The sequence below is a fragment of the Coffea arabica genome, chromosome 10c (genome assembly GCF_036785885.1).
Source record: "Coffea arabica cultivar ET-39 chromosome 10c, Coffea Arabica ET-39 HiFi, whole genome shotgun sequence".
Taxonomy (NCBI): Eukaryota; Viridiplantae; Streptophyta; class Magnoliopsida; order Gentianales; family Rubiaceae; genus Coffea; species Coffea arabica.
In genome coordinates this window covers 48,598,584-48,659,270 of record NC_092329.1, presented here as the reverse complement: position 1 = coordinate 48,659,270, position 60,687 = coordinate 48,598,584, and the positions used below count along the sequence as shown (strand labels likewise).

At 34.5% G+C, this 60,687-nt stretch overlaps 4 protein-coding genes and 2 long non-coding RNA genes across 8 annotated transcripts; 4 read left to right on the top strand and 2 right to left on the bottom strand.

The window, feature by feature from the left end:
- Positions 1-7,193: 7,193 nt before the first annotated feature.
- Positions 7,194-8,372, top strand: LOC113714162 (uncharacterized). Its single transcript, XM_027237958.2, has 2 exons — positions 7,194-8,058; positions 8,158-8,372. Exons 1-2 carry the CDS (start codon positions 7,194-7,196, stop codon positions 8,370-8,372), a joined length of 1,080 nt encoding a protein of 359 aa, XP_027093759.2.
- A 136-nt stretch (positions 8,373-8,508) lies between these two features.
- LOC113715191 (uncharacterized) lies at positions 8,509-8,963 on the top strand. Its single transcript, XR_003453855.2, has 3 exons — positions 8,509-8,640; positions 8,743-8,839; positions 8,937-8,963. It is a non-coding gene; the product is annotated as an uncharacterized lncRNA (long non-coding RNA).
- Positions 8,964-20,779: 11,816 nt separating this feature from the next.
- On the top strand, positions 20,780-27,322 carry LOC113715189 (uncharacterized). 3 transcript variants are annotated; one of them, XR_003453847.2, is made up of 6 exons: positions 20,780-20,936; positions 21,114-21,223; positions 21,812-22,007; positions 22,835-22,927; positions 23,024-23,590; positions 25,352-27,322. It is a non-coding gene; the product is annotated as an uncharacterized lncRNA (long non-coding RNA). The 3 variants fall into 3 exon arrangements; XR_011822635.1 differs by having other exon boundaries at positions 21,858-22,007; positions 23,024-27,322; XR_011822634.1 differs by having other exon boundaries at positions 23,024-27,322.
- On the bottom strand, positions 21,312-30,413 carry LOC113715188 (beta-galactosidase 16). The gene is made up of 18 exons (XM_072069790.1): positions 29,953-30,413; positions 28,052-28,147; positions 27,853-27,965; positions 27,450-27,516; positions 27,081-27,173; positions 26,849-26,992; positions 26,476-26,570; positions 26,287-26,395; positions 25,960-26,044; positions 25,747-25,865; positions 25,381-25,545; positions 24,891-25,072; positions 23,885-23,970; positions 23,464-23,573; positions 22,838-22,942; positions 22,414-22,518; positions 21,845-21,990; positions 21,312-21,659 (listed from the first exon to the last, which is right to left on the bottom strand). Exons 1-18 carry the CDS (start codon positions 30,121-30,123, stop codon positions 21,539-21,541), a joined length of 2,112 nt encoding a protein of 703 aa, XP_071925891.1. The 5' UTR covers positions 30,124-30,413; the 3' UTR covers positions 21,312-21,538.
- Positions 30,414-32,537: 2,124 nt separating this feature from the next.
- On the bottom strand, positions 32,538-33,635 carry LOC140015983 (uncharacterized). Its single transcript, XM_072068820.1, has 2 exons — positions 33,441-33,635; positions 32,538-32,948 (listed from the first exon to the last, which is right to left on the bottom strand). Exons 1-2 carry the CDS (start codon positions 33,633-33,635, stop codon positions 32,538-32,540), a joined length of 606 nt encoding a protein of 201 aa, XP_071924921.1.
- Positions 33,636-42,510: 8,875 nt separating this feature from the next.
- Positions 42,511-48,640, top strand: LOC113715117 (proteasome subunit beta type-3-A). Its single transcript, XM_027239288.2, has 7 exons — positions 42,511-42,696; positions 42,826-43,007; positions 43,494-43,601; positions 45,023-45,112; positions 46,454-46,538; positions 48,081-48,175; positions 48,338-48,640. Exons 1-7 carry the CDS (start codon positions 42,691-42,693, stop codon positions 48,384-48,386), a joined length of 615 nt encoding a protein of 204 aa, XP_027095089.1. The 5' UTR covers positions 42,511-42,690; the 3' UTR covers positions 48,387-48,640.
- Positions 48,641-60,687: the final 12,047 nt, after the last annotated feature.

Here is a 60,687-nt window from a genome sequence, read left to right as displayed (position 1 = left end):
TCATGAGTTCCGTCACAAATGATAATTTCCATCATTTTGACACTTCAATCCAAATTATAAGAGGGTTATATATAGTTGTTGAAACTACAAAGGAGTTATGTGAAAAATTGCTAAATCACAGGGAGGTAAAGTATACTTTGCCCTATATAAATTGAATTCGTGCATATACAGATTGTAAATTATGTAACTAATTATTGCCCTTAGGCATCTCAAAGGTAATTTCTTTTCCAAATCATTTCTAAATTTGGTTTTCACACAAGAGATATTCTTTACAAGAAATCAATATACGGAAATCTTATGAGTGTGGTACACGTATAGAAAAATTGGTAGTTTAGTTATACTTTCGTGTAAAGAAAGAGAAGAAAGGGACGAGAAGAAACAATAAGCCGATTTGCGTGGAGTTGGAAGATTGTTTTCGTGTGAGGAGAAACAGAAAGATATACGTGATACACATTTAATGGGGTTTCAATAGTGCAAGCTAGATATACCATTGCCACCTGAATTGGATGTTAGTTTCTAGGTGGACCGCAATAGAAAATTATGTATATATCTTTTTTTCATGAAAACAAATATTTTTTTTTTCATTTTTTTCGTAACAGAGAAGAGAAGGGATGAGATTTAAAATTTAAAAGATGATAGTGTCAACCAAGTTTTCATTACAGTTTGTCCAACTTAATTGGTGTCCCCGGTGTTATTTTTATGGAAAAATGGGTCCAAATCGAGGATGTGACTATACGAAAATGTAATTTTTTTAATGAGTCATGACAGTGAATTAAAATAGTTCTTGAAAAACCACAAGGAAAATCACTTTCTTGAATATGAAATCATCTTTTTTGGGAAGGGGGGGGTGGTGGTTGGGCATAGACCCCAATATGTTTATTAAAAAATTTTGGAAGAGTAAATGTTGGAAATTTTTCAAAATTTGTATGATGTATATACATGTATTATATTATGAATAATTCTAAATTGTACATATATTATAATAAATGTACATTCATTCATGTTTTTGATGTACATACATGTATTGTATTATGAATAATTCTATAATGTATATACATTATAATAAATGTATATTCATTCATGAATTTGAATGTATATATATATTTATGTATGTGCAGATCATTGAATGTAACGATGGATTCATGTCTTTGATCATAAGATCATGAGATGTTTGAATTAAAGTGCATGAATTTGTATTGGGAATATTGCAACGAACTGGCATTATGATAAGAATTGGTTTCAAATTGTGATAGAATATTACTTTCCTTTAGAATTTATTTGTCCGGCATAACGTGTAATAATTTTGGACAAATATCCTTTAGGATAAGATGAAATTTGTTTGTCTTAAACTCTTGCACAAAGTAAGACAAACTCTCTTGAACTAAGGAGTGCTTTTTGAGAGAATTCAAAATAGTAGGAAAGTGATTTTGTGTAGCAAATCTACTTGACCTCTAGGAGAAATTGTTAAAGAAACAAAAGAACCCATTAAATACTTGTATGAATAGATTCAAGATATTATGTACAAATTCATGCACTTTGATTCATGCATTTTAAGATCCTAAGATAAAAAACATGAATATATCCTTACATTCAAGAATCTCTGCATACATGAATATATATATATATATATACATTCAAATTCATGAATGAATATATATCCTTATACTATATAAGATTGAGTTTTAGTCAAAAAATAGGTTGAATTTCAACCGCATAGGTAGGGGCTTTCTGGGAATGTGAAATGTTGTGTATTAGTTTAAAAGTTTTAGGAACAAGTTAAGGAAGCATGTATTTGGGTATGTTTACTGAAATGACCCCATTTTAAACATTTAAAGTTGTCATTGATGAGCCATCGGGATATTGATGGAATGTGTAATTAGTGTGCAACTGTTTTTACATTTTGTACAACCCATATATGCTTGTGTGTTGGTGTAATTACCGGAATATCCCTTAGCTACCAATAATTCCCCTTTTCAGCCGCAAATAACCGTTTGAGATGTTGCTTTGTCTGGAACATTTGAATGGCAATCGGATTTAGGAAATAAGCCAATAATTTCTCTATCAATTGTAGGAACCCATTTCTCTATCATTTATAATCTGCATTTATGAGCCACAAACATTGGTCATTTTATCCTCTTGCAGTTTCAGGAGTTAAGTTTTCCCTTTTTGCCTTTGTCTACAACAATTTGCCTCATCGTTTTCTCTTCCATCCGAGTTCAACTCTGAAATTACCTATTATTTCGTCATTAATTACACCAAATTCAATTGCCAAACCGTTGGTATCTTAATGCCTAAACGGTTGATTATTAGTTTCTCCTTGTTCGCATTGTAGGATTGGGATAATTCTACCTGACTTTATACTAATCAGCTCAGAATGCTCTTCAGTCCCAGCTACCCCTGGTGGTTCAGCATGAGGTTAGATTTTACCCCCCCCCAAATTTTCAATTCCTCCCTTAATTTTGTCGTTGTGTTCTTAGTACCTACAATTAGCGACTCTTATCGTGTTACCTAGCTGCAGGATAGCATTTTTCATGTTGCCTAACCCCAATTGGTCTGGGTTAGCTATAATCTTGTAGGTTTGGAACAACAGCAAGAAACAACTCTAGATGGGGATTCTGGAATGAGATTAGCTTTCTGTGTTGCTACCTTTTTGCATTATCAATGACCTTTAATTTGACACAGTTTTATTGTAATGCCGTGTGAATTGATTGATTATATCGTTTAGCTTTTCATACTAAGTTTTATTTTTTCTCACAATGTACTATTGTTTGTTCAACAAAAAAACCTCCTTCCCCACAGGCACCAAACACCTACACGATGCGCGGGCACTCCCCCTAGTAATGTATGTACATTTTAGAATCATTAATAATATAATACATGTATGTACATCAAAGACATGAATAAATATACATCTATTGTAATGTACGTACTATTTATAATCATTCATAATACAATACATGTATGTACATCATACAAATTTTGAAAAATTTTCAACAATCCCCCGCCATTTTCAAAATTTAGAAAATGGACTTTCAAAAGGTCACCGAATAATCTAACACTCATACGCATAAATAATGGTGTCTTCCGATTAACCACTATTTTAGTGAAGATTCTTAGAAATCAATCCTACAAGATGGTAGACAAGTTTTGAATTACTTGAATATTGGACCAACCTCATAAACAAATCACACACTGAGCAATGCACAACCATAAGTTCTTCAACGATACATTTTATGGTCTTGTATCACTATCCTTTCATGAATACTACAAAGCAAACCCCTTAACTTTGTAGTTTGTCGAAAATCAACATTCATATTGGCGATATCTTAGTGTCTTCGCCATAAATAGCATTTTTTAAGATTCGTTAAGAATCCAATGACTCACCCTTATATTTGCACTGGCGAGAATAACATGCACTATTTTACATTGGAATGTCTTAACTTCACATAGTGTACCAACTACTAGAATGATGTACTTTCACTCATTGAATTGAAGATTAGATGTTGTATCTAGCGTTGAATTGAGGTTCCACCATTAGTGATCAAGAATTTTGGATTTTAAATCAATCCCCCTTGATGTCCTTAACACCAAATTTCTTGATAACTCTTTTGTCAAAAGATCACTCAAATTTTCATTAGATCTCACAAAGTCAATTGATATAACTCCATTTGTGATCAAATCTTTGACATAACTGTGTCTTAAACCGATATGTCTTGACTTACCATTATATACTTGACTATATGCTTTAGCAAGTGTAGCTGCACTATTATAATGTATTGAGATAGGCGACAAAGGTGCTGGCCACAACGGTATATCACAAAGTAAATTATGTAGCCATTCAGTTTCTTTACAAGCTGAAACAAGTGTTACAAATTTTGCTACCATTGTTGAATTGGTGATACAAGTCTGTTTCTTAAAACCCCAAGAAACTGCACCTCCACTAAAGATCCAACCACTTATCAATGAGTGATCATCTTATTAGTGATCCAACTAGCATCTGAAAATCCTTCTAAAATTGAAGGCTAACCGATATAACATATATCATAGTTCTTAGTGGCCTTTAAATATTTTAAAATTCTAATTACACCTTGCCAATGTAACCTACTAGAGTTGTTTGTATATCTACTTAATATACCAACTGCATATGCAATATCAAATCTAGTACAAGTCATTGCATACAATAAATACCCTATAATCTTGGTATATTCCAATTGAGATTTTGGATCCCCTTTATTTTTCACAAAGTTTATTTTGTGATCCAATGGTGTTGAAGTTGGAATACAATCACTTTGATTGATCTTGTTAAGAATCTTATCAATATAATGCGATTCAGACAACATTATATTGTTATCGTTTTTTAAAATTCTTATATCAAGAATGACATCTACCTCACACCCATGTCTTTCATGTCAAATTTACTTGAAAACAAAATTTTGGTGACTTCAACTTGCTCCAAGTCAGTCCCAAAAATTAACATGTCATCCATATATAAACAAATTATGATACCTTTGCCTTTATTAAACTTGCTATAAACGCATTTATCAGATTCATTTATTTTGAATCCACTAGCAAGAATAACTTGATCAAATTTCTGATGCCAACCATTGTTTCGTGCTTGCTTTAGTCTATATAAAAACTTTACAAGTTTACACATCTTATACTCTTGACCAGGTACTACAAACCCTTCGAATTGCTCCATATATATTTCTTCATCCAAATCACCATTCAAAAATGCTATTTTAACATCTATTTGGTAAATGACTAGATTTTGGATATGAACTATAGCAAGTAGCAATGTTTTCAAACCCGGACCGGACCGGCCGGGTCGACCGGTTCGACCGCGACCCGGACATGTGTCCGGTCCGGTCTAAAGCTTATGTTGACTTTTATAAGAAACCGGTCAAAACCGTAAAAAATCGTTCAAATCTTCAAAATCGGGTCGGACCGTGAACCGCGATTTTCCAATTTTTGAGTCAAAATTGACAAAAACTTCAATTTTGACCGAACCCTAATCTTCATTCTTCACTTCGTTAGTTCGCTTCAGTCTTCCTCTTCGCAGAATCGTAGTTCGCACTTCACTTCGCCGCTTCGGTCTTCCTGGTTCCTCTCTCTACAATTGCCGAAATTGCCTTACCTGCCATCTCTATTTCCTTCTCCCCTTAATGGCTTAACTCTAATCCCTTCTCCAAAGTGTGGTATGGATCACTTTTGGGGGAAACGGCGTAGATGACCACTGGTTGGCGGTGTTCGTTGTCGACTGTGGGCTGAAGGTGCGGCTGAGCAGAGTGATTGAGGTGGTGCAGCTGCGGTGCAACTGGTGGTTTCTTGATTTTGTGGGAATCTTTGCTTACTTTAAGTGGAGCTGGACGTGGGCTCTGTAGTTCTCTCCTCGGAGACGGCCTGCCGCCGGTGGAAAAGGAATCAGCAAAAAGGAAGCACCGAAGCCTGAAGTTTTTCCGCCTGCTGCTGCGATTCTAAGCCAAAAAAAATTGTGGAATTCAAGCTTATCTACTAATAGTGGAAGTCCAAACTCGTTCACACTTCACACCATCTTCATCAGCTTTTCTCGCAACCCTGTCTCAGGTATTTTACTTCATACGCCTGCTGCGCTTCTATCTTCTTTTTTCAATACGAATTGGTTTACAGTACTGATATTCAGTAATGAAATTTGCATGCGAAACATGATTCTAATAATAGTCTAACAGTCTTAAGCTTCATTTATTTGGGAACTGAAACTGTCATCAACAAAGGCCAGAAAGCCAGATCAGAATCACACGAAATACATACTGATGCTTGACAAAGTTAACCCTGACCCCTGGAAGCTTCGAAAACCCAGGCCAGATTGTGTCATTAGGCGTACGAAAAATTTTGAATATCTGCAAAACAAAACGACAATGATCTTTAAGGCCACAGAGAAGAAAATTAGCTTGAAATCCATACAAAAATCTACAGTAACATGACAGATGAAAGTTATTTGATGTCTTTGAAAGTTATTTGATGTCTTTAAATCTCTGTGCAAAACCCAGTTATCGTGAAGATACTTAACACCCTCAAGAAATGCACAAGGCTTAGGGAATTAACTTCACTCGTGCTAAACGGTTGTTTCATTGTCTCCATTAACCCCTTTAGATCTTTTGGTGACAGTTTCAGTTCCCAAATACGAATAGCCTTAATAATTTGTTTCAGTTTGTGTATATTAATTATTTGTTAAGACTAGTTATTTTTAAATATCTCATTTTAGGATGGAGGTTGGTAGCGGTAGTAACTCACAATGTTCACTGGGGGGAGCATTCAATAGTGAGGGATCTGCAAGTCAACCCCAAGGTCATAGGCAAAAGACAGATATAGCATGGGGATATGTTCCTGAGGGTAGAAATGCACAAGGAAGAAAAACCATGACATGCACTTATTGTTTTAAAGTGTTTCATGGGGGTGGCATCCACCGAATGAAGCAACACTTAGCAGGAGTAACGGGCAGTGTTACTTCATGTCCAAATGTTGATCTAGCAGTGAGGCTTGCAATATTAACATGTTTGCAAGAGAATGATAAAAAATCTAAAGAAAAAAGAGGAGATTTTGGGGTCGAAAGTCCTTTTGGTCAACCACTGCACGAATTTGTCGGTGATGAAGTGCAAGAGGTTCCACCTCCTCGAATAAGGGAAATTTCAATGAATGAGGCTGGTACATCATTAGGTAAAGGAAAGAGAAAAGCCACTGCCCCTACAGGTATTCATGCTTTCTTTAAGGGTGGACGTGATAGTGCTCAACCTACTATCAAAGCTTGTTTGCAAAGTAAGGATAAATGGCAAAATACTGATATGTCCATTGCTCTTTGGTTCTATGATGCATGTATTCCCATTAATGCTGTTAATTCACCATTTTTTCAAAAAGCTATCGATCAAATTGCATCAATGGGTCATGGTTATAAAGCTACATCTTATCATTCTTTGCGAGTCACTTTGTTGCGAGATGCTAAGAAAGATGTGCGGTTAGTTGTTGATTCATTTCGAAATACTTGGGCTGAAACTGGATGCACTATAATAGGTGATTGATGGAAAGATAGTAGACAAAGACCATTGATTAATTTTCTGATTTATTGTCCTAAGGGTATATCTTTTATCAAGTCTATAGATGCATCGGACATTGTGACAAATGCAGAAAATTTGTGCAATCTGTTTGTTGAAATTGTTGAAATGGTTGGTTCAAAAAATGTGGTGCATTTAGTCACTGATAATGCTAGCAATTATAAGGCTGTTGGAACTTTATTAAATGAAAGATATCCAACTATTTGCTGGTCTCCATGTGCTGCCCATTGTATCAATTTGATTTTGAAGGATATTGTTGAAATGGGTACTGTTAAATCTCTAGTGGCTCTTGCTGCTACAGTAACTGTTTTTGTGTATAATCATAAATATGTTCTAAATTGGCTGAGAAAAACTAATGGGTGGAGGGAGATTATTTGTCCGGGGAAGACTCGATTTGCCACCACTTTTATTGCACTAAAGAGCTTACATGATCACAAAGACAGCTTACAAGCTTTAGTCACTAGCGGAGATTACAAAAAGTTCTTGAAAATGAACAAAGGAAAAGAGGTCAAACAAATTGTTTTGGATGATAGATTTTGGAATAATTGTTTGATTACGGTGAGAATAATGGGTCCTATTATTCGGTTGTTGAGAGTTTGTGACACTGATGAAAGGCCTTCTTTGGGGTATGTGTATGAAGGTATGTTTAGAGCAATTACTGGAATCAAGAAGTTGTTCAGGAGTAGTGAAAGACTATATAAGCCTTACATTGATATCATCAATGACCGATGGGATAGGATGTTGAGGAAAAATTTGCATGCTACGGCATATTTTTTAAATCCCGCTTTTCAATATGACACTGCCACATTCTCTACACATCCAGAAATTACAAATGGTTTGTTGGATTACATAGAATCAAAGGTGGATTGGTGTAGTGTGGAAAATTTAACAAGAGAAATTGGAATGTATCGAGAGCGGGAGGGAAGTTTTGGCAGAAAACTTGCTATTCTTACTAGCAAGAAAGATAGACCAGGTAATTTATAATTTTCTAGCATTTGAATCTCTCTAATATATATATATATATATCTAATTTATAAATATTTTGTTTATATTTAAATTTTGAATATGACAGAGAATTGGTGGAAGCTCTTTGGTTGTGATGCTCCCAACTTACAAAAACTTGCAATTCGGGTTTTGAGTCAAACAGCTTCTTCTTCAGGATGTGAGCGTAATTGGAGTGTTTTTGAACGTATTCATACTAAGAAAAGGAATAGGTTGGAGCATCAAAGGCTCAATGATCTTGTATATGTGCATTACAATTTGCGTTTGCAGTATAGGTATATGTAAATGGTTTATTTTTATAAATTACATTTCATTCTTTTTAAGAAAATATTTTAGTACTAACTAAGTGTATATGTTGTGTGTATATATATATGTTGTAGGCATAATCAGCAAAAGAGATCGTATGATCCCGTTGATTAAGAGTCAATTGATAAAACAGAATTTTGGGTGGTTGAAGAAGAACAAGAAGGGGAGCTTGATTATGAGGAGTTAGAGGAAGAGCTTGAAGAACTTCCAATTCATGGTCAATGTTCAAATTCTGAACAACTTGAAGGTTAGTTTGACATAAATCATTAGCTTGATGCAAAAATAAAGCTAGTATGATATGATATTCAATTGTTGAATATGTATATAATTAAATATGTTGATTTTTTAGATAATGAAGATGAAGCAGAAGATGTTGATTTAGAAACATTTCAGCGTCGAAACTTTTTTAATGATGAAGATGATGATTGGCATTAAATGTTCAAATGGTAATTGGTATAGAATTATTTGTACTCTTTTATTTTTAAGATTTGTATCAGTTGGTGTGATGAAACTAATATGATTTTATATTTTATCACTTGTCAGTGATTCATATAATGGTTTTGGATGATGATGACGGCTTATCAAGATGGCTTTTTTTGAAGCTTTGTTGTCCCAGAATGACAAAGAAGATTATAGAAGCCTCGAAAATTGGACTTGTTTGGACTTTTTGATTGTTTTCTAGACTTGTATTGTTTTTTGTTAATTCTAATATTTAGACAATTGAACATGTAAGTTGCATAACTATGTTAATTGTGTGTGTTAATTGTTGGATATTGCTTTTATAGTTTTATGTTAATTGTAGTTTAGCATTTATATCTTATTCTGTGCATAGGTGTGTGTGTGTGTGTTTCCTGATATAGGAAACTTACATTTACATTCAACTCTAATTCTGCTGTTCGTGGAGAGACATGTAGATAGTACACTAACAGGAGATGCAAATTAGGATATATATATATTATTTATTTATTTATTTATTGAACCGGGGTTCAACCGGTCCGACCGGTTGAATTTCGACCCTTTCACGTCACCGGTTTGCTTGACGGTCCGGGTTTGAAAACATTGGCAAGTAGTACTCTAATTATAGCAATTCTAACTACTGGAGAATATGTGTCAAAATAGTCCATACTATACTTTTGTATAAATTCTTTGACAATCAATCTAGTTTTGAACTTATCAATAATTTCATCAATCTTCATTTTTTTCTTGAAGATCCACTTACAACCAATTGGTTTTGAACCAGGTGGTAAGTCTACTAATTTTCAAGTTTTATTACCATAATTGAGTCCATCTCATCATTTACAGATTCTTTTTTCAAAAAGGAGTATCTTGTGATTTTGTTGAGTCTTCATAGGTTTTGAGATCAGTCTCAGTATTGAAACAATATGAAATTTGGTTGCTTACTGTATCTCTAGTTCCTTCAACTAGATATATATAGAAGTCCAAACTGAAATCTTTTGACTTTCTAGCTCTTTTGCTCCTTCTCAATTCAATGGTTTCATTTTCACCATCTTTTGTCAATTCACTTGATTTTGGGATAAAATCTTTTATAAAGGTGAACTTATTTTCTTCAAAAATAGCATCCCTAAATTTAATTATGGTATTAATCGAAATTGATAATGATTCAATTACCATAAATCTATATGCTGTGTTATTATGTGCATATCCTAAGAATATACATTCCACACCGCTTTCTCCCAATTGCCTTTTTTTTTTAGGTTCTGAAAATTTTACAATAGGCCTACAACCCCAAACTTTCAAATAGTTTAGATTGGGGTTTCTTTTATTCCAAAATTCATAAGGGGTTCTAGAACTCCTTTTATTAGGAACTCTATTTAGAATATGAGAAGTCGTTAATAAGGTTTCACTCCAAAATCCTTGACTTAGTCCAAATTTTGAAAAAAAATGCCTTAACCATTTTTGTCAATACACGATTTTTTCATTCAGCTATATCATTTTGTTGTGGTATATAAGGAGCAGTCACCTCATGTTTTATCCCAATAGACTCAAAATAGGTAATATCATAATGCTTTATATCTCTATCTGTTTTTAGACCATTGATAAAGGTTTCACAATGAAATTCAACTTCTGATTTGTATGTCTTGAATTTTTACATTACTTCACCTTTTGAGTGTAACAAGTAAACATGATAATATCTAGTATAATTATCAATAAAAGTCATAAAATATTTTTTACCACCCAAAGTATGAGTACCATGCAAATCACACACATCGCTATAAATAAGATCAAAGATTTTAGATAATCTTTCAACTTTAGAAAATAAATTTCTTGTGATTTTCGTTAGCATGCATGCTTTGCATTTTCCTTCAATTTTATCACAATATGGGAGCAAATCAAGTCTCATCATTTCATACATTCTTTTGTAATTAACATGGCTAATCCTGTTATATCACAATTCAAAAGAAGACTCAACCAAATACATAGAAACATTATCAATCTTATTATTTCTAATAACAAGTACATTCAACTTAAACATCTCATTGTAACGATAATCCTTAACTACAAACATACCGTCCTTAGATAAAATAAACTTTTCAAGCTCAAATACAAGTCTAAAGCCAAATTTATTAAATAAATAAACTAGCCGACACCAAGTGCTTCCTAACTTCTGGTACATAAACCACATTTATCAAGGTTACAATATTGTCGAAAGTAAATTTTAATTCTACTTCTCCAATGTCTTGAACCGAAATTGTAGCAGAATTTTTCATGTAAACAATGATACTTTCATCCACCGGTTTCATGGATTTAAAATATATTTTATTGTTGCATACATGTCGCGTAGCTCCAGAATCAACCCACCAAGCAAAATCTTCTTCAATCATATTAATATCAGAGATTATTGCCACAAGATTTTTACTTATATTTTTGGAAGACTCTTGTTTCTCCTTCTTATTTTTAAGAATCTTGTACTCGGACTTGTAATATCCCTCTTTCTTACAATAGAAGTATTATCCGTTCTTTCTTTTCTTGGACTGGCTCTTGGGTTGTTGGATCTTCTTGTTTTCTTGAGACTTCTTAGCTTGTCCCTCTTCAATCACATGTACTTTTGAAATAGAATCTTTGTTTTCTTCAAGAATTTGAGTAATTTTCTTTTCTTGCATGCGAATTTTCTCTTCTACTTGAAGAGATTTAGTAAGAATTTCAAGAGAGATATTCTCTTGTTTATGTTTGAAGTCTCTCTTGAAAACTTTCCAAGAAGTTGGTAACTTATCTATTATAGAGCAAACAATAATGGTTTCATCCATGTGCAGATTGTGTTGTGTGAAGTGATTAAAAATCTTTTCAATATCACTAAATTGCTTCATAACAGATCTACTATCTGCCATTTTATTATTATTAAAGATGAGATAAGAAACTTCTTACTTGTAGCATCTTCTTGCATGTATTTGGACTCCAAACGATTCCAAAGTTCCTTGGCAGTAGTAATTGAATGGTAAATATCAAACAGGCTATCACTCATGGTATTGAGGATGTGACCACGGCATATTTCATTGTCGTTCTTTCATTTCTGACATTTTTAAACGTTTTCAAGAATTTTTTCCTCGGAATTAATGATCAATGGCTTTGATGTGGTCAAAACATAGACCACTTAGAGTGCAATGAGAAGGAAATAAATACATTTTTGCCAATAAAAAAAATTTCTCCATCAAACCTTTCAAACTTGACAATGTTGGATGCCAACTCTTTCAAGGTACCAGCCATTGTAGAGTACAAAATAAAACCTAAAGATTGTTGAGAATATTGCAATGAACTGGCAAATATTATGACAAAAATTAGCTTCAAATCGTGATTGAATATCACTTTCTTTAAAATTTATTTGTTCGGTATAACGTGTAATAATTTTGGACAAATATTGTCACGCCCCATTTTTATCCGTTAACATCAGGTCCAATCCACTAACGTGTCTTTTATCACCGTTAGCATTGAGTGTAACTCACTAACGTGTGTTATGTTTTTCATATCCGTTAGCATCGGGTCTAACCCACTAACGTGTTTTTAATATCCGTTAGCATCGAGTATTGACTCTGTAACGTGTGTTATGTTTTTTCATATCTGTTAGCATCGGGTCCAACCTACTAACGTGTGTTATGTTTTTTATCACCGTTAGTATCGAGTATTGACTCACTAACGTGTGTTATGTCTTTTATCACCGTTAGCATCGAGTATGACTCACTAATGTATATTATGTTTTTTCATATCCTTTAGCATTGGATCCAACCCACTAACGTGTCTTTTGTATATCACGTTGGGATCGGATTTTATCCCACTAACCTTGGCAGGACCGGGTGTTATCCCGCTAACCTTTTCATATTTCAGTTCAAGGTAGAATAATTACTAGTAAATATTTGGTGTTTGCATCTTTGTCTCGAATCCCTTCGAAACTCAGACAAAGAGGGACAAGCTGTAGACACCAAAATTTTAGTTATTTTATTTTATTTTATTATTTAATTTAGTTGATTTTGTTTTAATTTTTGTTTATTTTATCTTATTTTAATTTTGTTAAGAAAACCATTTTTATTATTCGTTGGAAAGAAAAAAAAATCATCAATCAAACACAAAAATTTTAGCATTTTATCTCATTTTAGTTGATTTTTGTTTAAATTTTTGGCTATTTCTATTTTGTTAAAGAAAATCATTTCTTTTATTCATTCATTGGAAAGAAAAGAAAAGTTAAAAAAAAAAGGGATTGAAGATTGATGAAAACCTGGTTCAAAACCAATTGGTTGTAACAAATATATTCATGCCTTTGATCATAGGATCATGAGATGCATGAATCAAAGTGCATGAATTTGTACACAATACCTTGAATCTATTCATACAATTATTTAATGAGTTCTTTTGTTTCTTAAACAATCTCTTCTATATAAAGAGGTCAAGTAGAGAGTGATTTGCTACAGAAAATCATTTTCCTACTATTTTGAATTCTCTCAAAAAGTACTCCTTAGTTCAAGTGGGTTTGTCTTCCTTTGTACAAGAGTCTAAGACAAAAACTTTATCTTATCGTAAAGGATATTTGTCCAAGGTTATTGCACGTTATACCGGACAAATAAAGTCTAAGGAAAAGTGATAATCTATTATGATTTGAAGCCAATTCTTATCACAATATTTGCTAGTTCGTTGCAATATTCCCACTAACAGTAAATGATAAAGAGAGTCTACCTCTTACTTTTGATCAATTGATGAAAATTTTACAAATTTCTAGGTGATCTTAACATGCTCCACATTTGTAGTACCATGAAGGTACTTGAGTTTTATCCTCAAAATCTTGTCATATTTGCATTCTTTGGCCAGTTTATGAAATCGTCTTAATATTAAGCTGAACTTTTATCATATTAATGGTTGCATAATGAATTCTCTCGAGTTCTTTTTACAGCAGAAACTCTTGCTTGCCAAAATTTTTTCTGCTGCATAGATGGAGTCCAAAATGCAAAAGTTAGAGACATGTCATATGCTAATTGAAGATTGGACATAGCCCCTTTTTCATCTCTTAATAATGGTCAATTGTCACCATAGACAAAACCAAAAAAAGTATCTTGAGGGGAGCACTTTAATATATTTAAATTTAAATATATAATTTTATATTTTTGCAGGGGCAAGATTTTAAATTTATAAAGAGTATTTTTAAAAGTTTTAATTTTATAAAAAAATTAAATTTTATAAAACTTGAGGGCAAGAGGGCCCTGCCCTATCTCTCCTAGTTCCATCCTGATTGTCACTATTTCGTGGGAATTAGGTCCTCCCTTACACTTTTGGAATTAGGATTCATGTATATAATTTAGAATTAATATTCTATATACTGACTGTGTATAAACTTTTACCATTTGATACATGACACATAATCTGAATTTGAATTTGAAACTCACATTTTGTACACATGTCATGCATCCAACCATGATAGTGTATATGCTGTTAGTGTATATAATATTTACTCTATAATTTAAAATTAATATTTTATACACTGACAGTATATACACTTTCACTATTTGATACAGGATACAGAATTCGAATTCGAATTTGAATTTGAAACTCAAATTTTGTACATGTCTCATACATCCAATTGTGATAGTGTATACACTGTCAGTGTATATAAGATTTACTCATATAGTTTATTATTGTAGTAAAGTTTGTCCCTATATTTGGATTTAAAATAAGATTGTTCATTGGAAAGATTTCCCAAAGTGTATTATGAAGTGTAATGCCAAAGTCTGATTAAGAAACCCAATACCATTCTTTTATCCTTTCGAATTACATTCTCACAGCTACTATCAATAATTTATTATTATTATTATTGTTGTTGTTGTTGTTGTTGTTGTTGTTGTTGTTGTCTCTAATGCAACTAGGGTAGAGGAGCTTAAACTTGACACCTTTAGCATCCCAAGTTAACAAAATCCCCTCCACTACAAATTTAAAGACTAAAGTATTTCTAATTAAGAAATTTTAAATTTTCAACCATATTTTACCACTTGTCCCCATAACAATATGTGGTGCATTTGAATAAAACTTGGCTTCTAAAATTTAACCTCAGAAAGAGCAAATTGGGTGGAGCAAGTGTCAAAAGAAAGGAGTGCTTGATTTACATTTTACTTAATTTATTCTTTTTGTTGTTTATATATATATATATATATATATATATATATATAAACCAACTTTATTATGTGTCGATGTCAAAAAAAAAACCCTAAACTATTTATGATCACAAAATTTTGGCCAACTCGACTAAAACTTTTAGCCAACCCGCTCAATTTCTATATCTATAAGCTATTAATAACTCTGTCCAATATCTATAAGTCTTGGTTATTTCCTTAAATTAGGGGAGAATAGGAAGCCCATTTACCACCCTTCAAATTGAAGCGTAAAAAGAAAGAGAACCATCAACTATCGTCTATCGTGGTTAAAAACAATGGAAAGAACTAGAGGAAGATATAAGAAGACAAAAAAAGGAAAACTCCACAAGATTGCTAGTGATTTTTTATTGAAACAAATTCAAATTAGCTCTTTTTTTTTTTTGTCAAGAAGTCAAATTAGCTCTTTGTAGCCAAAAATCTCAATTCATTATTCAGGAGTGAAAATGTCTTCAAATAGTAAGTATGCACTTAAATATCTTTGTAATTAGCCAGTTAAAAAGGTTTGAAGACTAAAATGGATGGAATTATCATTCTTTATTTGGTGCTTGAAGAGTGTACGACAAGACTTGGAGTTGGTGTCATTATTCTACAAAAGGATAAATTTCTTTTCCAAAAATGTTTCAATTCAAAGGGTGGATGGTAAATTTAAAGCTTCAATAATGACCTTATACTCTATTAAGGTGCATTTATAGTGTGCTTGAGGTTACAAAATAAATAAAACATATAACAAAAAAGAGTTAATCTTATATACGCATACAATGTATATTCCATTGAGACCTGATATATATATATATATATATATATATATATATATATATATATATATATATATATGGTAAATCTGATAGTGTATACACTGATAGTTTATAAAAAATTAATTGTAATAAAAATAGTTTATTGCCTTCTCAATTTTATAGGATAATTTCAAAAAGGGATAATTGTAGAAACCTCCCCTGAGGTTTCTGACACTAGCACTCATCTCCCCTGTGGTTTAAGAAATAGCACTGACCTCTCTTGAACTTACTGATTCTTTGCATATTCAGTCCAGACTAGAAAAAGTGTCATTAAAATATTATTTTAAGGAGTGAGATGAGAAATTTGTGCCAAATTTGCTAACAAAAGATTGTGGAAATTTACTTTTATACCCTAATTATTTGAGAAACTTAATGAGCAAATTTTCCAAAAGAAACCTTGCTTCTTGTCAACAAATTAAGTAACTAATTAAACTAATTAAACCACCTATAAATGTTACTTTCACATATTTAATTTATATTAAATACAAAACCTACCAGTTTCCCTTTCGTAAAAATATTAGTGTAACACATTTTCAAGTTTAGTTACAAATATTTATGTATTTAATATAAATTAAATGATTCAGAATAAAATGCCCATAAAGATCCGATACTTTGCTCATGTAAAGGAGGAAAATCATAAAGAATTAATGCTTTTATGGGCCATTTCTTTTTTTTAAAAAATATTTAATTTATATTAAATAAATAACCTATCGGTTTCTTTTTTGTAAGAATATTACTGTAATACTTTTTGAATTTTACTTACAAACATTGACGTATTTATCATAAATTAAATATTTGAGAGTAAAATGCCTATAAAGAACTGGTACTTTGAATAGATAATGTCCATTTGCTTATAAACTATAACCCTTAAAGTTTATTAATTGTTAATTGATTTGTAGTGTTTTGTTATTCTTTTGCTAATACTACTTGGCATGTAGCACAAAGGGCAAATCTGGTATAAATGTCTTATTTCACTCCCTAAAATAATATTTTAATGGCACTATTTCTAGCTTGGACTGAATATGCAAGGAATCAGTAAGTTCAAGGGAGGTCAGTGCTATGTCTTAAACTACAGGGGAGGTGACTGCTAGTGTCAAAAACCTTAGGGGAGGTTTCTGCAATTTTCCCTTTGAAAAACCTCTCTTGAGGTTTCGCTTAATATTACTTAATACCCCTGCGGTTTTAAAAAAATCACTTACTTTCCTTACTTTTGCTATTTATATGACAAAATCTTTAAAAAACCTAAACTACCCTTTTGCTCCTTTTGTTAAACAAAAATACTCTTAAACCACTTTGTTTATTCCATTAAAAGTAACCACATAAAAAACAATCTTAAGTATTGCCACCATATCACAAAATTATAGCTTGTAAAAGTATAAATTTGAAAAGCAAAAAAGATATACGATAAATTATCCATTAGCACAAATTCAACTTTATATGATCAAAACCAATTTTTTATAAACCCTATTTTTTTTAGCTCCATTTATTTGAAATGTGTGTTATGTATGAAGTGACGGTTAATATAGCCATTTTGCAACTATTTTGAAATTGGTAATTCGGAATTCGGCATTGAAATTGAAATTTTCGATTTTGAATTATGCGAATTGGTTCAAATTTGGTAATGGAGTTTTTGAAATCGGAAATTGAAATCAAAATTTCTGATTTCAATTTCGTTTTATAATATATATATATTTATTTATATAATAATATTTTTTATTTCAATTTCATTTTATAATATATTTATTAATATATATAATAATATTTTTTATAATATATGAAATATAAAATTTATATTATATAACAATACATGTTGACCTTGGTCGATCAATCCTTGGTTTTGATGATTAACAAACCAAAATGTAGATTTGGTCTAATGTTTTTATGTGAGAAATTTGTTAGAATCAGGTTCAATGGTGTCAAGGAAAGAAAACCAACCAAATGAAGAAGCAAAATCAGGTCACTCATGTCGGACGGCCAAAAGGAAACTATCGGACGTCCGAAAGAATGAAGAACATCAAGAAGGAAACTCTGTCGGACGCTCGTGAGGAAGCATCGGACGTCCGGAAGGATCGGACGCACACCTCGGACGCACATCGATCGCATCGGACGTCCGAGAAATTTCGCAAAGATTTGATGACTCTCTGCCTACGTTCGGACGCAGGGTTCGGACGTCCGACAGGTGGTTCGGACGTCTGACAGGCACCTGTCGGATGTCCGACAGGCCAACGGCTAGTTTTGACAGCAATTAATATTTGACCGTTGGAGAGTCTTTTGGAGCCATTTCTCACCTTCTATAAAAACCCCAAAGCACAAGAAGACTAGGGACTTTTGCCAACACAAAATACAAGCTTACAAGTGAGATTTTTGAGTAGAAAGATTCTTTGTTGGTTGTATAAGGGGTTGGGAAAGTTGGGTTGTGAGGTTGCTCAAGTGAAGGTTATTCTCTAGGAAGAGTAAAACCTTGGTGAAGGTGAACCTATCACTTGGAGTGGTAAAACCTTGGTGAAGGTTGCCTCATTTGTATAAAATAGTTCTTAATTGGGTGAGTGATCTTTCAAGTGTAGGTTGTTGAGGGTTAACTAGAATTGTTGTAAAACTCCTTGGCTCAACCAAAGAGTGTTTGGGGTGAGGAAGGAGTGAACCTTCACTTGTACATCTTGGTTAGCATCGCCATCAATTGAAGAGGCTATTGGATTGATATTTGGTTTGCATTTCTTATCTTTTCTCTTTAATTAAGTTTTCTTTATTGTGCTTAAATTTGATATATTTTTGTGCATTATTGTGAAATTGTTTGTACTCATTGGGTTGCACCGGGAACTTACAATACATCTAACAAAAAAAAAGGAAAAAAGGTTTTCGAATTCGGTGAATTCGAAATTTACTGAATTTCGAATTGAATTTGGAATTGAATTCGAATTCGGAACTGGTGAATTTGAAATCGAATTCGGTCGGTAATTCTGCTACTAAATTTTTGAAAAATTTCAAATTCAAACTTCTGAATTGCCGAATTCGAATTCGTTGCACGCTCCTAGTATGTGATAGTTCAAAAATTTCCGAGTGCTAAGTGCTTGCTTTTGCTATCTGTATGTATCAAGAAGCAGGAACCAATTAATTCAAATCACAGCAGAAGATGTGCAAAATCAGAACTCGAAGAATTTTCAAACGTCAATTTCTGAAAAAGAGGAAAAAAAAAACTTTTCCACAAATTTCAAGTTTAAACACCAAATAGAAGACATTACCCCTAAATCTGCCAATACTTCAACCAGTTGTGGAGGAAATCAAATCCCTCTTACCGCTGACATATTCTTCTAGCTAATAGGAAGTTCACACATGTATTGATTAATCCTACTAACTAAAACTATATATGACCATGGAGGAAAAGCATTCTTCATACATTACAACAAACAATACCAACTCAGTACTAGTCCTCCATCATCAATCGTCAAAAGAATAGCCAATACCAATTCATTGGGAAAGCTAGTGCAAAATAAAATTGGAAGTTGAAAGTAGAAACACTCGACATAAAACAAATACACTTAACATGTTGCTGTAGGCCTATAGCTCTTAATACAAAAGACAAGGTCAAACTATCATTTACGACAAGCAGATATAAGCAAATTAATCTCCAATATAACAAATTCAATACAACAAATACTAATCTTAGTACATGTGTGTACTTCTTCCAATGCACATTTAGAAGTCTTCTTTGACTATCTTCAAAAAGAAAAAGAAAACCAAGAAGAATTTACTCAAACCATTATTCTGTTAATATGTTCTTTTCTTTCCCTACAGGGTTTTTGTTGAGAAAACAGAACCAAGTACCAGTAGTAGTAAGGCATGTAACCATGGGGTGATAGTTTTTCATGCATCTACTATATGTTAAATGATGATGTAATTTAATTCTTGATATCGATTGGTTAATGGCACGCAGGCTTTTACTGGTTCGATTGTGAAGCACACCTGTAACCTTGAGACAAACCCAAGAATAAATGAGACAATCAGCAGACATCTGTTATCATTAAGGCAGCTTGAGAAAACTTTCCTTACTTTTGCTATTTGTATGACAAAATCTTTAAAACCCCTAAATTATCCTTTTGCTCCTTTTACTAAGTAAAAATATTCTTAATCCACTTTGGTTACTCCATTAAAAATAATCACCTGAAAAACAATTTTAAGTACTGTCACCACATCATAAAACCATAGAAATTTGAAAAGAAAAAAAGATACATGAAAAGAAATACATTAGTACCAATTCAACTTTATATGATCTTTTTTTTTTTTTTAGGTGTGTCCCGCAGGGAGTGGACCCCGCAGACTATTCACCACCCTCAGTAACTTGCTGGCAGCAAGGTTCGAACCAGGGACCTGAGGCTCCATCTTCAGCAACCTCAACCACTAGACCAAGCCCCTGAGGGCAACTTTATATGATCAAAACCAATTTTTTTGAGTGATGGTGGTAAAATGCAGTACGATTTCTTTGGTCATTTTGATTTAATTTTCATAGTGATTTAGTACAATTTAATGGTTTGGGTCGTGGATTGAGAAGAGATTGTTTTACCAAAAAAACAATCTCTTCTCAATCCACGACCCAAACCATTAAATTGTACTAAATCACTATGAAAATTAAATCAAAATGACCAAAGAAATCGTACTGCATTTTACCACCATCACTCAAAAAATAAATAAAATTCAGTTTACAATAATTTACAAAAAAATAATTGCATACCCATCCAAAAAAGGACAAAAAAGGATGTTAGAGAAAAGGAAAATAGAAGAAAGTGACTTTGTTTATTTTTCTTTAATTTTTTGAGCTCCGTTTACTTGAAATATGTGCTATGTATGAAGTGAGGGTTAATATAGTCATTTTGCAATCATTTGGGGAGGTAAGTGATATTTTAAAAATTTTAGAGGAGATTTCTGATATTATCCCTAATTTTATTACCCTCATCTTTTTTGCGTGAGCCCCCTATCAATTAGTGGCTTAGAGCAGCACTCCGAGAAGCCTGTAAACATCAATCATTACTTCATCATCATGAATTTCAGTGATCAAATCAGCTTATGATTTCTGAACTAGAGCTCATAGAGGCTGATTTTGGTTACAGGTTGGTTGATCCTTAGATCATATTCTTCCTTTTTTTATCTATACGTTCCGGATAAATTTGATTTTCTCCTCCATTCACATTAGGATGATTGTCAGTCAAATTCATATAAAAAGAACTTCTGAACTTTGGTTTATAGTCAAAATTTGAACATTGCCCTTCCTTTTTTAAAAACTGCAGATGTTGATCATAGCTATTGAATTTAGTGCCGAAGTACAAGCAGGAAAAAATACAAAGTTGTTACAAGGCTAAAAGCTTGTCAAGCCCCCTGCAAATAAAACATTATTCTGGTAATCATTCAAATGCGTTCACAAAAACTCTGATTCTTGTTCACGCTGATGCCCTGATTCTATGAAGCTGATCCCACTATTGGTTGAATTTGAGCAACAATAATCAATGATTGCATCACACTGATTTCTTCTCATTAGCATATGAAATTATGTAATTGCTGTTTGACAGATTGGATCACCTCAAGTTTGTACATATCCAGACACTGAAATCTGTTTATCATTCTTTGACAGCAACAAATCGTCTACTTTTAACTAGAAAGTTGCGTGTAATCTGTGTGTGCTTGTATTTCTATCTCTATCCTGTTGTTTTTCTAACTAGGACCTTCGTTGATTATAAATCACGTCTATTGAGATGTTCAGAGGGTCTTTTGATTCTTCCTCAAACAAAACTAACCGGTTCCCTTTGGGTTTAAGAAAAGATTTTGGTATGTGGTACCTGAAAGAAATGAAAAACAAAAAGGTCAGCCACCGGTAGCTCATGTTACTCGTGTTTGGAGAAAAGCTATAGCTTTCTTAACTCTATCCATATAGGTGCAGTTGGATAATATAATATAGATAAACACATGGAAGATTTTTTTTGTTCTTTAGGATAAATGTAGCATGTATGTGGTAACAACATACCATGTCTGTGAAGGAGAACCATCAGCTTTGAGGAATGAGACCCAATATCTACCAATACTGTGGCCATTGATCCAAGCTTCACCTTTCCCCATGGATCCAAGATTGATTGCTAGGGGATCATCACCCTCAGGAGCATCAAAATATGTCTGTTGTTTGCAATCAGGTTAATTTCCTTCTTAATTCACATGGAATTGAAATTATTAGCACTTAATTATCTCCTTATAGTAGTTCTTTAGATTTCTAAAAAGATATTCAAAATGGGCACTTTTGAAGAGCTAAACTTTGGAGATGGAGATTTCTTTACAGAAAAATTTTTCTTTGAGTTACTGGGACTATTTGCAGGGTTTATATAGTTTTCCGTGGGTAGATTTTCTCTGTCTCTGAATTATTGGTACCCTCTTTAATAACTCAGAAAAGAAAAGGGTTAGGCACCTTCTGTTTTCTAGAGAACAAATATTTCACTGTGTTGTGATCAGATAACACTTACAAATTTTCTTGTCAAAGCTGAAGAAAATTAAAAAAAAAAAAAAAAAAGTCTCAGGTAAAGCTCTTGAACTATTTATCATTACCTTGTACCATGTGAGCTGTTTGGGAGAAGCAGACAGCTTGCTCCATAGTGCAGCAGATGATCCTTTCTCTGTGTGAAGTCGTAACCTCTCCCCTAGCAATCCTACCTACACAGTCGATTACATTAGCAGAAAGGTTTTTCTAAGCATGACTTCTATACCCTTGCTAAACAATCTTAATATTCTTATGATGAAGGAAGAAGCATGTAGCCTATCCCCTCTGTGAAAACTTAATTGTTGAAAAACTTTTTGAAGAGCCTGCAAAGTCGTATAAGATAGATGAAAAGAATAATGAAAATGTAAAAACTGCATTCTTGTTGGTATGTTTTATTCTTTTGAAAAGTTATCTTTGCTGGTATATGGCATGAACTGGGAAGCTTTTATATTTGAAAGACTGATATAAACATTTTAATTGTTTATTAAGAACCTGATATCCCCAAGCAGAATTTGTGAGATCATTGGTAGCTTGACTGTTCTTTAATCTAGCACCGTCCAAGCCAAGAGATCTGCGCTCAAGGTATGCCCCTGAATTCTGCATATTGCAAATGATAAGATGAATTATCACATAGGCTGTTAAGAGTAGTTCAAATTATATCTCTGTTCTCTGACACAGAAAGTTCACAGTAACGGGATAAAGAAAGATGCTGTCTTTAGGGAAACCATTGGTGCCTTTGAGTAGGGATTTTAGTGCCTCGTTCAGAAAGCGACAGCATTTTCTATTCCTATGATTCTCTGGAGAAGTTTCTAGTACAGAATATTTTCCTAAAAACAGGTTTCACTACTGGAGAAGGTTTCAATGAAGAACTTGCGGAGATTCAAACTTGGGGAGATTCATCTCTCAAAGATACTACATAGGAAACGATTAGAGGGAAAGAAATGAGATACTACTATGGAAAGATTCTGGACCATTTTGTATGTGGCCTATGCATGCATTTCAGATGATAATGTCAAAGGGTTCAGTAGATTTTGTGGAGTATGTGACATCAAGATGCTGGTTATTGTTGAAGTAAAGAAAAAGCTAACGGGAAATAAGATACATATGCAAAATTTTACCGGTAATCCAACGGTCAAACTGAGCAAGGAGATATTATTCCTCCCGTGATGTAGATTTATAGTTCTTTCCAACGTAAAAGCTGGATTTTTATGATCTCCATGTGCAGAACCTGAAGAAAGTTAAAAGGTGAGCAGTCGAATTGGAACAGTCATTTTTGCACGTTTCAGTTTTCCTTGGAGCTAAGTTGTGGTTCATTGTCAAGAGTGCATGCGGTATTCAACTTTGAAGGACAGTTTAAAAGCAGTAAGATAGTGATTTTAGCCCACATCCTTGCCTAATTCTGACTCTTTTAAGCTTTACAGTTATGTGTCATTGCACCAAGATTTCGTCCGCCAGCTACATGACTTTCTTGTTGCAGACTGATTCCCAGTGCTGAGTGAAAACATGCTATTCATGATGCATATATATGATGAGTCTTACCTGCATGTTCTCCATTAACAAATGCATGTAAAGCATGTCCCCGGGAGTCGACAGTGAGAAGCGACTGAGCTTTTGACGAATTAACACTGTCATTGCAAATGTTAAAGCTGTTGGTACACGATAAGAATGAATTTAGCACAATAGATGTTGGCAACTTACTCTCATGATAGGTTCCTGGTTAGTTATTGAAGATGCATGAGAGGTGGATTTCATTTTGAATGATTTAATCTTGAACCCCTAGTTATCATCTCCAATGTCACTTGGACTTGGACTCAGGTATGGGTGTCAGATACTGGTATCTTTCTATGTGTCAGATTCGTAAACTTTCTAAAACCTCTAAAGACTTGGACAAGCGTTCAAGGTGCCTCCAGTATCCTCATTTGTGAGTAACGTATTTAAACATTTGTGAGCCAAATATATATATATATATATATATATATATATAAGACAAGGAAAGAAAATAAATCAATTAGAATCAAAATCTAACAGATGCACTCATAGTGAACTCCACCAGGATATAAGCTTTTACCCTTTTCGTCCTCATCTATTTTTCTTCTTGTGTTTATTAACTTCGAGTTGTCCAAAACTTCAAATGAATCGTCCTCATCCAAGTGAGATTATTGAATCAGGATTCCAAAAACTACTTTGAACGATCCAATGGGAGTGATGAAAATCATAGGTTTTCATTCCATGTTGGTGAAGGTTTTCTAAATGCCTAATACCTATTAAACAGCTGATATGGGTCTGCATCTATGGAGTATGATCAGACATATATTTCAGAACCGTGTGCAGATCAGGACTGTGATTCAGGACACCATACGACAAGGTTGGAAGAAGAAGCCAAGAACTAAATTTACAGCATTTAACATGCAGCAACCTCTATAAGGACATTATAACCACCCAGAAAGTAACTAAAAGAAAACAAAATTGAAATAAATATACATATTAATCAGTACTACTGCACAGCAGATGTGGTTTTCTATAAACTGATATGCTTTTTATTTACCTGGTAATGTACCAGAGATAATCAGATTTATCTTTCGTAGTATTCATGTGCTCCAACAGTGAATTGGAACTTATTGAAGTTTCTCCAAATACAGGAATAGCTTCTCGAAATTCACTCCATTTGTCAACTGAGTTGAACTTCACGGTTGGTAGAGTTGATCTCTTGTAAGATTGAGTGGTTACCTGCTCCCAAATTTTCACATTAACATACATCAGCTTTTCTTTCTGAGGGTGCATTTGCGATAAGATATTCTATGGCATACAATAGAAAAATGTTGCTTGTATAAAATCAATACAACCAAAATGACTAGCCTTCTGCTTTGGAAAAAGATTCTTGGTTGTGCTTTTTAACAAAGTTAAGGGACATGCAGAAATATGTTGCATGTGTTCTTTATATCAAAGATATAGTCATTGAGTAAAGGCATATATTATTCTTGCTAAAGATGATTTTTGATATTCCAGAATAAAGACAACAAAGCTTCAACTCTTGCCTTAGCTGTATTGAATGCTTCAGTTGCGCAGTCAGGTAGAATGCTTATTGATGTTGCAGGTAATTTATAGTGTATGTTCTGGAACAGCACCACAACTTCAGTTCTTCTATCATAGTTTACAAGGAAAGCTGCACATTCTCCTGAATCCCTGCGGAATACATAGGCCTATCTCGAGATAAGCTGGTGAGTATTGAGATACGTTGTACATGTGATAAATGTCTCATAATTTGTTTTGTAGCTTTTCTTCCCCTCACAAGAGGGTCAAGCAATTACTGGTAGAGTTAAAGAGTATATGATTCAGAAGAAACTTAATATAAAAAATGAAAAAACGAAATCTATCCGAAAGAATGAAGATGCTAATCTTACTTCTTGCTGCAGACCAAGTGGAGAAACAGATATGACTCCATGAAGTAGAGTCTGTGAGCATGACTTTATTACTGAATGTAACTGCTTCAGATGACCCCATTTTGGTTGCCTAATCAAACCTGTTAATATCCATGAACTTCTTCATTGATTAAAACTTAATAATGAACTATATATGATAGTATACTATATGTGATATTATGCAGCCTCACTTACCGTATTCATCAATAGGAGCTTCATCATAATAGCTTGTGATTACAAATGCTGAACCTGTCCTGCCAAAATTTGTACCGCCATGATACTGAAACACAATCAACATTAGCTTAAGGACCTTGTATTCTATGATCCACAATGGAGACAGTTTGGAAGATGGCATCCAGACATGGAGTCAAATCTTACTATATATTAGCAATATATGTAGGAAACAGTAAAGGCACGTAAAGTATCCCTCATAGATAAAATGAATGTATTTTCATCACAAATGGGGGAAGACTCTTTTCCTCTTCATCTAACTCTTTCTTTGTGGTTGTTTCTGTTACTTACCATGTAGTAGTTGACAAAGCTTCCGTTCTTCCTTGCTATGAATAAAGCAACGTTATATGCAAGGTCCTCTGCTGATCTTAATGGGGTCTTGTCACCATAGACTTGATAGCTTCAAGCAACAATGGAGGAAATTCTCAGAGATCTTACCTATATGAATCTGTACAAGGAACAATGTTAGCGAAAACTTACAAACTTGTCCAATTCTCTGTCCAGATTGCTGGCTTGTTTGGTGAATTAGGCCCTACAAATGTTTCTCCACACGTCCTCCCATTACATGTGTTTATCTGCACATTGCTCAAGTTTCAATTTTCCATTGTCTCATCTGCGTTAGAGACATTACTGCAACAGCAGCCCTATTGCCTCATATTATTCCACTCAAAAGACCAAAAAATAACAATAATTGTAGAAAATAAAAGGTAGGAGTTCTGATGCATATATATTTGTGCTACATTTGATTTGCTTGAGAATTTTGTGAGGGTATCAGGCAACTTTTTTTTTGATGTTTGTATAACGAACTTGAGTTCATGTTTCATTGTCCAAAAAGAGAGGTAGAAATGGTTACCACAGGATCAGGGGCATCATCTTGCTTGCACATCACCCATGGCACACCCGTTTGGAGTCCGACAGCCATGGCAGCTGCCCACTGAACATAAGGCGGTCCTTTCTCGTGAAAAGCTCTCTCCGCATTTTTGTACTCATTCTCGATCTGCATAGCACAATCTTTAACTTCACTATTGAACATGTTATTGCTGAAGCATATGACAGCACTGCACATGATGTGATAAATATTTAACCTGTTGAAGAATGATAGGCCCTCCTTGTGGAGCATATAATCCTTCTGATTTGAACAAGTTGACAATTTTTGTTGTGAAGTTTTGCATATGATACTGTCACAAACCAAAGAAGGGATGTCAGATTACCAGCAACCGTTCTCATTTTTTCATCTGTTTGGGAGTGTTGTGCTCTTGATCAAGAATGTTTTCATTTTGTACTGTCAAATGATATACAAGTGTTTCTGGCAGTTATTTTGGTTCAAGATTCACTCTCCAATAAATCTGAAATTTCGAGTTCTACGTTTGAGTAACATTTCCACACTTCCAAACGGATTCTTCCCACCTGTTCGTCCATTGAAAAAGGAAAAAAAGGAGTAAAATATGCATCACCTTAAAGGGTTCATTATCAGATCGATAAACAATTCCTGGTACATCATGCAGCCAAAATGGTAGACCTCTGCAGCAGCAAATCAACTCTGTAAGTATTCAAAGTATAACGAGATGCTACTCCCTATCCTAGAAATCCTAAGTGCATTATTTGGTACATATGGCAGTTCCAGTCCGATACTTTTTAACTTGCACAAATTCCTGACAAATTTCCCCAAGTTGTTGGCAAAAGCTGCTTGTTTTATACACAGTACCATATATGACTAAGACAGGATAGATATGAAAATGAACTGATAAAGGGGTGTTTCTAGTTAACCTTTTTTAGAATGTAAAATCTTGAAGCAGCATATTTACTTTCACCTTGCATAAAAATTAGGCAACTAGAGTTTTAGCAAAACTTTCTTACCCGTAAGTCCATTCAGCCTCAATGAAGGGTCCAATCCGGATGAATGCATAGAGGCCATGAGCTTGAATTTCTCTAATGAATCTCACTATATTATGTCTTCCCTTAAAATCATACTGAAAAGTGAAAAGCAAAAAGGTCATTTCAGTTGAATTGATGTACAAAATATGCGTGAAAATGTACATAGAGCTGGAGAAGGTACCTGCCCATGTCGAGGTTCATGAAGATTCCAAAAGACATAGGTTTCAATCACATCTAGTCCACCATGTTTGGCCTTTGATATCAAAGATGGCCACATCTGCCATGAAAAATAATTTTCGTAACAAGACAATCTTGCTAATAATCCATCCCTTGGAAATTTTATATGCTTAAACTATTTTACAAAAATTAATTGTATGCATTTTTTTTTAACAAGAATGAGTGTTTAAGAGGAATTTTTCTTAATTAGATTTGTAGTTTTTTGGTTCTTTATTCTCTCACCCCTCTCCACACCCTTTCCACACCCAACTATCAACTGTCAGGTACAAGATTCAAATCCTGAAACTGACAATGAAGAAAACTCTAAGAACCCTCCTCTAACCACTAATTAGCCGTGTAATTCTTGAAATTTGCGGATCTTAAGATAGAAGACTGGGAGACTATACTACAAAGGAGTGCTTCACCTTTATCAATCGCAAGATGAGACAAGGTAGTAAAGTGAAACATACAGCCCATATTAATATCAATTTTAACCAAAGTTTTCAAACAATTATTATCAATAAAAGAGTGATTGAAGAATCCGTAAAAAATATTCGGAGGCAAAAATGGATAAATCTCTCTTACAAAAATCATGGGCCAAAGCCTAGCAGCATCTTTTGAATAGTATAATTTTAAAAACAAAATTATAAATATTATCTTTCTTGCATCATAAATAAAAAATTTTTTTATTTTTTTATTTTAAATATATCACATTACAAAAAGTGTTATATTACTCCAAATAATCACGTACCCAAACACGCTCACCTACCAACCTGGATCATGACTGAATCATGACATTTAAGAAAAGGTACCAGCAAATGACAGGGGTATCTTTCCCAAGTATGTACAAGAGTTTGCTGCTGATTAAAAGCAGTACATATCCCTAAAAGAACTTTTCAGCCCATATGTAGCATCAAGGCCTACTCGAGCGTTTGACCAAGACTTATCACCAATCTATCCATCGCAATAAAATTTGATCATATTGTTTGCTTTCCCCAATATCACTTCGCAGATCATACCTTTACTTTAAATTTTTTTTTTTATCAAGCAAAGAACATCTTTTTTTTTATGATACGTTCGAAGCCAAGGTAGAAAACTTGTGAACCAGTTTCAATTTCTGTGTGCTCATATTCAAGATTGAAAATTAGCTAGACTGATTGGTTGACTAGTTGAATCATAATAAGACTCATAACTACATTCATTTGACATTACAACTATAATCTTCTTTCCATTTGGTTCCAACAATTGCATCTTTCGTTCCTTCTTTTTCGACTCCCAAAATTATTTTTGGTAGAGATTATTCATTGGCCATCTTTCTTTTTTTTTTTTTTTGGGTCAAATATCAACTATTTACAATTTTTTTTTTATACTAGTGGAAACGGGACAGACTCAACTGAGTCATGAACTACCCCTTCAAAATAAGAGAATATCCACAGCCTATAAAATTTTTCAACTTCATCATGTTTCAAGGAACCCAGAAGAATTTGATCACACGCCGGGCTAAACTAACCCAAACCCTTCACCCCTAAAAAGAAAAAGTGAACAGATTGATTTCTTCACTAACAAGACTTTGCTTACGATGAAAACCATATATATTCTGACGAATAAAATGAATTCATCTTAATTCATAACCATGAATGGATGGCATTGAATGGTATATTTTGAAAAGCACTTATCTTTTGGAGAATTGCTTCTTTTCACAATCACCTTTTTATTGTTAAATATTGATTCAAAAATTAATGCTGGATGGAGTGTTTCTTAAGAACATATAACTTTGTACAACTCTAAATTTCTTTTAACATTCCACAAGCCAAGACCAAAAAAAAAAAAAAAAGAGTAAATAAGCAAGAGACTGAGAAAACATACATCAGGTGTGCTTCGAGGATAATGAATTGAACCAGAAAACAAGAGCTTTCTTTGCCCTTCAATTATCAATGATCTTCCATCATAAGAAACTTGTCCTCCCTCAACACCACCCCTTGTAGTTGTCCACACAACCATTAAAAAGCCAAAACAGCTCAACCAAAAAGCACCCATCTCTCCTTAAACCCCCAAAAACACTAGAAAATCACAGCCAAATATGTTCTTCAAACTCTTAATTTGCATGTGACATCAACATATATAGATGGGTTTTTTGGCCACCTCTGACTGAGGAGGGCGCCAATATATATGTTGAAGTTGAAAAGGCTTAGCGGGCAAGTAGACTTGATCTTTGCTTTCATGTTTGTTACCAAGTATCTATCATGTTGTAGAAGTTTGGAAAGAATAAGACTTCTTGTTTTGGTAGTGACAAAACTTCTTTCGTTTTCACTTTTCCAATACTGTAGGAAGTTCAAACCAAGTAGAGAACAATTTGCCAAACTTAAAAAGGTAAGCTTTGGATATATGTTGTTGCTACGGATTAAATAGCTTGAAATATGCCATAAAATTTCCAGAATTATTTCTTTGTCTACCCCTTAAAAGCACAAGAATTTTTTTTTTCTTTGTCCATATGACGTTTTATTTAACACGGAAAAATCTTATAGGAAGCAAAGATATAGGAAACTTGCCTTTTTTTTTGTCATGGCGGTTGAGATTGTCGTGTATCTTGGGACGAAAAACAAAAAGATTTACGTCATAAAATCTACCTATATATACATATGTTTTTTGAGACGAGCTTTGAATATGTTGCTACGGAATAACTGCTTAACACTAGGCATGAAATATGCCAAAAAGAAAATGCACATAGTTCTTTGTCAATATGACGTGATTATCTAAGATAGGAAGGCCAAAAGATTGTGATGTATATTGTGGGAAAACAGAAAAAAAAAAAAAAAAAAAACTTACGTGATATACATGTTAGGGGGTTTTAATAAGGTAAACTACTTGTAGAAATATGCCAGCTCAAATCTTCAGTTTCATAGCATGATTTGAGCAATTTTGTGCCAAATATATTTTTCTGAATAAATGACAGCAATAGTCCTGCAACTTTGGTCCATCTTCCTGTTTACACCCTTAGCATTTTGGAATACCTTTAGAACCCTAACTTATAAATTATTTCTAAACCCAAGGCCAAATCCAAGTCAAAAAAGAAGGCCATTGGCCCTTGGAATTAGCTGCAGTTCAGTTTCATATTGACAAATTTGACAATGACCGATAAATCTATATGTCTACCACATTACATAAGCTTAAAAATACTAAACAATTTCCTCTTTAACAATTAAAGGTTTAACGTTACTTTAAACTTTACAGAATTTTGTTGATGTGATATGATATTACTATCATAATGTTATCGATTATCCCCATCGAAGCTGTCAATGGATCTGGTCCAACCTGTATTCGGTCCAATTTTTTGTATGCTATATGCTTTGCCTATTTATCTAGATTTGGCCACAATGCGATTTATCTACAAATTTTAAATTACTTGGATGTGAATTTATATATTTTGACTTGGTTTGGACCACATTTTAATGTTAACATTTTGTTAATAATTTATGGGTTTTTCTAATGAGTGCCCTTAAGACATTCATTAACACTCATAGCATTCACCTAACCTATCATATAGATAGATATACTAATCATTATTATCATCTCTTGTATTTATATAATTTCTTATTTAATCTTACCTACCCTCCCTTGTATTTATTTACTTTTCCTAATTAATTTTATATTTTCAAAATATAATACTTGAAATATATCTTAACGAATGCATATAGGACACCCATTAGACAAACCGATGATTTATTATAGAATTAATTTTTATACACTGACAATGTATATACTATCACCATTAGATGCATAATAACTCATCTGAATTTAAATTTAAAATTCAAATTTTATTCATGTATCATGCATCCAACTGCGATAATGTATACACTGTTAGCGTATATAAAATTTAGGCTGCATTTGGATTCCTTGTTTTTGGAGGTGTTTTTGAAAAACTTTACTATAGCAGCTTTTGAAAAACTGCTATTGTCGTTTGGATTGTTGTTTTTGAAAAACTCCTATTTTTTAAAAAACACATGCATTTGGATTGAACTACTTTTGAAAAACACCTACACACAAATAAATTATTTGAAGGGTCCAAATGTGCAATTGGCTAATACCTTCAAGTCATTGCAAATGTTGGACAGCTCAAAAATGTCCCCTCCCGCAATTGGAAAAAATTAGTCGCCAAAGGTTGACCGTAACCCCTGTCAACAATGTGCCGAGAACTTAATTGGTTCATGACTTATTTGTACGCTACCATTCACAAACACATGAACTAAACTGGTCAACTGAATAATTACTAGGGTTCCAGAGCAAAGTACTAGTCAGCAAATATAATACAAAGGTGCAAATCCTGTTCAAGGCATAATACATTAAATGTAGCCAAATTAAAATTATTCGTTCAATCACAACAGGTGAACCAAATAAAAAGTAAGAAACTGCTTCCAATTTGGACCTATCGGTCCTAGGCCATGCACTGGAGTCTAGTTATTAGTATTCCAATACATGTGCGCCGCTATTGCCCGCCGAACTTCGTTCCAGTTATCTATGCCCTGCTGCGACATATCGATTGGTTGACCTATCTGCACTTGTTCCCCTGCTATGTGTGCATCTGCAAAGGCTCCATTTGCCGCTTCTTCGTTGAAGTACTCGTCATTTGGCACATAATCGCGCATAAAATTGTGCAAAGTACAACATGCAAGCACAATATTATTTTGCGTTGCTATCAGGTAGCTCTGCATTGGACCTTTGAGTATTGGAAAATGCTTCTTAAGAACTCTAAATGTGCGCTCAATAATATTCCTAACCGATGCATGTCGCCTATTGAACAGAGCTTTAGCTGCTTGCACCCCTAAACGGTGCCATAAATCCCAGCATATTTCTGTAGCCAGCATCTACCATATAATATTTCCCTGTTAATTTAATGACATAGAATTCATGTAAGCCCCCTACTCATTTATATGGAAACAAATGCAAAAACTGTCAAACAAATTTGAGACTATTTCCTACTGCCTTGTATTATAAGCATTTCGTTATCAGGCATATTCAAAAATAGCAAGTCAATAAAAATACCTTGTGGTGGCATTGGAAATCCCGAGCTTGGATCAAGCAAGGTTTCTTAGAGAATTCGGGCATCATGAGCACTACCCTCCCAACCGACCCGAACATAGACAAACTGCATATCATGATTGCAGGCAGCAAGTACATTCTAGGATAAGTCGCCATGCCGATTTCTAAACCTCTCTCTTACCTCTGCTTTACACTAAGCGGATACGTGGGTCCCATCTAAGGCTCCTACACAATCCTATAGAAGTTCTATGGTTTTAAAATCATTCCAAAGCGCATAAGAAACCAGAAAAATCACTGCCTTAAAATGAAGAACATACCCGGAACCACAGCATGAGCAAAGCATTGTTCAAAATCCTTGGATGAGTGTCATCAACGTTTCTTGGCCTAACGAGATCATGACCTAGCCGAACCAAAGATCGTAAGACACGACGAACGTGTCGATCAATCCTCTCCGTTGAATGCTGGAACCGCTTGGCTAGCACCCGGTGCCGCTCATCATGACTCAGGCACATTAGGGTTAAAGCAACGGATTCATGTACCCCCACTCTTTGAGAAGGATATGCATGCCAGTAACCCCGATTAACCAATAAATCGCACAGCAGAAGGAATTGAGGAACTTCAAGCGCATATTCTCAATAATTCGGTCTTCATATCCGTTTATCAGCTCAAGCACGTAATCCCTCCCCGAGAGCGCACTATCTCGTACTCTTCTTCTTCTGGGGACCTACTCATTTATATACGGATCAAAGAACATGACACCCAATAATACGACGTACATAAGGATGTTGTCGAGCTTCTCATCATCCAGCTCATCATCCAGTTGACCTCCTTGAATGTGCCCCTAGTTGTCCATCCCAAGGCAACTACTTTGAACTCTGCAACTGCCTAAGCGATTAAAGAACATTAAGCACCAGAATAGGTAAACAATAGCTGAAGAATATCAAAACGTATATTTAAAAAAATTGGCAAAAAAAGTTAGCAATAGCGCCATATGAAACAAGTAAGCAATAGCGAAACACATGACCTGTCTCATATAACTCAGCACAAGTTGTGTCACTACTCATTGTCTCATATCATAAACCGAAGTGTTACGGCAAGTGCCAAAGTAGAATGGTAAAACCACTGCCTTTATTTTGGCGAACTGGGGCGATTGCAACAGCATACAACTCAAATTTCATTATATCTATAGTCAATACCGCTATTGATCTCCTCTCTGTCAGTACATGATCATTTAAAGGCAAGTCCACGGAAAATAATAACCACTTGGCACACATTCCTAGCAATTAATATATAGTAAATACATTCAACCAATATTTATAAACAAACACAAATAAATTAATAGAAATATCCTCAATATAAAGAAAAAAAATAAGTTCAACCCTGTTATGTAAACAAGTGAAATATCCTCAATATAAGTTCAACCAATTATAATACAAGTGAAATAAGTAAATAAGTTCAACCAATTATTATAAACACTCAAAATGAAATAAGTAAATATCTAAACAAATATAGTAAATAAGTTCAACCAATTATTATAAACACTCACAAATAAATTAATAGAAATATCCTCAATATAAAGAAAAAAAATTAGTCTGGCCCGAGGTAAAAAGTGAAAAAATCACTAAAAAAAAGTCGAATGTCACCTCACAACTACATCTAAAGGCAACTCCACGGAACCGCATAACCAATTGGCACACATCCCTAACAATTAAGGCTCCGTTTGGGTTTGAGAGTTTTTGAAATACTTGTTTTTCATCTACAATGTTACAGTAATACACAAACAAAAACAACTCCAAAAACACCACATCCAAACAATATATCAAAAACAACTCCAAATATACAAAAAATATATTAATATATATTTATATATAAATATTATATACAAAAAAATATATTGTTTAATAAATATATATATTTATATATAAATATTAATACAAAAATTAATATTTGTATTTTGTTTAAAATAAATATATATACTTATAAAATTAATACAATACATATACAAAAAAATAAATATATATTTATATATAAATATTAATATTTTGTATAAAATATATTTACATATATTTATAATTATATTTACATATATATTTATGTAAATATATAAATATATTTATTTATATATATTTATGTAAATACATAAATAAATATTAATGTGTAGAAACACACACATCTAAACACACACAAATAATTTAATAGAAATATCCTCAATATACATAAAAAAATAGTCTCAGTCGGGGGCAAAAATTAAAAAACTCACTGAACAAAGGTGAGTCTCAACTCACAACTACATCTAAAGGCAACTCCAACGAAAATAATAACTACTTGGCACACATCCCTAACAATTAATATATAGTAAATAAGTTCAACCAATATTTATAAAAATTAACAAATAAATTAACATAAATATCCTCCATATAAAGGGAAAAAAAAGTCTGATCCAGGGTACAGTGAAAAAACACTGCCTTAAAGTCAAATGTCAACTCATACTACATAAATTCAAACCAACAGCTGAAATTTAAAGTCATGGGAAAAAGGTAGAAGGCTGCCGCAACCAGAAGAAGGATACGGTGAGGTGCTATGCGGGGGGAAAGAACCCTCGATATCTCACGAAGGCAAGGCGGTCATCGTCGTTCAGGTAGGTGAACTAAATGAGACGCTCCTCACGATTCCTTAGGAGATCAGCCATCTTCAGGTGCACATTTACGTCCAGGTGAAGAGCGCAGAGATCGGCCAAGGCAACCTTTAGCTCATCCTCATCATCTACTGGAGGCTTTTTACTCTTATCGGGTGAAGAGACTGAACCGGTCATGCCAGAGCTCTTTTTACAGCTCAAATGTGTCTTGATACTGTCTAAAACTTGGACGTATTTCTGGAATTGGGGGGAGGACGGCGCAAAGAATGACTCGGTTGACATGTCCCCCGATTTGCATTTTTCTTTGCCCTTCTTCACCTTCTCTTTCCCTTTCCAGTTTGCATGAACGGCGACTTCTTCGTCTTCCGAATCGATGTCCACAACCCCCTTGCCCCTGGAACGTCTACCCCTGGAACGTCTAGCAACGTTTTCCAGTTCCAATTCGCCGGCCGAATTAGCAGGTGATACAACAAATTCAGAGCTAAAATCCCCAGTAGCCCCCTGATTCATGAAGACTTCTCCAAGCAAATGGAATAGTAGACATGAGCGGTTGTAAAATCTATTGTATCCGAGGTTCACCTACAGAAGACCAAAACAACTTTTAGTAATAACCCCCAACAATTCTTAAGGGCAAAAGAGTTTAAGTCAATAAATAGCTTTGACAAATAATAAGGGCGAAACAGGTAAGTAATATTTACAATTAGTAAGGGCAAAACTGTATTTACAATTAATAAACAGCTTTGTGAATCAATATTAAACAGAAAAATCGAAGTATCAGACCTAAAATAGATGATTCCATCGCTCATTGTCCATCATGAAGGTGTAGTTGGTTGAGTCTCAATCCATACCAGTGCCTCGCCTCTTGAACGACATGTAAAGCCTAGTTAGGTTCTGAAGGGCATAATACTTCTGCCGAATAGTATCGCGGGGAAAAGCTACCCCGAAAGTCTCAGTGAGCATCGTAGTAATCCGGGGGACAACATGGCTTCCGATGGTATGTGGTGCAATTTTCCCATTCCTATGCATGTTCACCAGCTGTTGTGCCATGGCGATTTCCATATCCGGCGTGAAGGTGTTACGTTCCTTATACGTGCCTTTTGGTTTGGGCATCTTTGTTTTCTCATGGAATGTCAAAACCAGAAAAAATGCTTAGGGTGACCCCACATGGGAAATTAGACATATTTTAAGTGAATATTGGGATCTTTGCTTAAGTCAATGTGATCCTAGTCACTTATAACTCACCTTGAAGTAGTTAGTTATACAAAGACGCAAATCGTTTTCTCCCTGAGCCGACTTCAAAGAACAATTGTTAAATCCCCTAGTCGTTTGCAAAGCTGTGAATAAGGATGTTAAAAAGACGACTCCTACAGTTCAACACTCATCAAATTTTACTGAATTAATGAACCACAATAGTTGCTCCTTACCCTTCGAAGCACTCCGCATCACAGGGGGCATCACAGTCCTAAAAATATGTACAAGATACCACTAAAATACTATTAGCAGGCCAAACGCATAAAATGTATGCAAAAAGTAACCAATTTTATGTTAGAAATTGTCAGTTAGTTCCAGCCATTTATCGAAGTTCATCTGAGGTCATAATATGCAGGGAAACAATGTCACAGAATATAAACAGCTTCTAATAAGTTACATATGCAAGTTTCGACCATCTACTTTGGCTGTTGCAATCAAAACGAAACTCCCCTGCTATAATTCATCAATGACCAGACATGCAAGGTAGGACTAACCTAAATAGGTGACACAATGTGAAAATAATCGACAATTACTGTCTAAAATAACTGTGAAAAAAGTCGACAATTAGGTGAGACAGGTAAGAACTTTGGCTGCCCTGAATAGTATATTCAACTGCTGTGTTGTATAATCAGCAGGTTGAGCGGCACCTACTGATTTAAAGAATATCATATGCCCTGATTATCACAAATTAAAATTTTTTACCAAAGTTGAGTTCTATGTGCCAGTATTTAATAGTAATAGTCTACTCCAAGAAGAATGAAAAAAATTAGAGCACGACAATCTGCTGTTGGTAATTCTACTTCTTCCTTACCTTTTTACTAGAGAGGTACATAACAAGGATAAAGAAGACCGATAATCTAATGGTTTTAGTTTTAGAAATTTAAGCCTGTGTACCTTAATTAACACACACACACACATATATCAGCTCAAGATAGGTAGAAGCCGACGATTACAAATTTATTATGTCTAAGAATTCAATCTCATATAAAGTAACTGATATATTTAATAGATTACAACAATAACAATTGACCAAATTGACCAAAACACGTATACCATGAGCTATTAAAAGAAAAGCTATCTCATGCATGCGAAACACACATCCGAAAGCAGCAAAGCAAATTAATGTGCAAATAACTGCTATGTGTACCCTGTGTAATAATCACCAATTGGGGCATACTTTGACATATGAGGGGAAGAGAAAAAAAGTACAAATCATTGGTGAAGTTGACAGTGCGCCGAGACAAAATGCATCTGCGAAACCAGAATAAAAGCAATTGCAGGAGAATTGCTGCATAGTTGACTCGTGTCAAATACAATTTCCAATTCCCAACATGTCATTCGACCATTCAAAATAAATTCCTCTGTCTCTACCAATTACAATTTGCACAAGCGTTTCACAGGCTTTGATTGAACAAAAAAAATTCTCAATAATTACTGTAGCCCTAATTTGTACGAATTAGGGCCCAATTAGGTGAATAGTACAATGTACCTCCGAAGGGGCAACAACTGAGCAGCGGCGTAACAACGTTGCAGGGGCAGAGCAGGTAGTGACGACCTCAGGAAGCGATTTCCAAGCTGAATATGTCACTTAGAGTCTGATAGTGTCCCTGCCTCTTATCGTCGGTGGCTCTACAGCGTTCCGTTTCAGCTCTTTCTTCCCTGTTCTGCAATGCCGAAGATAAGCTGGTAATTCTGGAGAGAGAAGAGAAGAGGACAACTTCCGGAGAGGCATGACACTGAACCTCTAAGGATTACCAACAGTTGAGCTCAAACTGTCAGTGATTTGTCAATGGAAAATGAAGCTCAGTTGTTGTTGCTTAGAACAAGAGTGCGAAGAGGAAAGTTATTCTAATAGAAACGTTTTACGACAGTCATTGAAGGAGCAACGGGTTATCTCAAGAAAGCATAAGTGAAAAATGTGTTTTACAATTGGAGACCCAAAACGGTACCGTATGTGAGGTGTGGCACTGTAGCAATTCAAATCCACTTAGTTGACTAAAATTTGTATTTTGACAACAAAAACATTTTTTTGCCAAAAACAGTGCATCCAAACACAGTGTTACTCTTTATCATATTATTTGTTTTTCCAAGTCAAGTATATCCGATCCTGCTGTTATCGTTTGGAAAAAAAAAAAAGATATATCCGATCCGAATATTCATCTAATTGAAACCCGATTTGGAACTGGATTTTGAGACTTGAAGGGAATCCATATCTGAACAAGGGGCACCTATTACTAATCACATCTGATCTGGAACCCGAATCCAATCTGTTTACAGTGCTATTGTTATCATTATTCCGGGTAATTGGCATTTAATTAAACTATATCAAGCAAAATGATATGATTGACTTATTCTTGCTCATATATTTATTAGAAAATGCACTGTTTCCTTTTTGCTTTTTGTACTGTATGTAACTTTACTCTAAAACATCTTGCTCATATATTTTATTAGAAAATGCACTGTTTCCTTTTTGTTTTTTGTAGTGTATGTAACTTTACTCTAAAACGTCTCTTAAAGACGTCTATTAACACATTTACGTGATTCCTCTAAAATAAACTGAATATACCATATTTGTAATTAGCGTAAACAAATGAATTCGTACAAGCATGATAAGTTACTTACATACCAATGACAACTATACAAGCCCTTGTCTCGCCTAAAATGCTAACTTTGGTTACTTATCAACTTCATAAACACTTCCCTTAACTCCCTTATTAATATTAATTAGAACAAAATAATGCATACTCTTTCCTACTTTTGGGACACGCCACTCCTTTACTTTAACTTTTTTGGGATTTTTTTCACCATAACGATGTATAAATCTATTTACACAAACAAATATTGGAGTCTATTTTGGATCATGTGTTTTTTAGATTTTTGTCTAAAATTTTATTATAATTTATTGTAGTTATTTTAGGAAAATGTTAGTGTTTATTTAAAACACCCAAAATTTTCAAAAAATTGCATTCCCTCTACCTCTACTGCTCATTACTGGCAACCTGTGCCACCCACCATAGTGATACCTACTTCTATTCTGTCACTGATACCCTAATTAATGTAATATCTGTTTAGACTCGATTTTTTAAGGTATTTATAAAAAAAAATTTACTGTAACAAAAAAATTTAAAAAAGCTATTAAAATTTTTTTAGATTTTTTTGAGTTTTATTATGTGTTCCTCTAGCTCTTATACCTCGACCCCTCTCCTCAACACCTCTATCTCTCCCCTATTCATGATCCACATCGTTGCCCCCTCCTCTCTTTTCTCTTCCTTCTTTTGGTCCCTCTCCCTCTCCTGTCTTAAGAAGAAGGAAGGTGGTGGTAGCGGTGGTGGCGAGAGGTGATGGAGTGGAAAGATGGAGAAAGGAGAGCGAGGGAGAGGTGGCTATAGTGGGAAAGGAAATGAGGGAAGTAAGTAAATGGATGGTAGGGATGGTGTTGGAGATAGAAGGTGTAGCCATTTATTAGAATAGTGGTGTGTTGATTTGGGATTGTTTTTAGGTTATTGGTGTGCATTTTGATGTACTTTTTAAGCAATTAATATGACCCTGTATGGATTGGCTATTTTTCCATATAAATATTTTTAAAATACATTGTTACAATAACATACCCAAAATATATTCAAATATACCTATCAAAAACACAAAAAACAAACCTATGACACAACCCTCTTTCCTTCCTCTCTTTTCCTCTCCTCCCTTATACTCCTCTACCACTTCCCCTTGTTTCCCCTCTGTTTTCGACCATTTGGTTTCCTTCTTCTCAGCAATCCCACCCTCCTTTAACCCTTTTAGAAAACTTATGGGTGTTTTAGAATGTTATTATAGATGTGGTTTTAACTTTTTAGACAAGTTGTGTCTAAATAGGGCCAAAAATATTTTTGCCAAATAGTTGATAAATTTGACTAGAGATTATAGTTATTAAACTTGGTTTGACCTAGTGATTGAATGAATCAGTTAAGTGATCCGGGCATCAGGTCGAGTCGAGTTTCCAATTGACCGGACAAAGAATTGATCCGGTCAAACTTATTTGATCCATTGGTTCAACCAGAAATCTGTTAGGTTTTTCTAGTTGACTTTGATCTAGTTAAACTTATTTGATCCATTGGTTCAACCGGGAATTCGTTTTCTAGTTGACTTTTTTAAAATATATTTGTGGGTCTTCATTTTCAAAACAAAATGTATATATACTTTTGACAAGATTTGTATATTGAATCTTCATTTGAATGTGCATAAGACTTTATTACTTGTTTAGTTTTTAATTTAATAAATAATTTTTCAAAAAATAAACATATTTGCCTTTTTATTATACGATTAATCCTTTTGACCTTCAAACTAACAGTATTGTTAAAAAGATTATTTTGTATTTAATTTAAAATAATAAGACAATGATGCTATTTCTTTTGAAAACAAGTGACATAATTTTGTTTAATATTTGACTATATTATTTTATTTATGTAGAAGTACAATAAAATAAATGATTAATCTTTCCTATACTGTCAGCATTCGATGAATGACAACTATACAAAATCTGAATTTGAAATTCAACTCTTGCACACATGTCATGAATAAAGCGGTGATAGTGTATACACTGTCAGTGTTTATAAGATTTACTCTAAAATAAAATTAAATCTTCTATGGATATTTATACGTTCATTATATATCTTTCTAAATACAACAATTAGTATTTTAAAGCACTTTATTAGATATTATATATATATATAGTAAAATTATTATTTTGTATTTATAAACATTAAATTAATCCAATCAGTTCAACTAATGATCTATTGACCCAATTCCTCTGCTCGGCTCCTTGGCGGTTTGAATTTAATAACCATGTTAGAGATGATGTGTCATGATGCAAATCCACCTTTTAAAAATTTTTAAGACTCTAATGTTCAAGTAATCAATCTTAAAACTTTTACCGTTTTGGAAGCGATTTTAAAAATAATTTTGGTTTTCAATCAGTTTTTCATAGGCCCAGTTGGGCCTTCTTCTAGGATAGGTTAGAGTAGGATAATATAAATTAGGTTAGATCGTTAAAATAAAGTAATATAGATAAAGTAACAATCATTAAAAAAAAAAAAACTAGCAGTCCAACTGCTTTAAAACTTAGGGTTTAAAACAAAAAAACCGCCTGTGGTATACGTAATACATAGAAAAGCCCCCCTGTAGTTTCAAAACATACAAAACGACACTACATGTTTTGAACTAAATTATAAACTAACAGAATTCGTTAAACTTAACGAAAATGACGATTTTGGCCGTTAAACTTACCGGATTAAATTTAACGAATTCCGTTAAGTTTATCGGACTCCGTTAAGTATAACGAATTCTGTTAGTTTACAATTTAGTTCAAAACATGAGGTGTCATTTTGTATGTTTTGAAATCACGAGAGTCTTTTTTGTGTATTAAATATATGACATGGGGCTTTATTGTTATTAACCCTAAAACTTAAAAGGAGAAAAAAATATATATACTGGTCCAATTGGCCCATGACGTCATCCCGGTTCAACCCGGTCAGGTCCCCATTGCTCCAGTCTCCCAACTGGAGTATCCCCCAAGCCAGTCACTTTATACAACTCTTCTTCCCCTTCAATTCTTCTGCTCTTCAGGCAAGAACAAAAACACGCACGACACACACTAACTCATAAGCAATTCGCTATCCCTTTAATCTCTCTATATGTCGGTAAGCTCTTCTTCGATCCTTTAATTTCAGTTCTCGCTCTTCCGCTTCGTAAAACCCTAGTTTTCTTTTCTTTTTGCAAAAATTGGGTTTCTTGTGTTTAAATTTTTGATTTTTGGAAAAAATTGGCAGATCTTCGAGTACAATGGAAGTGCCCTGGTGGCAATGGTGGGGAAGAATTGCTTTGCAATTGCCAGCGATCGGCGGCTGGGAGTGCAGCTGCAGACAATCGCCACTGATTTCCAGAGGATTTACAGAATCCACGATAAACTATTCATCGGACTCTCTGGTCTCGCTACCGATGCACAAACCCTGTAATTAATTGCACAATTGCAAAATTTCCTCTTCATTTTAGTATATCTATTTATTTGAAAACAATATTGAATTTCAAGTTCCCCTAGGTTTACGAACTATTTTCTGTAAACTTATTAAGCATTTACTGTTAAAGCAGTAATATTTAGGTCTATCAGAAGAAATTTGCAAGTTTATAAGTAAAATCGACTCTCCTTTATATATTCGAAAACACTTTTGAGTTTTGAACTCCCCTAGGATTGCGAACTTTTTTTTCCTGTAAATTTATAAAACATTTACTGTTAAAGTAGTAATTTTATGTCTATAAGGGTGAATTTGCAATTTTATAAGTAATTAAGAAAGATAGGAATTTAAGTGGTATTACCGTGCAAATGTCTGAAAGATTTGATTTTTGGTTGATATATGAGTCTGTTAGTTTAGTTATTTTTATGAACGGATTCGTATATAGTTGGTATTAATATATTTGCATTTATGTGAAATGTGTGAAGGTATCAACGGCTTGTTTTTCGGCATAAGTTGTATCAGCTGAGAGAAGAGAGGGACATGAAGCCTGAAACTTTTGCCAGCCTTGTTTCTGCGATTCTTTATGAGAAAAGGTTTGTCGTGTTAAGGCTTTGAGAAACTATCTTGCAATTGGTATAAATGGCATGTTATTGAAGCATTGATGGTTAACATACTTAAATTTGATCATGAATTATTACTCATTGATACCAATGTAGCCACAATATCCTCCCTAAAGGAATGTATGGAAACACCTGAATGGGCACAACTGTATGAGTATCATTGCAAATGATGATAACGACACACTAGTATTTTAGAAACCACAGAACTATGGGCGTACGTTTAGCATGTTTTGAAGTTTCAAGAGGACAAAGAGTTAGCTAAGAAAATGAAAAGGGAAGGTACAGACATTTGTATAATGAAAATTCTAGCTATATAGCATGTGCTATTTTTCGTGGAGGACAAAGCAATGGCATTAACATGAATAATAAGAAGAGGCATGCATCTGTCTCTTTAAACAGTAGGAGTTGTTTAGTCTGTTGGACTATTTACCCAGATTCTTCTTTCAAGTTCTTCTTTCAAGGTGAGGGTGCATTGGCTCGGCTTTTCACTGTTCCAGTGAAACAATATGTATCTCTACATACTCTGCTAATTGATTTTTGTATGTTTCCATTACAAAAATCAAAACTTTTTAATGGATAATGATGTTGACTATGTTACTCGGACTCTTCACTTTGCCCTGCCATACCCCTGTCTGACTCTTCATTTTGCACTAGAGTAGCCGTGTCAGTAGGACTTGGTAGCCGAGTCCGGGTAACATAGGCCGGGTAACATAGGATGCTGATGATGGTTTAAAGAGGGACAAAGAGGAAGCCAATGTTTAGGTATTGCTTGAGTCAATCAAAGGTACTACTGTATGTAATCTATCAACCGAAAAATGATTAATAGTTAAGTCATTGTGAACTAAAAGTAAGTTTTATAGCAACTAAAATTCTTGTGAAAGCCTTTTTTTTTGGTTCTCTTTTACACTCTCTGCTTGTAATCATACTCCTGGTTGTTAGGTATTGCTTGAGTCAATCAAAGGTACTGCTGTATGTAATTTATCAACGAGAAAATGATTAATGGATAGGTGATTGTGAACTAAAAGTATGTTTTATAGCAACTAAAATTCTTGTGAAAGCCTTTTTTTTGGGTTCTCTTGTACACACTCTGCTTGTAATCATTCTTCTCTTTCCAGATTTTCCTTTTAGTTTGTGTTTTTCTATATTGTAATGATTCCTTTAAAATGGTGTAAATATTGTTTTTTGCCTAGTTAAGTTCAATGTTCGTGTTTCTTTTAGAATAAAAAGTTATGTCTTAAATTCTCCTAAACCTCTTTTTTCTTTTTTTTTGTGGGGGGGGGGGGGGGGGGGTAAAATGAGGATAATCATTTTATCTAGCATATTTTTATGCCAGCGATGCATGAATTTGTATTAGTATGATTCTCATTTTTTATGTTTTTCACCTTTTATACTAGATTTGGTCCATATTTCTGCCAACCTGTGATTGCCGGATTAGGAGAAGAAGACAAACCTTTCATCTGCACAATGGATTCGATTGGAGCCAAGTATGTTTGACTTCTGTCTTTGTATTTGCTCTTAGTTAAAGACTTCTTGATGGAGGCATTTTGTTCTGCTGTTTGTTCTGCTGTTTTCTGTTGAAAGAACTCCTCATATTCTCTATGTTGTTGTAGAATATGTGATAGAATGATATGACATTCTGAAATAATGTATCTTGGCACTGCTGTTTGTTGTGTCATTTATCTGTTTATGTCATATTCTGTACAACTTAGTCGCCCATTTTTGCTGGCCAACTTTTAGTATAATTAGGCATATATTTTCACAATATACCAAATCCAGTGAGTGCTTTCTAAGAGGATGAGGTCTAGCTTGATTAAGATTTAGTCCCTTTATTCACTAACTTTCCTTCCATACATTGTCTGTAACTCTTGCCTTTCTTTTATAACAAGGCGGGCTGAAATTGATGCCATGTTTATAAAAACCAGCCGTAGTCTTTTTCTAGTCTTTTAGTATTCATGGCCTGAATCAGCCCTGCTTTGTCTACAATATATGTTGCAAACATTTGTAGTGATGACATTAGTTAATGGTTAAACTGGACACATATGTGAGCTATTTTGTGATTTCGTGTGGCAAATATGTCACATGCGTGACACGTACATTTATATAGGACACAATTGTGTAGTTTGCATTAAACTTATACAACTTTCATATCGATTAAGTAGATACGAAATCCTGCCAGATACTCTATGGTTCTAAATTAATCTTTACTCTCATATCGATTAAGAAGATAAGAAATCCTGCCAAAGGCTCTATTTTCCTAAAGTAATGTTTATATGGACATTTTTTGTATAATGCTGCTAAGGCTATGGATGGGTACCGGAGTTGATTGGGTCCCATGGATTTGGAGACAGTTCTATTACTTATGGATCCAAAACTGGTTGCTTTTGGGTCAGGGAAGCAACATGCTGTTGTGGCCTGGACCTTCCGGATTACATATCTTTTGCCATGAGCTCTGCTGCTATACTGTTTCCACATTTTTTATGTCCAAAAATATCTTACCCCTTCTTAGAGGTCTGAGAAGCAAGTTTGTTTTAAGTTTCATTGTTGTATCTTCTTTATCATTGGCCCATGTATTTTGCTGGAAAGTGTTTCTTGACATGTTAAAAAACTCATGATGCTTATAGGCTCCCATTTTAGCATGTTTGATGGAGTAAGAAATGCTGAAATTCTTGAAATTGACAATCTATGTGTGTGTGTGTGTGTATATATGATGGTTGTCATTTTACTTTCTAGCTTGATACATTCTGTCCATGGGATGGCATACTTCTGGGTGATCTAATTTTGTGGTTTACTGCATTTTGCTTATGTTTTCTTCTTTTATAATACAGGGAGCTTGCTAAAGATTTTGTTGTTGCTGGAACTGCTTCTGAATCCTTATATGGTGCCTGCGAAGCAATGTTCAAACCGGACATGGTTTGTACTGGTCTTAGCATTATGAGTAATTGTTACTTGTTTAAGTTTGCTCAAATAATGGTTATTTAATTTTTTTTTATTTTTGTCTTGTTGTGTTGTGTATAGTGACGTAGCTATCTTATATTTACATTTTTGTGCAATAAAGATATATAATGTGTTCTTTGTTGTTTAATATGAGTTTTATCCATCAGTGAGATGTTTTGGGTTTAGGAAAATATTAACACATTACTTACGCAGAAGTTCGAGAAACTATTAATCTGTTTCTTTTGCATAAACCAAATCGTAGGACTAAGTGAAATTCTTCAGCATCACGTCTTGCTTTTTTTTTTCCCCCTCTTTTTCTTTTGTACTGTAGTATTTGGATTCTTTACCTTATGATTTGTGGAAGCATTGATTGGTCAAATTTAAAGTAGCAATAATAATGTTGTTTAAGAAGTATATGTCTATGTGAGCACAGCATCTTAGCATTTGCAAGATTTACTCAGTTGTTTTGTGCATACACTAGAATTTTCTGTGGTGGCTATATTGTGTCAAAATTTCTTATCATTCTGTAGTAGCTTGGACTTTATATTCTCATTTAGGTTGGGTATGTTTTAACTTTTTTGAGAATTTGTGTTTCAGCATGGTGTAGATGCACTATTTCATTATTGTAGCTCAGCTGCTAATTCCATGACATGGCTATCTTTGACATATATAGTGGTTAACATATTCCTTGAGTTGTGTATTTTTGCATTAAATGTTGAGCGGTGTTGGTTTATGTGTTACAAAACATACTTTTTTGATCGTCAATTCTCAACTTCTATAAGTATGTTTGATAAACTTTATACTAAGTTAAAGTTTTCAACCAAGAACAGTTGCATTTCCTATGTTGAAATTGTTTTTTGGTACTTTTTTTTGAGCTGTTTACGTTGGCTTCATTAAATTCAGGTAAATAATTGCACACTTGGGAGGGTGATGGTTCCATATTGCGAACATGTTCTTCACAGGGTAGAAACAATAAGGGAACAGAATTAGAAAAATTTTACTGCATCATATTTAGGAATGCTTATCGTAGAGAGTGAAAGAACTGCAAGAAACTTGAGAGCCAATCGTAAAATTTTAGGTCTCTACTTACAATCATGAAATACTGCATGTTGTGTCAACTGTGAATGATCAGATCAACCACATGGGAATTGCAAGAAAAATAACTGATGCATTAATACAACAAAGCAGCAATACTACTTAGGAGATGCAGATGAATAATAACACTAAGAGTCAAACATTACAAAGAAGGACCTTCGGTGATCTTTTCTGCCTTTTGTTGCCAAGGTCGACTATCCTTGTGAATATACTATAAAGCCACAATGGTTTGGGAGAAATGGAGAATTACTCTCTGTAGGTGTTCATATTACAGCAAGCTGTGGTTTCGTAAATCTACTTGCAAATGGAATCTTCTCTTTTTATTTTTTCTATATTTTTTTCTTGTGTAATGCCTATTGGATTTAATTCTCGTACCATGGTCTTTTTGTTTGCTTCATGACAATCTTTCCACCAATTTTTCAGGAAGCTGAAGAGTTGTTTGAGACTATCTCTCAGGCACTCCTATCCTCAGTAGACCGTGACTGTTTAAGTGGCTGGGGAGGACATGTTTATGTTGTGTAAGCCTTTTATGCCCCCTTGTCTTTGTTTTTGCGCTTCTATCAATTTCGTCTCTTATATCTTTGTTAAGAAGCTCGTAGTGTAAATTATACGTAATCACATGCTCCTGCATTACAATTATCTTAGTCTCATGTCCTATATTGTGAACCATATTCCTGCAGCACACCTACAGAAGTCAAAGAAAGGATCTTGAAGGGAAGGATGGATTGACGTAGTTGGATATTTGTCTTTTTTTTTTTTCAGTAATTTCGGCCTTTGACATTTGTCATTGGTCATCTTTGATTATTACAGTTGTGAGAACATGTTTTGGGGAGGGATTTGCCACATTCCTTTACTCATCGACTGTAATCTATACCTCAAATTTACGAACTAAATTTTAGTAGTTGGACCATAAGATAAGACATCTCTTTGTAACGACTTTAACTGCAATTCTAGCCCCATTTCAAGTGGACGTGGTTTATGAATTCATGGTCACTGGCACACACTGTTTATGTTGTGCTGGACGCAGTAGTGGTGCTGACTGCTGAGTGAAGGTGCAGGCGCAATTTTTAGCTACCGCGGCCTCGCTTGCCTACACTAAATTGTTAATGAGACCTTTTTTTCTTATTTCTATTATCAAACAGACCTTTTTTTCTTATTTCTATTATCAAACAGAAAATTTAAACTGGTAATGAGATATGAAACAGGATTGAACACCTAGTTGTGGGAGTGAATTGCATAAAAAATAAAATCAGGGGTTATGAGCAATTGACCCCTTAACGATAGGAAGTAGTATACTTGGGCAAATATGGACAAATATTTTCCCTGCATATATAACTTGAATTTGATGACTGTGGTAGCCCAAAGTCAACAGCCTGAGTGAGCAAACCTCTTCAGCAGACCTGAAAAATGTAAAAATAATGAAGTGCCTCAGCGTGGAAAAGCAGAAAAAGATAGCCAAATAAACCACAGTACGGTCGATCGTCCATAATCATGTGGATTCCAATATCATTTGCAGTCAATTTCTCGGACAGCTTCGTCAGCCAAACCGATGGTAATGGTGCGGTCCATGTTTGTGGATTTTTACTTCCGGCTTTATAGCCGAGGCTATTGCCTTTTTCATTAGAATCCTACTCGAATCCCCGCCTGGAACATAAACATCAGCGTCACCTTTCCACTCAATTTGGATTGAGCACTCAACTTCAACACCCCAGAGTTGGGATCGTTTCTGAGTTGAGAATTGTTAGGCAAATTGTTTGACGAGATGTCTACCACAACATGTAGCTTCTTGGCTGATTGCCATCCTGCTTTCTCATTAGGAACAATGGCCTCCCCAATTGGTGTGCCATCGTAGAGGATATATATCGTGCTGTTTTGAAACTTGTAAGTTCCGAAATTGGTGTTTTCCACACCAACCGCAGAATTATTAAATGAAGGATTCGCAGCTGTGCCAACATCTAATGTCTCGAAAGTTGCTGTTCATAGCCGAAATTTAGGAACTTTTGTTTTCATCACGGTCAAAGGAAAGAGCACTATGATGCCAGCTTGAAACACAACAAAGGCAGCAAAAATATGCATAGGTACTTGATAGGCTTCTTGCGACGAATCTCTTCCGACTCTATTGAAGCTGACTCTTCATCGTTCTTGACATTAAAAGCTGCATCATAATTGTAATTTAGAGACAATGGATAAACTTGTTGATTATTCCTTCTGCCAGCCGTTCCAAGAATACAGGAAGAAAGAATGGAGCAGAAGTTTCAGGTTAAGTTTTCCTGTGTTTAAAAGTTTAAACTGCTTCAGATGTTGGTTTTTTGGAGATCCAAGTTTAATCCACTGTTACATACAGAGCACAGACTGAACGATAACTAGGCTACAATATTTAATACTAGGAAACATTATTTGGAATGGGTCGCAATGTGCCAACTGCAGAAAGTGAAAGAATCCTCAGATGCGACCTTATTAGGAGTTTTAGTTCACTATGGAGGATTAAACTTGCACGATCTGTTGTCTAACATGCAATAAATTTATTGTACAAAGATGTGTATAATAACCACTTTGTTTATACACTTTTTTTCCTTTTGTTGACAAAGGAACCTGCAACTGCTATTCGAGAGTGCGTACTGGATAAATCTCACCCCATACAATAGCATACGAACCACATGAAAGGGTAAGACGCATTAGGCAACCCCTGTGTGATGAGCGGATGTCCATTTTCTATGACTATTTTCTGTAAACTTTTTCCATGACCATTTTCAGTTATGACCTTGATCTCAGTTATTTACTTGAAGATCAGTTAATATATATTTCCTTTCTTAAAAAATCTTCTCATTCGCAGCAATGACCAATGAGTCAGTTCCATACTTCTATTTAGTATATAGGTTTTGAGAGGCTGCGATAAATGTTAAAATAACCCATCACGCAGCCTTCCTTTGAAAATGCCCCGCATCCCGGGGCTGTCTTTTTCTTTTTTTTCTGATTCTTTGTTTTCAGTAAAAGATTCTTGATACCGGTGAGTGGTGACATGGTATATACATCACCTGATGCAATCATTGACTGGAAACTTAAAAGACTCTATTAATTGAATGACAATTTGTTACAAGTGAGACTATCAAATGTAATTAGAGCATTGAGCCTATTAGCACGTTGATATTAATCTTCTCTAATGAAATTTAGATTTAACGAAAATCTAGACCGTTAGATGACCACGGTGCATGTAAGAAAGACAAAATAGCTCAAGTAAAAGAATAGAAGAACTTTAGAAGGGATTGGGGTAGGAATGATTGTTATAACTAATGTTGTTCCTGGATGGTATAACCATTTCAACAAGTCGTAAAACATGTTTAACTAGTATAATTTTACAACCACGGTGTGATATTTCATCACTGTTTATATGGACTGCATACATAATAATTGTATAGCTGTTGTGAGATTTGATAAATAGTTGACAGAATCTTACGATCTATTAATAAATTGTTATATTGTTCAGAAATCGTTGTCTGACAATTTTTCCTGTCCTTTACCTCTTTAGAAGAACAGGGCAATTGTGCAATAAAACCATCTAGAAATCACATTTACCACTACATTAATACTTGAGATGATGGATGGAATATCAAAAGAAAATTGTGATAGAATGAAAGTCAACAATATGTTTAAAAAAGAAAATGTTGTTCGGCCTTTGCATGCTTTTATTGGTGGCAAATTGGGTTGGACTTTATACTGATCATAGGGTAACTTTAATTTTATTATCAGTTTCTGAAAATGGAGAAGAGTACAAGTGTGATTGGATTACATCACAATTAAGCTAAACATAATGACAGGTATCGAACCTGTGCAATAATAATTACCTACTCAAGAAAATTACAAATTTTATATATAGCAGTGGGTAAAGTCGAATCCACAGGGATTGAGGATAATTTGTTTCTTCCAGAGTCCAAAGTATGGGGGATTTTTGGAGAATATAAAATAATTAATTAACTAACTAATGAAACTACTAATAGAATTAAACAAAAATTAATCAATAGCCAATACGACTCTAGCCAAAGATGCAACTTTTCAGACACGGTCCATTCAACTGATCATCGATGCAAAGATAATTCAATTACTCATTACTAGATTGGTTATAACCATCAACAAGCTCTGATAACCAACTTTTCCTTACTTTATCGATCGCTAAGGTACAACCGTTGACTATTTTTCTAACAAAAAAACAACCCTAGGTACGACCGTAGGATTTAATTCCTCGATTGCATTAATAATTAGAAAAGCCCAACCCTAACCAACAAACACGTTACGAGAGTTTGTTTAAGTTAGATCATATGTTTTCCTAACATGAAACCAATCACGCTAGTCGCCACTAGTATTAATCAATTGAACAATTACGGATTCAATCAATTAATTTGGTATTGGATCATTAGGTTAATTCGAATATCGGGCCATTGACATTCAAATAACATAACAAGCTTAAGCAATTAAATCAAGAAATGTACAAATACCAATGAATAAAAGAAATAAATAAAATTAATTCGATCTCACAGATGTTTGAAACCGAGTCCTCAAATTGACCTTCGACTAAGAAAGTTTAGTTCATCCCCATGGAAAAAGCCATGCGTGAAATATTGGAATTTATTGCCGCGGCCATTCTCCCCAAAGAGTGTGATGAAGTATCGGAATTAAGAAGAAAAGAAAAGAACGTGTGTTTGTTCCTTGCAACCTAGGAGAAAAAGAAGTCCTGATGCTATTGTTTCGGACTTCCCGTTTCTTTTTTCTACCAAAAAACTACTTTCCTAAGCCAAGAAAAACTCCTCCTAGTCAGACAGACTAATCTCCAAATCCCACGTGAATCTGGCTTTTTTTTTTTTTTTTTGCCAATTCACCGAAGATAGCTATCCCCACAAAAACGTAAGAAAGCTCAAAAACTAATCTCCTTATCCCACGTGAATCTGGCTTTTTGCCAATTCCCCCAAGGTAGCCGTCGAAAAGAAAGAAAGCATCAGAGACTCTACTTTCTCTAGGAATAGAGTTTTTATCCTCTGCACCCCCGCGGCCCACGAGAAGATAGCCGCACTCTTTGATTTCCTAATTCTCCACTTTCTCTATCAATCCCGCGGGGTCCGTCTTTTAGGCATCTTTCTACAGTTTGTGGCATGGGCACGCCCTGGAATGAAAAGCCTTGTGAAAATTTGCCCTAAGATACAACTTTTAACACCAACCGCCTGCAATTTATACAAATATCAAATATGAGTAAAATTTCAATACTTAATACAATAAGTAGCCAAAATTATGACCAAATAACAGCGTAAAAGGTGCCCAATAATTGCTCCATCACATAACAAGTTTTTTATTTGATTTCCACAGGATTTGGCTAGCGCCTGAGAGTTTAATAACCCAAGAAGCTTGAAGCCTTGAACTAAAAGCACTTTTCAGAATTTTAATCAGGATGTGACTTTTGGCATAGTACACTTATTTGAATGGGCTAACTGTGAGTGTATTTGTAGAGGAGATTATTTAGAATAATATTTTGAAAAGCTATATAATGTTAAAATTTTATGCCATTAGAATTAATATAATGTTAAAAGCTATATATGTTTTGGACAGAAAACTTACCCATTAGGCTTTTTTTTTTTATATTTCTTAAAGAGTAAATCTTATATACACTACCACCATTTGATTCATGACATGTGTGCAAAAGGTGAATTTCAAATTCAAATTTTGCATAGTTATTATTCATCCAATACTGATAATGTATACACTGTCAGTGTAGGAAAGATTAATCCTTTCTTAAAGAGTAAATCTTATATATACTGACAGTGTACTGTCACCGTTTGATTCATGGCATGTGTGCAAAAGTTGAATTTCAAATTCAAATTTTGCATAATTACCATTCATCCAATGCTAACAGTGTATATATTGTCAGTGTAAGAAAGATTAATTCTTTCTAGAATCCCGATTTTAAAAACCTTGACATTTGAAGGAACGGCACACGACTTAACCGAAAATATACCAAATACTGCTGTCACCTTGAATATCGATTTGTACATCCATTTGTATATCCTAGATTTAGCGTCATGAGAAACAGCATTGTGAGTAGCTGTATCGTCGTTGGTCGAATCAGAATTGGTTCTAGCTGTGGTTTTGACTACAATTGGCAGCAAAACGGTGACATACAAATACAAATCAAAACCACATATAGAAAACCAAGATACATAGCATCACATAAATTAGGCAGCAAAGACCTAGGTGATTTTGGGAAGGAGGATAAATCCTTCGAAAAATGGTTGTGGTCAGACCAAGCAACCGTGGAGCAGTTGCAGAGGTAGAAGACAAGCCAGCATGAGGCGAAGTTGAGAAGGCAGCAGTAGCACAAGCCCGCAGCGAACTTGCTAACAAATTAACAGTACCGGTACGGGATAAAATTAAAGTAGAAGAGTAAAAAACTTGGGAAGTACATAAACTAAGATCGTTGTCTAGCTTTAACCCCTGATCTAGGGCCTGTTTGGAAGTGAGTTTTTTGACCAAATTTTTTACCTACTAGTTTTTTAATAACTTTTGCTACAGGAACTCAAAAAAACTTCTTAAAGTTTTTTTCCTTCACACTTCAAAAATCTAATACACAAAAAATTTTTCAAAAACTTTTCTTCTTTTTCCTCCCTCATCCAACCCACCATGCCAGCCACCACCTCCACCACCTGTACCGGCACCGGTCACCTCAAAAAAAAATTTTTCTGTCCCTCGCCCTCACCCCCTCTCCTCTGCAGAAAGAGGAGTAACGCTGTCGTTTATGCCGGGGATTGGGCCGACTATCTCTCTTTATTTATTATTATTATTTTTTTTACAAATCACTCAAAGTGGAGTTAGGGTTGGGGGGATCCGTTATTTCCATGGCGGGCATGGAAGGAATTGCAGCGGCGGGAGAAACTGGAATTAGAAGTGGAAGTGGAATAGGGGGAGGTGTCTCAGTCTCAGAGGGGGAGAGAGGAGAAAAGCAAAAAAAAAAAAAAGAACAGAGCCAAGCAGGGGCATGGAGGTCGAACGATTGCGCGCACGTTACGACTAGAGTGCGCTGTGGTCGCGCTGTGGAGAAGGCGGACTAGGAGTTGGGCTGGCTGATGCGCGTGGAGAGGAGGTCGGGGGTGCTGGCACTCTGGTGCACCTGCATTTCTGGTCGAAGAGGCGCCAAAGATGGTGGTCGGCGCTCCAAGAAATAAGGGGAGGGAAAGGGGGGAAGGGGTAGTAGGGGAGGGGGTGGCACGGCAGAGGAGGTGGTGGAGCAGCGGGGGAAGGGGTTGTGTGCAAAGGGGAAGGGAAGGCGGGGCAACGGGAGAAGGGGTTGCGTGCAAAGGGGAAGGGAAGGTGGGGGAAGGGGTGGCGGAGCAGTGAGGGAAGGGGCAGCGGGGGGAGGGGAAAGGCAGAGGAGAGGAGAAAGGGAAAGGGAGGAGAGGGGTGGTGGGAGGGGGAAGGAAGAAGAAGAAGAAAGAGAGGAAAGAAAAAAAAAGGAAAGAAAGAAAAAGAAAGAGAAAGAGAAAGAAAAAAAGAAAAGGGAAAAAATTTCACCTTACAAAAACTTCTACAAAAATTTTTTTCACCTTTCAAAAACTTTTACAAAATTTTTCAAAAATTTCTACAGTGCACTACAGTAAAGTTTTAGACAAACTCTCAAAAAATTCAGATTCCAAATAGGCCCCTAATTTTTGTTTCTGAAAAGTCCTTGAACAATTAAAAGTGGATAGTTTAAGGATTTCTAGCTATTTTAGACATAAGTTAAGCCGGAAGTAAAGGGCATTTTTGTCCAACCAGTTTGCAAGTTGTACTAATATAATTGAATTTTTCTCATTTTGGTGTTGAGTCTTTGGTGGCGGGTTGACATTTCCGGATTGACTGCCAACTGGGAACTTTCTTATATTTCATCATCCCGTAGAGTAGTTCCCACTCGAGAAAAAAGAGCCAAACAAGTTGAATAAATGGAAATCTGCTAGCAAAAGATGGTTCCCACTTTGGTTAATTGGATCTTGAATAACTTAGAGTTTTTGCAGAAGAATTCCAATGGAGTGAAGAATTCCAGTGGAGTTTATGTATTGGATTCTTCATAGGCGAAGTTTGGACTTCTGAGAACATTTTTTTTTTTTGTTAACAACAGGATGGATGAGCAATGATGTGCAATCTTTGGAATCTAATTCCAAACCTAGAAGACACTCAAGTCTGAGAACATTTTTTTTAGTGTATGAGCAATGAAAAACACTCGAATCCAGTAAATCTTGCTTGGATAGAGTTGAAGATGCTTTCTCCAAAAGGGCAAAGGACCTTTAATCTCTTTGTAATAAATTATTGAAGAATGGCATCTAGGATTAGGATTACTATGCTGCCATGTGTAAGTGTGCAGAAAACATCCATTTTTTAAGAGGTGAAATCAACGAAGTGTACATCACTTGGGCAGAATCCTTGTCCAAATATTCCACTTCTCCGTTGATAATATCTGACTATATGGAATCAGTGCTTGACTCCCTGTTAGAGAAATTACGAAATGCACTACTGGATCCTCTGGAATAATTACTCGACTCCTCTTATCTTCAAATTGTTGGGTAAATGGTAAAGGACTGGCAAATATGGTGACAAGAATTGGCTTCAAATCATGATAGATATCACTTTCTTTTAGGTTTTATTTGTCCGGTATAACGTGCAATAATATTGGACAAATATCCTTTAGGATAAGATGAAGTTTGTTTGTCTTAAACTCTTGCACAAAGTAAGACAAACCCTTTGTGAATTAAGGAGTGCTTTCGAGAGAGTATACAAAAGTAGGAAAGTGATTTTCTGCAGCAAACCACTCTCTACTTGACCTCTTTATATAGGAAGATTGTTTGAGAAACAAAAAAACTCATTAAATACTTGTATGAATAGATTCAAAGTATTGTGTACAAATTCATGCACTTTAATTCATGCATCTCATGATCTTAAGATCAAAACATGAATCTATCATTTCATTCAAGGATTCCCATATACATGAACACATTCATAAATGAATGTACATAATAGAAATATTCACAATACTATACATGTACCAAAAAACATGAATATACATTAATTACATGTATATACATCATACAAATTTTGAAAAGTTTCCAACAATCCCCCGCCATTTTCAAAATTTAGAAAATGGATTTCTAAAAGGCCACCGAATAATCTGACACTCATATGCATAAATAATAGTATCTTTCGATTGAATCACTATCTTAGTGAAGGTTCTTTGAAATCAATCCTTCAAAATGGTAGACAAACTTTGAACCACTTGGACATTGGACCAGCCTCATAAATACATCACACACTGAGCAATGCACAACCATAAGTTTTTCAACGATACATTTTACGGTCTTGTATCACTATCATTTCATGAATGTTACAAAGTAAAGTCCTTAACTTTGTGGTTTGCCGAAACCAACATTCATATAGGCGACATCTTAGTGCCCCCACCATAGATAGCACTTTTAATATTCGCGAAGAGTCTAATAACTCACCCTTACATTTGCACTGGCGAGAATAACATGCACTATTCAACATTGGGATGTCTAAACTTCACATAGTGCACCAACCACTAGAATGGTGTACTTTCACTCATTGAATTCAAGACTAGACGTTGTATCTAACGTTGAATTGAGATTCCACCATTAGTGATCAAGAATTTTGGACTTTAAACCCATCCCCTTTGATGTAGTTGACACCAAATTCCTTGATACTCCTTTTGTCAAATGATCACTCAAATTTTCATTTGATCTCAAACATCAATTGATATGACTCCATTTGTGATCAAATCTTTGACATAACTATGTCTTAAACCGATATGTCTTGACTTACCATTATACACTTGACTATATGCTTTAGCAAGTGTAGCTACACTATCATAATAGATTAAGATAAACAACAAAGGTGTTGGCCACAATGGTATATCACAAAGTAAATTACGTAGCCATTCAACTTCTTTACAAGCCGAAACAAGTGCTACAAACTCTGCTGTCATTGTTGAATTGGTGATACAAGTCTATTTCTTAGAACCCCAAGAAATTACACCTCCACGAAACATAAAGATCCAACTTGGTGATCTAACTAGCATCTGAAAATTCTTCTAAAACTGAAGGATAACCGGTATAACATATACCATAGTCCTTAGTGGCTTTTAAATACTTTAAAATTCTGGTTACACCTTGCCAATATAACCTACTATGTCTGCTCAATATACCAACTGCATATGTAATATCAGGTCTAGTACAAGTCATTGCATACATTAAATACCCTATAACATTGGCATATTCCATTTGAGATTTGGATCCCCTCATTTTTCACAAAGTTTATTTTGGAATCCAATGATGTTGAGTTTGGAATACAATCACTTTGATTGAATTTGTTAAAAATCTTTTCAATATAATGTGATTGAGACAACATTATATTGTTGCCATATTTGAATATTCTTATACCAAGAATAACATCTGTCTCATTCATGTCTTTCATGTCAAATTTGTTTGAAAACAAAGTTTTTGTGACTTCAACTTGTTCCAAGTCAGTCCCAAAAATTAACATGTCATCAACATATAAACAAATTATGACACCTTTGCCATCACTAAATTTGTTATAAATGCATTTATCAAATTCATTTATTTTGAATTCACTAGCAAGAATAACTTGATCAAATTTCTGATGTCATTGCTTCGGTGCTTGCTTTAGTCCATATAAAGAATTTATAAGTTTACACACCTTATGCTCTTGACCAAGTATCACAAACCCTTCGGGTTGCTCCATATATACTTTTTCATCCAAATCACCATTCAAGAATGCTGTTTTAACATTCATTTGGTCAATGATTAGATTTTGGATAGAAGTTATAGCAAGTAGCACTCTAATTGTAGCAATTCTAGTTACTGGAGAATATGTGTCAAAATAGTCCACACCATACTTTTGTGTGAACCCTTTGGCAACCAATCTGGTTTTGAACTTACAACAGTTCCATCGATCTTCATTTTCTTTTTGAAGATCCACTTACAACCGATTTGATGTGAGACGCGGAAGCAAAGATTGGATCTTAGAGTACACGTTGCGAATTGATGGACTTGAATCCAACTTGGACCACTCAAGAACGAATTCAACGGTGGAGGACGCTACAATCAAGTGTGATCGCTTGATTGATAAGTCAATAAACAACCTAAGAGCCACGCTAGGATGTTCAACTTAGTTTTCACAAGTTAAAGGAATTTGCCTTAATGCAAGACGAAATTCTGAAGGTTTATTAATAATATCACAAAAAACTGCATATAAAACATGACTTAAGGCTATTTATAGCCTTGACTAAACCCTAATAAAACTTGAAAAATACAAAAGAAATTCGGTCGTACAGCTCAGCGTAAGCAATACTTTAGTAGTCTCGCCAGGATCTTCAAACTCAATCCCTTCAATGGGCGGTTTCTCTTGGGCTTGGATGGCATAAACCAGGGTTTGAAACGACTCCTTGAATCTCTTGGATTGTGCTCGTGTCACTGGCCCTTGGGGCACCTTTACAGGGTCTACTTGAACACCATGGTCTCGTCCGCATCACGATTGGTTTTGAACCAGGTGTTAAGTCTACTAATTTCCAGGTTTTATTACCCATGATTGAGTCCATCTCATCATTAATAGCTTCCTTCCAAAAGGGAGCATCTTGTGAGTTCATTGCTTCTTCATAGGTCTTGGCATCAGTCTCAGTATTGAAGCAATATGAAATTTAGTTGCTCACTGTATCTCTAGTTCCTTCAACTAGATACATATAAAAGTTCGAACCGAAATCTTTTGACTTTCTAGCTCTTTTGCTCATTCTCAATTCAATGGTTTCATTTTCACCATCTTTTGTCAATTCACTTGGTTTTGGAATAACATCTTTTATAGAGGTGAACCTATTCTCTTCAAAAATAACATCTCTAAATTCAATTATGGTATTAACTGAAATTGAATCATTAGTTTCAATTACCATGAACCTATATGCTTTGTTATTTTGTGCATATCCTAAGAATATACACTCCACACCTTTTTATCCTAATTTTCTTTTTTTTTTAGGTTCTGAGAGTTTTACAACAGACCTACAACCCCAAACTTTCAAATAGTTTAGGTTGGGTTTCCTTTTATTCCACAATTCATAAGGGGTTATACAACTCCTTTTATTAGAAATTCTATTTAGGATATGACAAGCCATTAACAAGGGTTCACCTCAAAATCCTTGACTTAGTCCAAATTTTGACAAAAGTGCATTAACTATTTCTGTCAATACACGATTTTTCCTCTCGGCTACACCATTTTGCTGTGGTGTATAAGGAGTAGTCACCTCATATTTTATCCCAACAGATTCAAAATAGGTAATATCATAATACTCTCCATCTCTATCTGTTCTTAGACATTTGATAAATGATTCACAATGAAGTTCAACTTCTGATTTGTATGTCTTAAATTTTTGCAATGCTTCACCTTTTGAGTGTAACAAGAAAACATGACAGTATCTACTACAATCATCAATAAAAGTCACAAAGTAATTTTTACCACCCAAAGTAGGAGTACCATGCAAATCACATACATCACTATGAATAAGATCCAAGATTTTAAATGATTTTTCAACTTTAGAAAATGAATTTCTTGTGATTTTCGTTAGCATGCATGTTCTACATTTTTCTTCAATCTTATCACAATATGGTAGCAAATCAAGTCTTATCATTTTATGCATTCTTTTGTAATTAATATGGTCAATCCTATTATGCCACAATTCAAAAGAAAACTCAACCAAATACGCAGAAACAATATCATTCATATTATTTCTAATAGTAAGTACATTCAGCTTAAATATCTCATTGCAAAGATAACCCTTGCCTACAAACATATCACCTTTAGACAAAATAAATTTGTCAGTCTCAAACACAAGTTTAAAGCCAAATTTATTTAACAAACCAGCCGACACCAAGTTCTTCCTAACTTCCGGTACATAAAACGCATTAGTCAAGGTTACAACATTGTCGGAAGTAAATTTTAATTC

Excerpts from the sequence above, each read along its gene's own strand:
- LOC113714162 (XM_027237958.2), top strand. The coding sequence starts at position 7,194 with ATGGTTGGTTCAAAAAATGTGGTGCATTTAGTCACTGATAATGCTAGC. Across the intron at positions 8,059-8,157 it reads TAGCAAGAAAGATAGACCAG|AGAATTGGTGGAAGCTCTTT; the intron begins GTAATTTATAAT and ends TGAATATGACAG.
- LOC113715188 (XM_072069790.1), bottom strand. The coding sequence starts at position 30,123 with ATGGGTGCTTTTTGGTTGAGCTGTTTTGGCTTTTTAATGGTTGTGTGG. Across the intron at positions 28,148-29,952 it reads ATCCTCGAAGCACACCTGAT|ATGTGGCCATCTTTGATATC; the intron begins GTATGTTTTCTC and ends TTTTCATGGCAG. Across the intron at positions 26,571-26,848 it reads ATGATGCCCCTGATCCTGTG|ATAAACACATGTAATGGGAG; the intron begins GTAACCATTTCT and ends AGCAATGTGCAG.
- LOC140015983 (XM_072068820.1), bottom strand. The coding sequence starts at position 33,635 with ATGTGCCTGAGTCATGATGAGCGGCACCGGGTGCTAGCCAAGCGGTTC. Across the intron at positions 32,949-33,440 it reads TGCTCATGCTGTGGTTCCGG|ATGCTGGCTACAGAAATATG; the intron begins GTATGTTCTTCA and ends ATTATATGGTAG.
- LOC113715117 (XM_027239288.2), top strand. Across the intron at positions 43,008-43,493 it reads GCTACCGATGCACAAACCCT|GTATCAACGGCTTGTTTTTC; the intron begins GTAATTAATTGC and ends AAATGTGTGAAG. Across the intron at positions 46,539-48,080 it reads CAATGTTCAAACCGGACATG|GAAGCTGAAGAGTTGTTTGA; the intron begins GTTTGTACTGGT and ends CCAATTTTTCAG.